This window comes from Oncorhynchus keta, chromosome 4 (assembly GCF_023373465.1).
Source record: "Oncorhynchus keta strain PuntledgeMale-10-30-2019 chromosome 4, Oket_V2, whole genome shotgun sequence".
Lineage (NCBI taxonomy): Eukaryota > Metazoa > Chordata > Actinopteri > Salmoniformes > Salmonidae > Oncorhynchus > Oncorhynchus keta.
Window position 1 is genome coordinate 43,842,193 of NC_068424.1, and position 72,089 is coordinate 43,914,281.

The following is a 72,089-nucleotide window of genomic DNA, read 5'->3' on the forward strand; positions in this document are numbered from 1 at the left end:
CCCACCAGACAGACAGCCTGCAAATTACATTGGTACTACTTGTCCCCCCCATCTTCCTCTGAGTCCATCATCCCTCCCAGTCATGGAGGTGCTGTGGTGCGATTCGGTGTGGTAAGGGTCAGGTCATCTCCTCCAAAAAAAAAGGCAGGGCTGCAGAATGTGGGTTAGTGGGGCAGGGGGAGCGGAATAGCGTATCTATCCTTCTAACCGTGACCTACATTCACAGTGTTATGTAAACTCAATGCACCACTTCATAAGATATTTGTTATGTCCAAGCTTTCTAGACATTTCTAAAGAGCTACATTGATACTTCTTTCAACGGACAAGCACGTAACCAAAGTAGAGAAATATAGAACACAGGATTAGGGATGCTTCAGATTAAAGACCATCGGTTTAGCCCTTATTCCACAAATTAAGAGCATAACCTTTTTTATTCAGAATTGTGTTTTTTGTACATTGTATAACATTGCAATGACTACATTTCTATAAAAACAAAAAAATATAACATTGGATAAGATGCCAACATACATTCATTTTTGTAAACACATACAGTTAGAGGCCATTATACAAGTGTTACACAACCACCAAAGTAAGACTCCATGGTCATGTCATCTCCATAGAAACAAATTACATGTCAATATGAATCAATAAGCATGTTCTGTGGTGAAAGAGCTACAGGAGTGTCAGAGGTAGATTGACTTAGATCACTAGTGCAACGTTCAATGTGGAATTCAAAAAGGTCAGAAAGGTACTACCTTTGAATTTCTATTGTTTTGGCATTTTCTGATGTAAATGGGTAAAATACATAGATGAATGACAATTTGGCTAACATGCAACGGCCAGATCAAATTAATATACATGTAAAAGTATGAGATTTTGGTGAGGAAATATAAGCTACTTGAATTGACATGCCAATCAATCAACTTTTATTCAAAAAACATTTATTCAACCTTAACCAAGTCTCAATGTTGTTGTTTTATACAAAAGTCAATAGAAAATATTCACATTGTGTCCTTGCATTGAGAAGACTTTCATTTAGTTGTGATAAGATATAAGAACTATGGTACCAATATTTGTAACCACAATTGCAGGACTCGTCATACAATGAACCAGGATTTGAGTTGTACCAATATTTGTAACCACAATTGCAGGACTCGTCATACAATGAACCAGGATTTGAGTTTTACCAATATTTGTAACCACAACCTTAAGACTCGTCACACAATGAACCAAGACTGGATTTTTTAAATTTACTGTTTGTGTCCTCGAAAGAGAAGACCACATATTCAGCTCAATAGTTTGGACTTTTCAGCCAAGTCTTCCTCACTGGAATGCTATCTTTGTCTAAATTATTCTTCTTGGTACTGGCATCATGGAAGAAATACAACTTAAGGCACTAAATGTTGAAAAAGATTAGAAATCACAGTGTTTGATGCTACAGTTTATGGTTCCACCGGACGATAGCTTGAAAGACAAGACGATGAGGTTCAAATGACAGGAAGCAGTCTTCCAACTCCTTCGTGAGTTTTTCGAATGGTTAGGAAAATCATTTCAGAGTGTCTTCGGCTTGGGACATGACAACCAAACGTAAAACTTATCAAATCAAACTTTAGAATTTTGGAAAGTGGTAAAAACAGCAGGGCTGATAAATCCGGCACTCTCTACACTCTAAAAGTTTATATTTCCCTTGTCTACAATTATTTGCATTTTCACATTCACGTCGTTGTCTTTTTTTTGTATAATCACGCAGCACAAGTGGTGACCGTTATTGCAGTCACTTTGTTTGTCTGTCACTTGTGTCACCCCTAACTTTATGAGCATAGCTGGTGCAAATAATAGCCGAGCCAAGAAAGCCCTATATAAATGCAATAACTTAAAATTGCCCCTTACAATAAAAAAACATGTTTGTTAATTAACACATTTCCCCAAGATTTCACAGCATAACCATCCTGGTTCAATATCGTCTGTATAAAAAGTTTATCAGCGTTAACATAAAAAGAACTGTAGAAAACTCTGAAAAAAGTCTGGCGGACAAAGAAATATGTAACATCCAACAAAACTAAAAATGTCTTCCTTTGTTGAAGGCAAAGCTCACAACCCCTCTTTGCTCACCATGCATGGAAAACAGGGACTATCAGTTACGCTGTTGCTGCAACTACAGTGCTAAGTAGATCCTATAAATACCAAGAAACATTCCATCGTAAGTAGGAGATGGCTCATTTTAACTGCAGGTGTATTGCACTCATCTACACCGAAACAGGAAGAGAATTTCACTATCCTCTGAATGATACAGTTAAAAGCGTCATCAGAACAAGGTACTGTGCTGTATTGCAATTTTCCCCTCTAATTTTCTACACATTCTAAGGGGTTTTGGGTTTTATAATATGTCATTTGTGGTTAATAAACCCTTTGGAAATAATAAGTCATCATTGTAATAGTAATTTTCTCCCAGTGGTGTAAACATGTTCCATGTTCATAAATAATAACACAAACAAAGTCAAAACACTATCGCCTTTGCAGCACACTTTAAAATATTCAGTCCATAAGTAGCCTCTTCTAATCCTTGTATCACATTTCGGTAATCTAATTAAAGTCCACTTGCCAATAGTAACCCATTAACACAAAGGCTTTTGTTAAAATGCGGTCTTTCAGATAAAAACAAAAAACAGACAAAACAGACACCCACATGGAGGAGATAGATGGTTGGAGTCATCGAGAGGAGCGGTTGCGGGACATGAATAGGAGTACTCTGCGGATACCACTGAGTCGGTCCTTCAGGGACGTCAGGGCCAGGAAGGGCAGCTGGGCTCGACCCTCCAGGGGAAGGACTGCCAGCAGCCACCAGCACCAGGATGGCCCATTGGCACTGGCCTACAGAGGGAGAGAGCAGGAGAATAACCATAAGAATCCAGCAACAACCTGTTCAACATAAACTGTGTCAAATCAAAATAGATTTAACGTATGTGTGATCTACAGTGCATTCGGGAAGTATTCAGCCCCATCTTCCACATTTTGTTACGTTACAGCCTTATTCTAAAATGGTTTATATTGTTGTTGTTTTCTCATTCATCTGCACTCAATACCCCACAATGACAAAGCAAAAACAGGTTCAGACATTTTTACAAATTCATAGATTTAAAAAAAAATGACATCACATTTACATAAGTATTCATACCCTTTACACAGCACTTTGTTGAAGCACCTTTGGCAGTGATTACAGGCCTAGAGTTTTCTTGGGTATAGAAGCTTGTAATTGGGGATTGTCTCCCATTCAACTCTGCAGATCCTCTCAAGCTCTATCAGGTTGGATGGTGAGTGTCTGTACAGCTATTTTCAGGTCTCTGGTTAAAGTCCGGGTTCTGGCTGGGCCACTCAAGGACATTCAGAGACTTATTTAAGAATGAGGCCACTGTGTTTTTGGGGACCTTCAATGTTGCAGAAATGTGTTGGTACCTTTCCCCAGATCTGTGCATCGACACAATCTTGTCTCTGAGCTCTACGGACAATTCCTTTGACCTCATGGCTTGATTTTTGCTCTGACATGCACTGTCAACTGCAGGACCTTATATAGACAGGTGTGCCTTTCCAAATCATGTCCAATCAATTGAATTTACCACAGGTATACTCCAATCAAGTTGTAGAAACATCTCAAGCATGATCAACTGAACAGGATGCAGCTGAGCTCCATTTCAAATCTCATAGCAGAGGGTCTGAATACTTATTTAAATAAGGTATTTCTGTTTTTATTTTCTATGAATTTGTAAACATTTCTAAAAACCTGTTTTTGTTTTGTCATTATGGGGTATTGTATTGAATTTATTTAATACATATTTGAATAAGGCTGTAAAATGTGGAAAAAGTCAAGGGGTCTGAATACTTCCCGAATACACTGTATGTCCAGGATTCATGTATTTACCTGTGGCTCAGAGTCTTTCTCTGGCATGCGCCCAAAGTGCTCCACGATCCTCTCCTTTTGTTCTTCTTTCAGGGAGTTGACCCAGATTAAGGCCTGGTCGTATACTGCATCATGGAGACTCTGCAGCTCCTTCTCTGCCACAACCTCCACCTTTACAGAACAAGAAATGCATTTATTAGCACAACAAGATACACTAATACAGGTAAAAAATAGTTCAGACAACATTCATGCAAATGCTTTAGTTTATGATAAATAAATACCTTAACGTCTTCCAGGTATTCAATGTCTGCTGTGTTGTATCCATCTCTCTGGTGGTGCTTAATGACCTTGAACCTTCTTATCCCAATGGTGTCCACAACGGAGCGGCCATCTGCAAAGAATTCCACGTTTCGGATCTCCAGGAGGCTACCGTAATCGGCAAATCTATGGGGAAGGCAAATAAGTAGATATGGATCCAAAATGTGTCTTAGGCATTCACAGGTGACACAAACAATAAAAAAGGCTATATAAACTATCTGCTTCAACAACTAGGTCTTGGGGCCCCTCTGGGTGCACGTTTTGTTTTTTGCCCTAGCACAACACAAGTGATTCAAATAATCAACTAATCATCTAGCTTTGATTATTTGTATCAGCTGTGTAGTGCTGGGGCAAAAACCACAATGAGCATCCGTTTGGTAGATGTCTTCACAGGTCCACCAGGACATTACCCGGGAATGACCCGAGACCGGTCCAAAATTCTGTAGTTGACCCTCTCGGATCCGGGTCAGATTTGATTGTCACGGTTCTCTGATATATTAGTACTAGATTTGCTGTTAAGGACCCGTAAATACCAGAACGCGACTGCTGCAGTAGAGATTGAAAATTGTCTTATTTATTCTGCTGCGGATTTTCACGAGAGCGGCACATGTAGCTTGTTGTTTTTGGCAGTCAATCACAAGTCATCAAAGCGGGCATTGGCCTCTGGCTCTGTGTGTATCGTGGTAAGCAAGTTGGCACATCAATGGAAGATGGAATTAAAATGACGGAATTAAAGGTTAAATGAGAAGAATATGTTTCAACGACCAAGAGCCAACAGGGATGCTGCTACTTAATACTTTGAATGGAGTTGTTGTTATTATCGTTTACGACGGGGGAAAGCGCAGTCTATGAAGCTATGATTAGGCAACCCTGCTAGCTAGATAGCTAGCTTAACTAGCTTCTCTTCTCGGTTTGACGCAGTCAAAACAGGTACTATGTAATCAGATTGGATGATAAATAACCTAGCTTTGGCAGCTTGATGTTAGTAACTAGTGCGAGTTGGCATTGGTTGCCGCTGTCTCCCTCTTCCTCCTCCTCGCACCACTCAGCCGGACACAGCATGGCCCTGCCCCCCGCCTGATACTAGCTCCGTTCTTCTATTCCTTGGTATGTGAATTAACAGCTTCAGTTCATAACTTAGCTAAAAATATACATTTTCTGCTGCTTCCCTGACTCGGATCGGGACTGGCTCTGGACCTGACTGGGTCTATACGGGGCCGGGTCTGGTTGTCCTCGGATCCATTCGGACCGGGTATCTATATTTAAAACATAAATGTATTTGGGTAGGGTCCTGGGAAGAAAGCCCTGGGTCAATTTCAGAACAGGCCCAACTTTTTGGACACGAGGAGACCTCTCCCCAGGACCGAGTTTGGGATACGCTGCAATACAACATGCAATACCTGCTCAGCTCTGATTATAGCCTAAGGCCCTCCTCAATGGCGCCAAACAAGAGTTGACACAACAGCTATTCAAATTTACTGCCAGATGGCACCGATATCCCCTGCCTGACTAAGGAACACTAAACACAATGTTTCTCTGCTTTGTCCAGGCTTTACTCACCCTTTGAGGTTATCGCTGAGGCACATTCCAAACTGCTTGGTACCCATCTCCATACACCTGCGGATCATCAGCCGGTAGCAGGGCTCAAAGATGTGAAGAGGACATGGAACGGTGGGGAAGGCCATGGTGCAAACAAATATAGGCACGTTCTTGTTTAGGCTGCAAAAGAAAGGTTTGAGGATATAATATATCTAAAGTTATAGATGAAGTAACATTTTATAAAGTGTCTGATGTCATTGTTACACAGTTCAGAAGCAATCGGATAATGTCTGTATGCTGCTTTTAATCGTACTTGGATAAATCTGCAATCTCCTCTGCGTTGACTTTCTGTCTGTCCATGAGCTCATTTGGCAGATACTTGCAGATGAGGTTCTCCATCAAGACAGTCTTGTTGTATTTACTTTCTGCCAGATACTCTTCCAGCTCCATCTTGCAGAGGGGACACTTGGGGTTGTGGTCCAGGCATCGCTCGAGGCATTTCAGACAAAAGGTGTGGCCGCAAGGAGTGGTGACTGGTTCATAAAAGAGCCTAGGGTTTACCATGGAGATAAAGAACACAATATTGTGCAATAGAGTGGTACAATGTCTCTCGCTACTCTATTATTGTTTACTTTCAGGTTTTCTTGTTTACATTGTTTGATCATTTAAATGTAGGCTATAACTGTAAAAAGAAGACTAAATGTTTACCTATTAATCTTTATTGCGTCATACCGAATCTTTATTGTTTCATACTATCAGAAAGGAAGATGAATATCTTCGGCTGTGAGTTTCACTAATCATAGATAATCTGATTCAAAAGCAGAACACTATATTACTATCATTGGCAAAGTGGCAAATGCTTACAATTCAGATACAAGTTTTGTCACGGATGGACGGCTACACGGAGATGTTCTCACCTCATACAAAGAGAACACTCCAGGTCAGCCGGGTCTATGAGGTCAGAAAGCACTGCACTCCAGGAAGTCACCTCTTCATTCTGGGTCACTTCTGTAAAGGAGGAGAAACATTTGAGTTAGACAGTGAATCTCAACAACTGCTTCACTAATAGTAAATCTCATGCCAATATAGCTCCAATGATTTTAGAGGCGAGGCAAAAAGTCTTAAAACGTACCAGATTTGGAGCGCTTGCAGGTGTCGCTACTGTCCACTTGGCTATCCTCGGATGAGCTACGTTTGCGTTTGAGGAAGACGCTCCTGTCAATGACGGTGGGATGGCAGACATTCAGGTCCACCTGATCTTCTCCTTTCTTTTCGCCGCATGCCATCATCTCAAATAAGCCGCCTGTCTTAGGTTCACTCAGCGAAGGTGATGATGTCAACTTCTCATGAGAGGCAATATTCTTGTACTCCTGTGAGAAAGGGTGATGATAGAACATTTGAATAAGTTCATGGGCTCAACTCAATGCACTAGAATCTAGTGACTAGATGATGATACTTTATTGTAATTTAAAATCCTCAAAGATGGACGATTTATCTTACATTGTAAGACTTGGAGGAAGTGGTGGTGTTGCAGCTTGAGGTTGAGGTGTTCAGGATGCCACCTTTGATTTTATTTCTGGAAGACAGTAGACTTGTGCAATCCAGGATTCTGTTGTGTACTTTATCAGTGACAGGGGCCAGAAGATCACTCAGAATCTTTTGCGCCTTTCTTTTTGCCAGTTTACTTTCAGGATCTAATGTAATGACGACCAGGTACTCTCTTAACGCTTCTTCACATTTCCCAAGACAGACTAAAGCGTGTGCTTTTCTAATATGTCCCTGGAAGAAAAATAAACAAATGTTTATTCATCAGTAGAACAATATCATTATGTTGCATTGTGAAGCTCTGATGGTAGATCTAAATTAAACATGGGGAAAAAAATCCAACTCTCACCTTTGACCAAAGAGGCATGAGTTTGCATGCCATCTCTGCATCATGAAGTGCATCCTCGTAATTCCTCAGACTGGAATTGATCTGTGATCGGTTGCTGTACAGCACATGGTCCCTTGGAGCTGGAAAATACAAAAAAACATATATTTACTTGGATAGACAGAGATTTACTTTGTTCCAAAAGTATAAATGTACATGACATCTTGATACAAAATCATTTTGAATTATACATCGAAAACATCAAGGTCAAATTCAATAGAAATTGAAATAAGAGGCTGAAACTGATCATCTATTCATTAAACCACCATTCTGTCACACAATACCAGTTTTCTTTAGTTCATAGTGAAAATGTGCAGATTTTGGATGATTGTTGAAAGTGATTGTTGATAAACATTTACATCTCTCATGATAAGCTGTAGAGCACTGAGCTAAAGGCTAGAGCTGCCGCTTTCAAGGAGCGGGACTCTAACCCAGAAGCTTATAAGAAATCCTGCTATGTCCTCCGACGAACCATCAAACAGGCAATGCGTCAATACAGGACTAAGATCGAATCATACACCACCGGCTCTGGTGCTCGTCGGATGTGGCAGGGCTTGCAAACCATTACAGACTACAAAGGGAAGCACAGCCGAGAGCTGCCCAGTGACACGAGCCTACCAGACGAGCTAAACTACTGCTATGCTCGCTTCGAGGCAAATAACACTGAAACATGCATGAGAGCACCAGCTGTTCTGAAAGACTGTGTGATCACACTCTCCGCAGCCAATGTGAGTAAGATCTATAAACAGGTCAAGGACGTGTACTGATTAACAGGACGTGTACTGCGAGCATGCACTGACCAACTGGCAAGTGTCTTTACTGACATTTTCAACCTCTCCCTGTCTGAGTCTATAATACCAACATGTTTTAAGCAGAGCACCATAGTCCCTGTGCCCAAGAACACTAAGATAACCTGCCTAAATGAATACCGACCCGTAGCACTCACGTCTGCAGCCATGAAGTGCTTTGAAAGGCTGCTCATAGCTCACATCAACACCATTATCCCAGAAACCCTAGACCCACTCCAATTTGCAAACCGCCCTAACAGATCCACAGATGATGCAATCTCTATTGCACTCCACACGGCCCTTTCCCACCTGAGAAAAATGAACACCTATGTGAGAATGCTATTCATTGACTACAGCTCAGCGTTCAACACCATAGTGCCCTCAGAGGAAGGCCCTACAAATTGTCAGACTCCAGCCACCCTAGTCATAGACTGTTCTCTCTGCTACCGCACGGCAAGCGGTACCGGAGCGCCAAGTCTAGGTCCATGACGCTTCATGACCCCCAAGTCATAAGACTCCTGCACACCAAATCAAATGGCTACCCAGACTATTTGCATTGGCCCCCTGCCTCCTTACACTGCTACTACTCTCTGTTGTTATCATCTATGCATAGTCACTTTAATAACTCTACCTACATGTACATATTACCTTAACTAACCGGTGCCCCCGCACATTTACTCTGTACAGGTGTCTTTTTTACCCTGTGTATAGTCTCGCTATTGTTATTTTACTGCTGCCCTTTAATTACTTTTTACTTTTATTTCTTATTCTTACTCATATTTTTTTTTTTAACTGCATTGTTGGTTAAGGGCTCGATAGTAAGAATTTTACTGTAAGGTCTACCTGTTGTATTCGGCGCATGTGACAAATAACATTTTGATTTGATAATCAATAATAATATCAATGCGGCACACAAGAGTGGAACCAATACTACTGTGTCTGCTGTCAAACTTTTAGTACTCTTGACCTACATTTGTTTTATTGTTTTTTTAACTTAAGCAATGTTTGGTCCCCTAGCCTACATAACATATTATTCAACCTTCACACGCCCATCTGTGTGTAGGGTGGTCAGTGCCAGTTATTCAACAAAGTTATTCAACACTGTGCAAAGTTACTCATCACATGTGCGTGGTCACCGAACCAGTATTTTCCTAGTTATTCGCATGATGAGTAACCTTACCTGAAACCTTAAGAGTTAGCTATAATCGTTGGTTTAGCGTACTAATGTGCTCTTCTGATGTGCAGAAGACACTTGTTCAAACCCTGTTTATCATATATGTGCTGTGGCTCAGATGGGTCTCTGTGAGGAGGAGGAGGAGGAGGAGGAGGAGGTCAAAGAAATGGTGATCGGTAACTGAGTTGGTTCAGTTACCACACATGCATGATGAGTAGGCCTAACCTTACCTGAGACATGAAGAGTTGCATCCAGTATCAATGCCTAGGCTTCAGCTTAGTGGGCCTATGCTTTTTTGGTGCGCAGAAGACCTGGGTTCGCACCCTGTTAGTTGGTTCCACTAGTCTCAAATTAATGTACAGCATGGCATGGCTCGGGTGAACTACTACATGGGGGTGTGGTGTTGCTCTCCTGGTGCATGCCTCCAAGAAGTAATTTGCATACACATTGACATTGTTAATTGAAAATAGAATTCTTAATTGGGTAGTTGACAAATGAAAATATCTATTTCAATTTCACTATGAAGATTGCATTTACGAATTTCTGTTTACCATTTGGCTTTTTCCATTTACCATGTTTATTTAGAATCTGTTTACCATTTACAATTCTCCTTTAACCATTTTCTATTTTCATTTAAAACTGCAATTTAATTGTGGCATGAATCTTGCGCACTGATGAAAAATGAAAATGGATGTATCATTTCACATTCCTATTTAGCAATTTCGAACTGGCCCTAATCACCCTCCATACATCTGCCCATGTATGTCATATGCATGAATCTCTCTGAATTAAGGGGATAATTATAGCCTAGTAATAAACATGATACACTGTTATAATAATTTCCCCACTGAATTGTTACAATGTAGAGCAGCTTACGCCACGCGGAAGTTACATCACACACCTGCTGATTCAGCTGTCAATTAGGCCAGCTCATGTACGCACTGGAAACAGTAGCCTAAATGCTGTTGCAACATTGCATAAGATATAGGCCATCCATTTCAAGTGTTAAATTGCATTTCGAATTATTTTAAATGAAAAGTTAAAATACCATACCTATTTGTATTGCTTCGTTGTATTTTTCCAAAGCAGCATCCATTATTTTATCTGAATATAGTCCATTCCCCTCACGTCTCAGATTAACAGCAAGTAATTGACTTGGAAACCACTTTAACAACAAGTTACTAAGAACAACATTAACTCTATAATTGTCCACATCATTGAGTTTGGTGTGCCGACTGTCATTACATTCTTTGCAGCAGACAGGCATTTTTTCTCTGTCCAGGCACTTTTTGCAAAAGCAGTGTCCACAAGGCAAGGTAACAGGCTCGTATAGAAATCCATAACATATTTTGCAGGTAAATGCATCATATCCAACGCAATCAGAGTGTGTCTCCTGTCTGTTGTTTTGACTGTCTGTCCCATCTTGTATTTTAATACTGTTAGAGAGATATTCAATAAGATTATCCAGATGGACTGGTCGTAGTCTGTCGATTTCTGCCGCTTTTCGATAGATCTCGAAAGCATCGGTCAATTTACCAGCGAATGCCAGGGCATCGGCCCGTTTCACCAAGAGATGTTGCTGTGTACTAGGGTCGCAGAGGTGCAGCAGTTGGCATTCGTATATGTCCGCCGCGAGCCCGAAGTTTTTAGATTGAAACGCTTCTGCCGCAAGAAGCAGCATACAATCGGTACTATTCGTTCCCATAATGATTGCGGTTGTGTAGTATAGTTGCTAAATTAATCTTCCCTTTTAGTAGGTCTATTTCTATTTATCTTATTTTCTGAGGTCTTCTCCCCCTGTTCAACTCACTATTCTGAGACGATATCTTAGAACACCATTAGTGATACTATCGTCGTAAAAAAAAAAAAAAAAACTCTTACGTAAACTGTGTCATGTGACCACGGTCAGATGTTCCAATTGGACACTGTTACCTAATAATTCAGTTGTAAAACAGAAAGCGTCTCGTCTGTGGATAGAAATTGGTAAATGTCCTGAAATGGGAATAATGCTTAATATATTTCTTTCGGCTGAAGGCATTCCATGACGGGACGCTCGGGTAACAGAGAATAACTGTATTATAGTCCAGCGTTTTCCAGACTCGGTCCTCAGGAACTCAAGGGGTGCACGTTTTGGTTTTTGCCCTAACGCTACACAGTTGATTCAAATTATCAAAGTTTGATGATTAGTTGAATATTTGAATCCGCTGTGTAGTGCTATGGCAAAAAAATCTAAACCTACACTGTCCCGAGGACCGAGTTTGGGAAACCCTACATTAGTTCTTGATTGATTGAAAACAAATGTCTTATTCTTCTGCTTCTTATTCACTGCCTCTAGCTAGCACATTGCTTAATTATGTGTCACAATTGGTTAAAAAAAAATCAATAATATGTAATTATGGCTACTGTAGCCTATATGTCACTTTACATCCTACTGAGACATAGAATGTAAGTGTCCATTGAATGCATACATCTAGGGGGTTACACAAATTGCTCCACAAATAGGTCTTCTAAACTTGCATATGAACTCAATCCCACGTTCAGACAGCTAGGTTTCTATATCAGGGCCAAGGCAACTTTCTTACAGTGGCCCTGAAAGTGGGCCATGGGTCTGTTACACCCTGACCTTAGAGATCCTTTTTATGTCTCTATTTGCTTTGGTCAGGGTGTGATTTGGGGTGGGTATTCTATATTCTATTATTTGTATTTCTATGTTTTGGGCGGGTAGGGTTCTCAATCAGGGACAGCTTTATATCGTTGTCTCTGATTGAGAACCATACTTAGGTAGCCCTTCTCCCACCTGTCTTTGTGGGAAGTTGACTTTGTTTAGGGCACATAGCGGTTAGCGTCACGGTTTGTCTGTGTAGTGTTTATTGTTTTGTTTGTGTAGTGTTGATTGTTTTGTTTGGCTTCATTTTCCAAATAAAGAGAGAATGTATGCTCACAACGCTGCACCTTGGTCCTCTTCTTCCAACGACACCCGTGACAGTGACCCAGTCAGCTCGTCTAGACCTGGATGAGGCGGTTTTGCCCAAATCCTGTGGCTGAACCATAACTTTTTCCAATGTCATTTGCAATTCTTGGGCAACTTTATGTTATGGTCCTATAGGTAATCACATGGTTATAAGGACCATAATGAAACAAACACTACATTTACTGTAAACAAAACATTAAATACTGTATTTTAGTCAAGTGCTAATAAAACTCCCATTTTAATACAATTGATCATATTTCTTATCTACAGTATGAAGAATTGTATCAGTTCTTCAATAGCCTTACTGACATGTGCAGTTAATCTTTAATCTTCAAAACGCTTCTCTTCTCCAGATCATTAATCTCTTTAAAAATAAGTGCAACGTTGTACCAGAGTTTTTTAAAAATTTGGGAACAGGCACCTAGAGATTAAAATAAACATATGCAATGTCTGATCATTTAGTGTAGTATTGAGGCTAACTTTCCTGTGATCTGATTGTGCAACTGGAGATTGACCTGAGAGAGCCCCGATGATGACAAAATATTAGCATGTCCAAATCTGCATTGAAATGTGGCATGTGAACACAGTAAACTATTTTTGTTTGAGGAAAGTGTTGGGTATACCAGACTGTGTTATCTCACAATCCTTCACCATAAAATGTAACCCAAATGCTCTAGTCTAAACCATATTGTAGCTACATATACATAAGCAGGGACAGTGTAGGTACACGCTGCTGCAAACAAATCATCTATTTAGAACTCCGATACATAATTGCAGGCTGTGTAATTACACATATCAATCTTAATATGCATTAGACAAACTTAAATGAACCCTCCCCTCCCTCACCCTACTCTATACACATTTAGAAAATTGAGTTCATCAAGGGTTATTGGTAAGGGTGATGGTTCTATGTGGAAGGTTAATGACTCTAAGAACCCTATGAGCACTTTAAGTGTTTAATTAAAATGTAGGGGTGGCGGCATATTCTAATATTTTGGAGTGTGGTTTCCTCCCAGCTCTTTTTGAGTGTCATTCCAGTTTATCTCATTTGTGGTGTGATGCCATTACATGTTAAATAAATATGACTATGGTCAGTGTCTTGTGAAATAATGATATATAGCCGTGTGTCAATGGAGAACTGTTGTCTGAATCGGTTGTTCTCAATTCTCTCCGCAGGGACCCACAGACATTCCAGAACAAGTACACCTGATTCAACTTGTGAATTGACACAATAATAACAGCTATGGAATTTTAAGAATATAATATGGCTAACCAGAATTTTAAAAACTGTATGGTTCATCAGGGGTAGCCTAGTGGTTAGAGTGGTTAGAGCGTTGGACTAGTAACCGGAAGGTTGCAAGTTCAAACCCCCGAGCTGACTAGGTACACTTCTGTCTTTCTGCCCCTGAACAGGCAGTTAACCCACTGTTCCTAGGCCGTCATTGAAAATAAGAATTTGTTCTTAACTGACTTGCCTAGTTAAAAACGGATAAAATAAAAAAGGTTCTTTGTAGAATGTTTGAGATTAAGAAACCAATTCAAAAGAGTTCATTATAGCACCAAGATGGGTTGTCAACAGCACCAAAAAGGCTTCTAACAAAAGCAGAACCCTTTTTGGTGCTATATAAAACCTTTTATAATGGTTCTTTATAGAACCTGGGGAAAGGGTTCTTTATAGCAACATAAATGTTCCATGTAGAACCTTTTGAACATGGTTCTTTATAGAACCTTCAAAAAAAGGTTCTACAGTGCATTTGGAAAGTATTCAGACCCCTTCCCTTTTTCCAAATTCTGTTACGTTACAGCCTTATTCTAAAATAGAGTTAATACATTTTTTCCCCTCATCAATCGACACACAATACCCCATAATGACAAAGTGAAAACAGGTTTTTAGAAATGTTAAAGAACAGAAATACCTTATTTACATAAAGTATTCAGACCCTTTGCTATGAGACTCGAAATTGATCTCAGGTGCAGAATGTTTCCATTGATCATCCTTGAGATGTTTCTATAACTTGATTGAAGTCCATCCAAATTCTATTGATTGGACATGATTTGTAAAGGCTGTCTATATAAGGTCCCACAGATGACAGTGCATGTCAGAGCAAAAAACAAGCCATGAGGTTGAAGGAATTGTCCGTAGAGCTCCAAGACAGGGTTGTGTCGATGCACAGATCTGGGGAAGGGTACCAACAAATTTATGCAGCATTGAAGTTCCCCATGAACACAGTGGCCTCCATCATTCTAATATAAAATACGTTTGGAACCACCAAGACTCTTCCTAGACCTGGCCATCCAACCAAACTGAGCAATTGGGGGAGAAGGGCCTTGGTCAGGGAGGTGACCAAGAACCCGATGGTCACTCTGGTAGAGCTCCAGAGTTCCTCTGTGGAGATGGGAGAACCTTCCAGAAGGACAACCATCTCTGCAGCACTCTACCAATCAGGACTTTATGGTAGTGGCCAGACGGAAGCCACTCCTCAGTAGAAGGCACATGACAGCCCGCTTGGAGTTTTCCAAAATGCATCTAAAGGACTCTCAGACGATGGGAAACAAGATTCTCTGGTCTGATGAAACCAAGATTGAACTCTTTGGCCTGAATGCCAAGCGTCACATCTTGAGGAAACCTGGCACCATTCCTACGGTGAAACATGGTGGTTGCAGCTTCATTGCTGTGGGGCTGTTTTTCAGTGGCAGGGACTGGGAGACTATTCAGGATCGAGGGAAAGATGAACGAAGCAAAGTACAGAGAGATCCTTGATGCAAACCTGCTCCAGTGCCCTCAGGACCTCAGGACTTGGGCAAAGGTTCACCTTCCAAAAGGACAACAACCCTAAGCACACAGCCAAGACAATGCAGGAGTGGCTTTGGGACTAGTCTCTGAATGTTCTTGAGTGGCCCAGCCAGGGTCCGTACTTGAACCTGATTGAGCATCTCTGGAAATAGCTGTGCAGCAAGAGAAATTCACCAAATACAGGTGTTCTAAGCTTGTAGCATCATACCCACGAAAACTCTAGGCTGTAATCGCTGCCAAAGGTGCTTCAACTAAGTACTGAGTAAAGGGTCTGAATACTTATGTTAATGTGCTATTTCATTTATTTATTTTAAAATGCATTTTCTACTTTGTCATTATGGGGAATTGGGTGTAGATTGCTGAGGGGGAAAAAACTATTTTATCAATTTTAGAAAAAGGCTGTAACGTAACAAAATGTGGAAAAAGTCAAGAGGTGTCACGTTCTGACCTTTATTTCCTTTGTTTTGTCGTTATTTAGTATGGTCGGGGCGTGAGTTGGGGTGGGCAGTCTATGTTTGTTTTTCTATGATTTGGGGATTTCTATGTTTCGGCCTAGTATGGTTCTCAATCAGAGGCAGGTGTCATTAGTTGTCTCTGATTGAGAATCATAATTAGGTAGCCTGGATTTTCACTGTTTGTTTTGTGGGTGATTGTCTATGTTGGTTGCTTGTGTCAGCACAGTTCTTATGATAGCTTCACGGTCGTTATTTGTTTATTGTTTTTGTACAGTTTACTTCATGTTTTTTTGTCATCTATTAAATGATGCATTCCCACCACGCTGCGCCTTGGTCCGCTTCTTACGACGATCGTGACAAGCGGTCTAAATACTTTTCGAATGCACTGTACCTCTATTCATGAAGCTGTCTGCAGCCTGAGGAAATGTTGTGATTAGACAGAGCATCGGAAGAGAACGCTCCGTTTTCTGCCTAAGCGTGATGCTGTTTACCGGAAATTATCTTGTGACCAGAACAAAACAACTTATTTTACTCGACTAGAGATTAAAATAAATTGTGTTTCTGTGAAAAGATGGGCCTGGCAGACATGAAAAAGACATCAAAGGAAAAGGATCCACAGACACAGAGGCTGATTGTCTTTATTTTCAATGCCGTCTGCCATGGATAACACAAACACAGAACATTAAACACTACCTGAATTGACTCAGAAAGGTAATGTAAGTAGGCCTACAGTATCACAGTGAGATCAATGAGCTGACATATGGAATTGTTTTAAGATGGTCATCTTGTGGACCAGGTGATGAAGCTGGCTGTGAAGCTGGCTGTGAGAATGTCAAGAGTGTGCAAAGCTGTCATCAAGGCAAAGGGTGGCTAAAATGTATTTTGATTTGTTTAACACTTTTTGGGTTACTGCATGATTCCATATGTGTTATTTCATAGTTTTGATATGTTCACTATTATTCTACAATGTAGAACCCTTGAATGAGTAGGCGTCCAAACTTTTGACTGGTACTGTATATATATATATTTTTTACACATATTTAAACTCTTTTTTTGGGTAGGCACAAAACTTTCACACTTCCATTTTATTTTATTTTTACCGGTACAGGTTATCTTCAGAAGAACGTTTGAGGGTGATAGAGCAAACCTGAGAACACCAACCATTTACATTAACATTTAAGTCATTTAGCAGACGCTCTTATCCAGAGCGACTTACAAATTGGTGCATTCACCTTATGACATCCAGTGGAACAGCCACTTTACAATAGTGCATCTAAATCTTTTAAGGGGGGTGAGAAGGATTACTTTATCCTATCCTAGGTATTCCTTAAAGAGGTGGGGTTTCAGGTGTCTCCGGAAGGTGGTGATTGACTCCGCTGTCCTGGCGTCGTGAGGGAGTTTGTTCCACCATTGGGGAGCCAGAGCAGCGAACAGTTTTGACTGGGCTGAGCGGGAACTGTACTTCCTCAGTGGTAGGGAGGCGAGCAGGCCAGAGGTGGATGAACGCAGTGCCCTTGTTTGGGTGTAGGGCCTGATCAGAGCCTGGAGGTACTGAGGTGCCGTTCCCCTCACAGCTCCGTAGGCAAGCACCATGGTCTTGTAGCGGATTCGAGCTTCAACTGGAAGCCAGTGGAGAGAGCGGAGGAGCGGGGTGACGTGAGAGAACTTGGGAAGGTTGAACACCAGACGGGCTGCGGCGTTCTGGATGAGTTGTAGGGGTTTAATGGCACAGGCAGGGAGCCCAGCCAACAGCGAGTTGCAGTAATCCAGACGGGAGATGACAAGTGCCTGGATTAGGACCTGCGCCGCTTCCTGTGTGAGGCAGGGTCGTACTCTGCGGATGTTGTAGAGCATGAACCTACAGGAACAGGCCACCACCTTGATGTTAGACCAACCAACCGTTTGTAACCCAAGCAGTTCGGACGCTACCAAACATAAGTTGGCACATCGACACCGGTGCGTCAATCGAAACTTGAGGTTAACGGGATTGGTCAAAATTTGCACACTAGACACAGTATAGGGATAGGGTGCCATTTGGGACACACTCCATCTGTTGATGAAGCCACCTGAAACCAAAGGCTGCATAGCAATTGTCCATTCCTCTCCTCATGGATATCCAAGCATTGGATCGTGTAAACATTGGCTTGAGCTACTTCACACCATTGTTAAATTCCTGAGATGAAAATAAATGTGCAAGTCCAAACTTTGGGAGACAGTGGATATGCAGCCAATGTTAATGGTCACACACCTTTAAGTCATTTGTAAAAGGGGGGTATTCTATAAAAGCTCAAATCATTGACAAGTTGTTGCAGTGTAAGGTGGGACAATGGATTAAGAGCTGTATAGGTCAATTAAAGACTTTTCCAGAAAATTGTGGTAAACAGCGCCACACTTAGGCAGACAACTGGAATGTTCTATTCTCAGCCAGGCCCATCTCTTCAAAGGAAACACCATTCAATTATATTTCTAATGTATTCCAAACAATGGTGGTAACCAGATTATCTAAATAATTTAGGTAGTAAACAATGCCCCACTGGTATGTTCTATTGCGAACTGTCTGGGACTTGTCGTTGTTTCCCTGTTTAGGCCTACTACTGTAAAATTAGAGGCTTTTCTCCATATTCAAACGTGTTCAAATCAAATCAAATCAACTTTTATTTGTCACATACACATGGTTAGCAGATGTTAATGCGAGTGTAGCGAAATGCTTGTGCTTCTAGTTCCGACAATGCAGTAAGTGCAACATGCCAGGCTCTCTGCCCACTGGAGGCGTGGTTTACTACACGTTCTTTGAAATAAGCGCTGGCTGGTATCGTCGTATTCCAACGCCTCGAGTTATACTACACCGGCTATAAACTGGGTATAGCCTAGCTATAAATATATCTAACACTCAATTCCGTTCTCTTATATCGAGCCCGAGTTGAGTTTTGATGACTGGTAGCGGGATTTACTAGCAACAAATTGAGTCACAATCAGTTGTCTTGTAAAAATGTCAATTCTGAAAACGCTTACATGTACCCCGTTTGTCCTATTAAATTGCGGTCCTTCCTCTGGGTGCTGAAATTCATACTTTTAATAAAATATTAATATTAAGCGAATACAATCACTGACTTTTCCCTTCTTGTTCGTAGGGTAAAACGCGGATGGTCGTAATACCTTTCACCTTTTCGTCAGTTTTCAGAAATTGTTTACGGTAGTGTATTCAAAACTTGATTACAAACAACCTACATCTGTCCTTTACAAATTGGTGTGGATATTATATACATACTTATTGACTTTTTCTACATTTGGTTATGTTACCCGATTTTGTTTAATTGATACCCGATTAAATGAATAATGTAACAATTAACTCATTAGGAATTTGGGGCACCACAAGCGGGGTTGTTTAAGGAGTTACCATCTCCCAAATTACACTCTAAAGGTCATTACCTATCACATCCATAAAACAATCAACGTATTAATCATAACCTTGTATCATATCATCATTCTCATAACCCCCTGCATCTGCAAAAACCCCAGCCTTACTTATGATTCAGTACTAGACAAATTGGTTTAATTATTTATTTACTAGCTAACTAAATAATAACACAGGATAAACATACAGACTTAGTTCATGAGAAAAGGTCCCTAGCGGACTGACACAACCTATGGTGGCTTTTTACAAAGGAGATGGACAGAGAGGAAGAGAGAGAGAAAGAGACACTTATCGTTGATACATTTTAGAAACTATTCTCACAGTAATCATATACTTTCACACGAACCGCCACATGTTTGGAGTAAGAAAGCATGAATGTATTTACGTTTAAATGCCTTTGTTCGCCGTGGATCTCTGTTAGAACCAGACCTCCGTAGGAAGGGTGTTGGGCCTTTCAACGGCATGCTTGTAAGGCTCTGGTTGTCCAAAAGGGTTTCCCCCCCGTCTTCTACTGTTGTTCACTCTGGAAGATGCTCCTTGTAAGATAGGCTGGCCAGCCGTGTCGACGGTACCCATTGGTGATGAGAGTAGAAGAATATGGGGCAGCAGGGTAGCTTAGTGGTTATAGCGTTGGACTAGTAACTGAAAGGTTGCAAGTTCATATCCCCAAGCTGACAAGGTACAAATCTGTCGTTCTGCCCCTGAACAGGCAGTTAACCCACTGTTCCTAGGCCGTCATTGGAAATAAGAATTTGTTCTTAACTGACTTGCCTAGTTAAATAAAGGTAACAAAAAGTGATTTTATAAGAGTAGTAGAAAGGATGGTTTGAAGAGTTTTTACTTAGGACAGCTAATCAGCCATACCAGTATGGCCGGGAGGTGAGTTTATGGTCTCAACCTCATGTTGAGATACAGAGTTCAAACTAGAGGTTGACCGATTATGATTTTTGAAAGCCAATACCGATTATTGGAGGACCAAAAAAAAGCCGATACCGATTAATCGGACGATTTTTTTTATATATATATATTTGTAATAATGACAATTACAATACTGAATGAACAATGAACACTTTTATTTTATCTTATTAATATAATACATAAATAAAATCAATTTAGTCTCAAATAAATAATGAAACATGTTCAATTTGGTTTAAATAATGCAATAACACAGTGATGGATAAGAAAGTAAAAGTGCAATATGTGCCATGTAAGAAAGCTCAAATTTAAGTTCCTTGCTCTGAACATGAAAACATATGAAAGCTGGTGGTTCCTTTTAACATGAGTCTTCAATATTCCCAGTTAAGAAGTTTTAGGTTATAGTTATTATAGGAATTATAGGACAATTTCTCTCTATACCATTTGTATTTCATATACTTTTGACTATTGGATGTTCTTATAGGCACTATAGTATTGCCAGACTAATCTCGGGAGTTGATAGGCTTGAAGTCATTAACAGCGCTGTGCTTCATGCATTGCTAAGAGCTGCTGGCAAATGCAGGAAAGTGCTGTTTGAATGAATGCTTACCAGCCTGCTGCTGCCTATCACTGCTCAGTCAGACTGCACTATAAAATATCAAATCATAGACTTAATTATAATATAATAAAAATCATTTCGAAAACAAAATGTTTATTATTTCAGTGAAATACGGAACGGTTCCAGATTTTATCGAACGGGTGGCAACCCTAAGTCTAAATATTGCTGTTACATTGCACAACCTTCAATGTTCTGTCATAATATGTAAAATTCTGTTAAATTAATTACGGTCTTTGTTAGGAAGAAATGGTCTTCACACAGTTCGCAACGAGCCAGGCGGCCCAAACTGCTGCATATACCCTGACTCTGCTTGCACTGAACGCAAGAGAAGTGACACAATTTCCCTAGTTAATAAATCCTGCTGACATGAATTTTTTAAAACTCGATATGCATGTTTAAAAAATATACTTGTATATTGATTTTAAGAAAGGCATTGATGTTTATGATTAGGTACATTTCTGCAACGATTGTGCTTTTATCGCTAATGCACTTTTGTTAAATCATCACCCGCTTGGCAAAGTTGAAGTAGGCTATGATTCGATGATAAATTAACTGGCACCGCATAGATTATATGCAACACAGGACAAGCTAGTTAAACTAGTAATATCATCAACCATGTGTAGTTAACTAGTGATTATGTTAAGACTGATTGTTTTAAAAAATAGTTTAATGCTAGCTAGCAACTGACCTTGGCTCCTTGCAGCCACAAGGTCCTTTTGATGTTGGTGGTGGTCAGCCTGCCACACAGTCTCCTCGTGTATTGCAATGTAATCGGCCATAATTGGCGTCCAAAAATGACGATTACCGATTGCTATGAAAACTTGAAATCGGCCTTAATTAATCGGCCATGCCGATTAATCGGCCGACCTCTAATGTCAACTAGATTGAAGCATTCAATATATTACATTATTCTGTTGAACAAGGTTTTATTTAATCTTCTAGGCCTAGGGCAACATATAATGACAAAAGAGAATCTGCATGTATCTGATTATAGACAAGTTGACCAACAAATAGCCTACCAAAATGTAAACAAATTGTTCTGAAGACTTTGACTGTAGCCTAGAGTATTTTCTATGTGTGTGGGTTAGGGTTGAGTGCGGGCCTCAGATTTTCACTTTATTACATATAGTCACGGGTTGCAAATGCGTTATTAGCAATTGAGGGCGGGTATGGGTGAACAAATAGCCGAGTCCCAATTGAATCTCATCTTACGTAGTATGAGCAACGAGGTAAAAGTCGGTGGTTGTATTCGCAAAAAGTTTTTATTGAAAGTATGAATTTCAGCACAGCTCGGAAGGACCCACTGTTTTAGAGGACAAAGGGTTTACAGAATTTACAAGAATTGACTTATGGTGCCTCAATGTTTTTAGAAAACCCTGCGATGTTATCAAAACACAAATCTGCCTCAATATAAGACAACTTGGGTTTTCAGAGAGCTAGTGTGTGGCTAGAGACAAAGAGAGACATTAGAGAGAAATTATTGGTCTACAACCTTCAGCTGTTTAGCCATGATTTTGATTTCTGATGGAATCCTTCCTCCCAAACAACTTGAGTCTGTGGATGCACCAACCGCGACTGGCATGGCTTGACGACATGTTACTTCATATATATCTACACTTCTTGAACAAACCTATATTTGTGTAAATTATTTTCTAATTATGTATTTTAGCTGACTAGATTGTTAGTTTAGTTCAGACCATTTCCGGATTGGTAGATGAGATCAAATGACATGACATGCCATCATCATCATCTTCCTCTTCTTCTATGATATCATTGCGGTCCGCAAACAAACATTTTAGTACAGAACATTAACAATCTTTGATTTAAGTCCATGGCCGCCACCTACTTTGCAGGAACGTACGATAAATCATGATCTGCCCAATTATGTACCACCATGAAATTAAAATAACAACCAAATAAATCCCTACTAACTTCTACCACACACTCCCCGAAAACACCTTCCCCAACCCCATTAAAATTGATCTATATCATGCTGAAACTCTCCACCCTTAGGATTGTTCAGCATGTCAACAAACCAATTCAACAGTAACATCTGTTACCCCCAATATCTCTTTTGCCATCTCCACAATAACCTTCAACCTGGCATTTCTGCTTTCCACAACCCAGGTCGTATTGATAAACATACCAATAAAAGCTATGAAGTCAAAATTATTCATTATTCATTATTCAGTGCTTTGACACTGTATCGAAACCATGCCAAGACCAGCAGAAACACCACCCTTGACATTCGGTCCACTTAATACAGGAGCAGCCATGGAAGCTCCATCATTCCACACTGTACCTCCACCAATCTGTCTTACAGCCTCTGCATATAATACATCATGGCTAATGCTGTATCTCTGAGACTCTCTAGCCTCTCTCTGAACCTAGCATCCACCAAATGCTGCACTATGTTCCACCCCACAATTACAACACTTAAGCTTCACATTGCTCCCACATTCACTGTAATCCTGTTCCCTTCCACACTTGGCACATTTCCTTAGTTTACATTGTAAATGGGGTGGCAGGTAGCCTAGTGGTTAGAGTGTTGGACTAGTAACTGAAAGGTTGCTAGATTGAATCCCCAAGGTAAAAATCAGTCGTTATGCCCCTGAACAAGGCAGTTAACAAGGCAGGTTCCTAGGCCGTCATTGTAAATACAAATTTGTTCTTAACTGACTTGCCTAGTTAAATAAAGGTAAAATACATTTTCAAGAACAGCTACATGTCCCATTCTTTTGCATTTAAAACATTGCAATGGGGATGGGACAAATTCTCTGACATTGCTCCAATCTATACTTTTCCAAACTTTTCCTTATCAATCAGCATTGATAAGCTTTCACTACTTTGACCCTATTTCCTACTGATCCACCTTTTACCCTCAATCACTCTGCCTCCTTTCACATGTTCTTTAAAATCATCTATGGACATATATATTGGGACTCCCTTCAATCTAGCATAAGCATCAGGGACATGGCTTTTAATCTTCCCATTAAGCTTTTCCATTTTCAAAATATTCTCTTTACTGAGCCTGGCTACCACAAAATATTAACAGTCTACCATTTCCAATGAACCGAGCTAATTTGACTTAACTTACCTCTTTCTGTACGGCATTAGTTAGTTGGATAGGGTGTAACACCATCCACTCCAAAATATTATTATTCTTGCTTCCTACCTTTGGCGCTCTTTATGCTTTCTTTACTCCACTGTTTTCTGTATCATGATCTCTCGTCTTTCCACTACCAACCATTCTGGTCCTTGACCCGCAATCTCCCGTTCCATACCACCAGAACTGACACCCATATTGTTCGCATTCCTGCACAGCTACTGCTTCTCCAACCCTCTCGTCAATTTCGTCCCCACTACTATGCGATGCTATTGGGTAATGTGAAGACTGTGAGGATCATGTTAGGAGGTCTTTGTTTGGATTTGTTTGTGTTTCTGCGGATCAGAAGGAACGTTTGTTTAGTCTCACCCGATTTGATAAGCTTGATGTGTCATGTTTGTCTCTTCAGAACAGGGCACCTCTCAAGGGGGTTATATCTGGCATCTCGTGGGAAGTCGATGTTGAAGAGATAAAAAATATTCCTGGAGTGAGTGATGCACGTCAGATGAATTGTGTGGTGAATGAAGAAAAAGTGAAACCGCCTATCTGTTCTTTTGTTTTTTTTTATATGGACTCTCTCCCTACTCAAGTGGTGTTGGGGTATATAAACTACAGAGCACGTATCCCAAGACCAATGGAGTTAGATCATTGTAAAGCTTTTGGTCATGTTTCAAGTGTTTGCAGAAGAGAGAAACCGAGATGTCCAAGTTGTGGAAAAGATAATGTCATGTGTTTTAAAAGTGATGAAAATGTGACATGTTGCAATTGTGGTGGCAACCATGAAGCCACGTCTTTCGAATGCCCTACAAGGGTGAAAGAAAATGAGGTGGCCAAAGTCAGGGCTGTCCAGAGCATTTCATATGCAGCAGCTGTTAAAAGGGTTGAGGTTTTGAATGGTGCACCCGAAGAATCCATGGTGGTGGATAGGCCTTCACTTTTGACAAGCAGGATCCTGACATTTTAACAGTTAAGAAGGTGGACTTTGTGGCCTTTATAGCTATGGTGATTAATGGCACTGCCAAGGTGGAGAGAAGTTCCAGGATGAGGATATCATTGTTGATACGGCAGATTTCTAGAAACATTTCTAGGCGGAGGAGTTACATGGGATATTGTCACAAGCATCCTCTCAGGCCCTTAGAGCTTGAGAAGGGAGATATTGAGATTCGAAAGAAGGAAGAAATTTGAGTTTTGTTTTGGTAAATGTACTATTTTATTTGGGTGGATTAAGTTAATTTCCCTATTACGCATGGATTTTCTTTTGGCCATGTTTTGGTTTTTCAACCCACCCAGTTGGTGGCGGCAATATACATTTTAGGGTTGTTGTCCGCCATTAAACCAACAGAAGAAGAAGCTACTCAATCTACGTCATCTTTTTATTATTCTCTCGCAAGAGGGCGCTGTAGTTTTTAGAGCGTGGCATTGACGTGTGTGGTTCTGGAGTTGCGTCGTTTTGTCGAAATAATTTGCTCGGCGAGGCGAATTTGCAAATGGAGGAGGTTTTTCTCTGAACAACGGCAGGTTTGTTGCTTGATCAACTTATTCTTCTGTAAATCAGGCAATATGTTATGCGAACAATAATGTCGTTGTATAATGGATTATCTCGAACAAGCCCGCTGGCTTGCTGTCTTTACGACTAATTTTCGCGACGAGATTTAGCTAAATTACCTAACGAGGCCTCGTTGTTTGCCTTCAAGATTATTCCGTGTTTTCTGTCCCAAATAACTTATTAGGGTCAACCATTTCGTTAACACTTGAAATTGACAAGGTAACCAGCCAGCTCGGACGATTGCTGGAGAAGTTAACGTAGCTTGGTAGCATTAGCAATATTTTGTTAGTGTAACAGACCGCTAGTCGTTACGCTAGCTTTCTTACCTTGCCAACCAAGCTCAAGTAACTAACACGCTAGTGGTAATCTGTTTATGTAAGTGAAAAGAGCCTTGTTTAACATTTGGCCTTATTAACAATTTCCTCAGGGGGAGAAATCGTTATGTCTGAGGCTCTTTATGGAAAGTTCCTAGCCCCCGAGGAGCCCTTTCCACTGCTGTCGCAGCGAGGGAACTTCAGTGAGGCAGGCACTTTGGATGTCAGTGACTTTGGCTTTCAGTTGTCCTCTTGTCACCGGACAGACCCACTGCGCCGCTTCCATAGTAACAGGTAGGACCTGATACCTGTTTGTGGCACGCCTAACAGCTTTCAAAACCAAACGGTAGTGTAACTTAGTTGTTCATATAGGCTAAACTAACCACTGTTTTCAGATGGAACCTGACTTCCTGTGGAACGAGTGTGGCCAGCTCAGAATGCAGCGAGGAGCTGTTCTCCTCCGTCTCCGTGGGAGACCAGGAGGACTGCTACTCCCTCCTGGATGACCAGGAGTTCACCTCCTTCGATCTGTTCCCAGAGGGCAGCGTCTGCAGCGACGTGTCCTCCTCTATCAGCACTTACTGGGACTGGTCAGACAGTGAATTTGAGTGGCAGGTAGGCTGCACTTAATGTGATGACAGAAATATTATTGTTTACGTATGTTGGTAGTTGTTACATTTGGAGTAAAAGTTTTTTGCTTATCCACAGCTGCCTGGAAGCGACATAGCCAGTGGAAGTGATGTGCTCTCTGACATCATACCCAGTGTTCCCAGCTCCCCATGCCTTTCCTCCAAGAGAAAGACCAAACCACATAGAAATATGGATGAGCTCCCCTGGAGTGCTATGACCAATGATGAACAGGTATGGAGACCTGCTCTCAATTTCACAATGCCAGGAATTGTACAGCAGCAGATGTGTTTCATGCTTTGTCTGCCTCTCAGGTGGAATATATTGAATATTTGAGCAGAAAGGTCAGCACGGAGATGGGGCTACGAGAGCAGTTGGATATCATCAAGATCATTGACCCGTGTGCACAGATATCCCCCACAGACAGCGAGTTTATCATCGAGCTCAACTGTCTGACTGATGAGAAACTGAAACAGGTGAGTGAATGGCACAATTAGAGATGAAATGGTATGAACATTTCATATCACGATTATAGTGACCAAAATTGTCACGTTTATCAGTCTTATCGCAGTATGGTTAAAATGTGCTGGACATGTTCCAGAAGTACTCATACACGTCAGTTTTATTCTGAAAATTAACACACAAAAAACAAGTAAAATTAGCACCACCATGCACTTTTTGTGTGCATAAACATTAAAATAATAACATTTAAAGATGGCACCATATGACCATGAGAGGTGAAAGTTTCCTTAGTTCAGCTTTAAATGAACACAACCTTAAGTAAGCAAATAAACAACAAATAAAATTAGCAGCACTCTCTTTGTAGTGAGGCATGGCAACCTTCATCGGCCTCAGAAAGCCAGGCCTCTCAACAATTTGAAATGGCATCGTGTCCTTTGCAATGCAATATGAAAGGGCTGCTATGAGGTCTCAAGCATTTTTTTTGATGTGGGTGCATAACCAGCCTGCCTTTTAAATGCTTGCTTGAGTGTCTGTCACAACTGTTGGGTGAGGTACCAGTAGTATCACCAGGTTTGCCTTCTGCGCGCCCATTCTGTAAACAAGGGAATAGCAAATGTATTAATATTGGTGTTACATTATAAGTATTATTCACTTATGCACACTGTCTTCTGTGTTGCATTTGAGGCTATGCAATGATCCCATGCACAATTTACACAACTACAAATGAGTCTTAAGAATGTGATAGTAATTGCAATGAACACAACAATTGACATAAATACAGTCTTGTATAGGAGTCTATAAGTGTTTCTCCTGTTGGAACACTTTTACAACCAAGTCGGCTTCTGCCGGATTTTAAATTAACAAAATATGTTGTTTGGGTGACTAAACCACATAACGTGGTATCGTATGCAATGGGCAAATAGTCTGCAGGTTCATGAGTATGTAACACTGAAAGCTTCAGTTCACATTATTGACCAGCTATTAGCAAGTTACACATACCATGACATTTTCCCCCGTTCCGAAGTCCCACATCATGAATTGAACTAGAAGTTAACTGACCTTGCATTTGCTATAAAGTAGTGGGTGGTGGTCATGAAGATGACTCAAGATTTGAAGTGATGCCCCCTTTCGCAGCAAATTTTTCATTTTTTCCCCTCTCCATGTGCTGCAGACAGGGTGACCATCTGCGATTTTTAAGTTTCTCGGCACTCTTGTAATACCTAAAATACTACACTTCAGATTTGGTCCCCTTAGAAGGCTGAAATATCTCCCGAGCGTTGTCACTGCTTTCCGCCATGTTTTCACACCAAAACAAAACCTACGTTGCATGCTGCGCTTGTGTCAGACTTGATGCTGGACAGTATTTACTGTGTGTTTTTGAAACCGTGTTTTAATGATAATTCAAATTGGAAACGAACATACTAACTCGTGGTTTATCGTGAAACCGATAACCGTTTCATCCCTAGGTGCAAAATGACAACATTCTTGTACTTGGATTGTGGCCCTGTATGATGGGCAGTATACTCTAATCTAAATGTTGTTGGAAGTGTGTTGAACCTGAGGCCTAAACGTTTCTATCGAACAGGTGAGAAACTACATCCGGGAGCACAGTCCACGACTGCGCCCCTGCAGCACCCGGGACAGCTGGAAGAGGAGTGGCCATAGCAGTGCTAGCAACAGCGGGGTGAGTGGGGCCAGCAGCAGCAACGCTAGCATGGTCAGCAGTGCCAGCAGCTCCACCGGATCCACAGGCTCCACAGGCAACTCTGCCTCCAACTGCAGTGCGGCTAACATCAGCCGCGCCCACAGTGACGGGAACCTGTCCAGTGCTGCTGAGCGGATCCGGGACTCCAAGGTAAGGAAGGGGCTTCACTTTGCCTGTTAAGAGTACACTATGGCTGGTATTGTGGTCCTCCTCATCAAATACTTTGGACTGTACCAGTTTCTTCATTTGCCAGTAATTGCTGGCTTTTGGCAGATAAAAATTACATAAAAGAACAACAAACAAAAACATTGCTGGACACATTGCCCAGCAGAAAATATCCTGATAGAATTGAATCTCCTCTATAAACACATTGACTATGCATGGAGGTTAGTTTCTTTTTACTCTTCCTGTCTACTCTGCCTGTCTGTCTTGAGCTTGCACTCTCGCTAGTGAACTTGCAAATTTGTATCAACTTGTACTGGCTGCAAAGTTTCCTGCACCATTGTGTCGGTAACCGACACAGCTGTATGTGCAGTACCAGTCAAAAGTTTGGACACCTACTCATTCAATGGTTTTTATTTGTACTATTTTCTACATTGTAGGATAATAGTGAAGACATCAAAACTATGAAATAACACATATGGAATAATTTTGTAACCAAAAGTGTTAGACAAATCAAAATATATTTTAGATTCTTCAAAGTAGTCAACCTTTTTCCTTGATGACAGCTTTGCACACTTGGCATTTTCTCAACTAGCTTCATGAGGTAGTCACCTGGAATGCATTTAAATTAACAGGTGTGCTATGTTAAAGGTTAATTTGTGGAATTTCTTTCCTCAATGCTTTTTGAGCCAATCAGTTGTGATAAGGCAGGGGTGGTATACAGACAATCCATCATTATTTTTAAGACCAGTGCAGTCAATGTGCAAAATTTCAAGAACTTTGAAAGTTTCCTCAAGTGTAGTCACAAAAACCATCAAGCACTATAATGAAACTGGCTCTCATGAAGACCACTACAGGAAAGGGATAGCCAGAGTTACCTCTGCTGCAGAGGACAATACTTTCTTTAGTTACCAGCCTCTGAAATTGCTTGAGTTCAAGTAAGAGACGTATCTCAACATCAACTGTTCAGAGGAGAATGTGAATCAGGCCTTCATGGTCGAATTGCTGCAAAGAAACCACTGCTAAAGGACACCAATAAGAAGAGACTTGCCTGGGCCATGGTCCATTGCTTGTAAACACGAGCAATGGACATTAGACCGGTGGAACACTTAGATGCATAGTAGGTGAATGGATGATCTCCATGTGTGGTTCCCACCGTGAAGCATGGAGGTGGTGTGTTGCGGTGCTTTGCTAGTGACACTGTCAGTGATTTTATTTAGAATTCAAGACACTTAGCCATGCTGGTTATCACAGCATTCTGCAGCGATACGCCATCCCTTCTGGTTTGCGCTTAGTGGGAGTACCATTTGTTTTTCAACAGCACAATGACCCAACACCCTTCCAGGCTGTGTAAGGGCTATTTGACCAAGGAGAGTGATGGAGTGGTGCATCAGATGACCTGGCTCCCACAATCACCTGACCTCAACCCAATTGAGATGGTTTGGGATGAGTTGGACCAAAGCGTCAAGGAAAAGCGGCCAACAAGTGCTCCGCATATGTGGGAACTCCTTCAAGACTGTTGGAAAGCATTCCAGGTGATGTTGGTTAAGAGAATGCTAAGAGTGCAAAGTTGTGAAGGTAAAGAGTGGCCACTTTGACAAATCAAATGTTTTTAATGCTTTTTTTTTTGCTTACTACGATTCCATGTGTGTTATTTCATAGTTTTGATGTCTTCACTTATGTTAGAATGTACAATGTAAAAACCCTTGAATTAGTAGGTGTCCAAACTTTTGACTGGTACTGTATGTGTGTGTACAATGCATTTGGAAAGTACTTTTTTTGTATCTTTTTACGTTACCCCCCTTTTCCTTCCCAATTTGCAATCCAATTACGATCTTGTCTCATCGCTGCAACTCCCCACCATGCTCTTGAGAGGTGAAGGTCGAGTCATGCGTCCTCCGAAACATGACCCGTCAAACCACACTCCTTCACACCTGCCTGCTTAACCTGGAAGCCAGCCACACCAATGTGTCGGAGGAAACACTATTGAACTGATGACTGATGTCAGCCTGCAGGCGCCCGGCCCGCCACGCCACAAGGAGTCACTATTGCGCGATGAGCAAAGTAAAAAGCTGTATCCTGTTTTCATTGATCATCCTTGAGATGTTCCAATCAAGTTGTGTAAACATCTATCTGTGGTAAATTCAATTGATTGGACATTATTTTGAAAGAGCCACACCTGTCTAAGTTTGACAGTACATGTCAGAGCAAAAACCAAGCCATGATATGTCTAAGGAGTTGTCCGTATAGCTCTGAGACAGGATTGTGTCGAGGCACAGATCTGGGGAAGGGTACAAAAAAAATTCTGCATTATTGAAGATCCCCAAGAACACAGTGGCCTCCATCATTCTTAAATGGAAGATGTTTGGGACTACCAAGACTATTTTTCTAGAGCTGGCAGCCTGGCCAAACTGAGCAATTGGGGGAGAAGGGCCTTGGTCAAGGAGGTGACCAAGAACCCTATGGTCACTCTGACCGAACTACATCGTTCCTCTGTGGAGATGGTTGTTCTTCTGGAAGGTTCTCCCATCTCTGCAGCAATCTACCAATCAGGCCCTTATGATAGAGTGGCCAGATGGAAGCCACTCCTCAGTAAAAGGGACATGACAGCCTGAGATTCTCTGGTCTGATGAAACTAAGATTGAACTCTTTGGCCTGAATGCCAAGCGTTACATCTGGAGGAAACCTGGCTCCACCCCTAAGGCATGGTGGTGGCAGCATCATGCTGTGGGGATGTTTTTAAGAGGCAGGGACTGGGAGACCATTCGGGATGGATGGATGGATGAACGGAACAAAGTACTGAGAGATCCAAGATGATAACCTCCTCCAAAGCGCTCAGGACCTCCGACTGGGGCGATGGTTTGCCTTCCAACAGGATAACGTCCTTAAGCACGTAGCCAAGACAACGCCGGAGTGGCATCGGGACAAGTCTCTGAATGTTCTTGTGTCCCAGCCAGACCCTGGACTTGAACCTGATTGAACATCTCTGGAGAGACCTGGAAAAGCTGTGCAGCGCCGCTTCCCATCCAACCTGACAGAGCTTGACAGGATCTGCAGAGAATGGGAGAAACTCCCCAAATACCGCTTGTAGCGTCATACCCAAGAAGACTCAAGGCTGTAATCGCTGTCAAAGGTTCTTCAACAAAGTACTTATTAAAGGGTCTGAATACTTAGGTAAATGTTACATTTCAGATGTCTAAAACTCATTTTTGCCGTTGTCATTATGGGGTGTTGTGTATTGAAAAAAATTAATTTTAGAATAAAGCTGTAACGTAACAATGTGGAAAAAGTCAATGGGTCTGAATACTTCCCGAATCCTCTGTGCATGCATGCATACCTTCATACCGAGTATACAAAACATCAAGAACACCTGTTCTTTCCATGATACAGACTGACCATGTCAATCCAGGTGAAAGCTATTATCCCTTTTTGATCCTTCACTTGTTAAATCCACTTCAGTCCAGAAAGTGATGCAGTGCCCCTTACATTCTTTGGGGAGAACCCTGCATCTTGTGTGCTTGGTGTGTCACTGCCACACATTTATTTATTTTCCTATTTTTATTGTAGAAACGTTCTAAGCAGAGAAAGCTGCAGCAAAAAGCCCTGCGTAAGAGACAGCTGAAGGAGCAGAGACAGGCCCGCAAGGAGAGGCTGAGTGGCCTCTTCCTCAACGAAGAGGTGCTGTCACTCAAAGTCACAGAGGAGGAGGACCGTGGAGAAGATGTGGTCGACGTCTTGATGTGACAAGAGTGAATGAGTCAGTGTTCCTTCTTAATCTTAAGCCTCACAATAACATCTTCCACAAACGTCGCAGGTGGTCCCACATCCTAGAGCCTAGTTTACGTCGAAGCGAAGCTGCACTATTGGAATCAGTCTGGAGTTATTTTATGTCCTTAGAACTGCACAGAATTCTAATAACTGAAGATGTATAAACATTGGAGTATTTTTCTGAAAATGAGTTCAAGTAAAAACTACCAAGACTAACTTCATTCTGGTGATTAACTTAATCTTGAAGGCATAGAGGGAACACTGAATCAATGCATGGGAAGTCATCACCGTTGGCATTGTGGTGAATTAACAGTTCGCATTATGAGTTGTAAATGCTTAACATTATTTTCAATGGCTTATTGTGGTTTTTGTATAGAAATGCAGTTAAATCATAAAGAACTGTTTTTACATTGTTTCCCCTTAAGTTAAGGCCTACATGTTCATAAACACAACGGGGTTAAGTGGTGATACAGACTTGGGCTCTAACAAATACATAGAAATGAAGCATTTAATCCTACATTGTCAAAGGTGATTTAATAAGTCACATGAATCTGTTTTGTTTTCCTTGTGTATTTTGTGCATGGGGGGTAGACTTAAATTAAATGTAAAATAATGCAGCTATCCAGTGCAAATTAGAGATTCCCATTTTGAATGCTATTGAACTGTAGTATGACTGCATGTTCTTTAGATGGGAAGGTATTTCTTGACATCTTTGCTTACTCTCTTTGGATATTGTGGTGGACCCCACCCTGTGGAGCGACAGCATTTACTCTTTCAACATGAACACAACACTAACTACTGTACATTAGAAAATGTATTTACCTAAAGAAGCTTTATCACCTGTATATGTCGCTTTGACTTTTTCCTGTATAAAGTTACCCCTTTTGAGTAATTATAAAAACAATATATTAGATCAACTAGATGTTGTGAGTAGATCTTTATTTTGAATAAATAAATGAATAGCCATGAAATACCATTCATTCGGTGGGAGAAAAATGTTGCTGCACCAAGTTAGGGAGTAGTCATTGCTTGCTTTCTTGGGTGTCCAATTTCAAGTTGCTGTATATGCCGCTGCAATGTATTTTTGACGTGAGCGAGATATTGGGAAATGTAGTTGCAGAACAGAAGCATACCAGAATGCAGTTGTTTCTGTGTGATCTACTCAATAATGTAATGCAAAATGAGAAATAAATTGTCATCGCATCAAATTTTCCTTCAGATTTGTGTCTTGATTTTCACGAGAGAGCGATATTACCTTGATTGACTATATACGTTGATAAACCATACTTCTTGATTGGCTATTGCAACACAAAATGGCCGCAATGGAGCAATGTCCTCCAATATTTGTTCACTCAAAAGCCACTTACAAGGGCAAAATACAAAATCTCTGACAGAAATTACAATTACACATTGTAAAGATATTAATTCACAAAATGCATGCTAAATATGTCTATTACGTTACAATCAAACTAATCCTAAAATGTAGTCATTTTATCTTGTCAATAGTACATTTTACAAGCCTATTAGAAGTAGTACTTAATGTGGTGGTAACATGTCTGGGACTAACATTTGTTAAGACTAATGTATTTTATTGTTGTGTTTACACATCAGTTCAGTATGTGGAACAGCATGCAGTGGCATAGGAGTTCATCATTTGAGCTTCATTGCAAATCAATTTCATCTATCGGAGACTGAAGGTCAATAGGTAGTGCATTAGCTAGAACAAATACATTATAGGTATAAACCAAGAGAACAGTTGTGCAAGGGAAAGATAGCGTGTAAATGAAGGCAGTGAAATAGATCTGTGATTAATCATAGTGTCTTAGGGACTCCACAGTCCAGGGTACATTAGAAATGTGTTTGCTTAGCTACATTAGTGTTATCTGGAATAGATACAAGCACATCCTCAGCTGGACAGTAATGGTGATAGATGCTTCATATCATTTTGATTGGATCCTATGTAGTAGCTATTACAACCACTAAATTAAACTGGATGCAAAATGATCTGAATAAACTTGGCCCTTGTAATTTTATATTTGATTAAGATGTATGTTAATCAAAAAAAGTTATAGTTAATGTAGCCTATCAATGTTTCTGACACCTACTCAATTAGAGGTCCATTTCCCTCAAATACAATGATGCCTGAAACTCAGTCCAGCTCTTGGACCAAATCTGGTTCTTTTGTCTGGACTGGGAATACATTCTGGCAAGTATTTTCCACTATCCCACTGCCATAGTTTTTGAATGGAAGGTTTTAAGTAAACCTTGAAGGTAATTGGCAGCAGGTGCAAATTTCAGTAGAGGGGCTTTTTACAGTAATTAACTTCCAGGCATACTGGTGATTAGCCAATAAACAAGAACAAGGTGACCATTCTGCCATCATATGAGGCAGGCTGGGCTGAGAATTGCTGCCAGGGAATGGGACTGTTACACAGTTAAGCCATCGACACTGCTACACCAATGCCTTCAGCCTTATTTAATGCACAAGGTAATGTATGGGGCCCAAGCAAATGAATAGTATACAATTTAAGGAGCATCCAACAACAAGTTGGCAGGGTAGCCTAGGGGTTAGAGAGTTGGACTAGTAACCGGAAGGTTGCAAGTTCAAACCCCCGAGCTGACAAGGTACAAATCTGTCGTTCTGCCCCTGAACAGGCAGTTAACCCACTAGGGATTAGGCTGTAATTGAAAATAAGAATTTGTTCTTAACTGACTTAGCTAGTTAAATAAAGGTATATAAAAAAAATAATAATTAAGTGCTTGATGAACTAATGTAATAGGTTAACTCAAGTGTTACAGAACAGATTATGCCAGTTAATTAATTTATTGTGATTATTGCTTACTAAGAAACCTTAAAAATCTTACTGAGAAGGGATGGTCCACTTTCAAATGAGCACATCCCTTTTTCCACGAAGTCATCAGATACAGTACTGCTGCACCCACAATTTCTCTGAATTGAACTAAATGGGTCTATGATTGAGCCCTATGTCGCCAAATCAGCATAATCTGAGAAAACAATCTGCATGAAAATAACCTATTGTCAATGTAGCAGCTATCTTTGTTTTCTGTGGTGTACACAGACTGTACAGCAGAAATAAGTATTTCATCATGCACCATTGCCTTTCTGATGGTTCTATTTGTCCCCATCCAAGAGAATAGGTGAGACAGAGCCACACATTGCTTCCTGTGCTTCTTACTGAATATTAAGCGCACAACCTATATCAGAGGCAATACACTTTTTAGGAGAACGTAATCAAACTTGCACATGTGTAGGAACTGTAGTGCTGATTGTATCAGTTAGAACTGATAAGGTGAACCGGCAGAGAAGCGGATGAGTCAAGTTAATTTTGATAATGCTCTGAGTCCAGTTGTGGTGGTGAGTGTGGGTCTCTTCACCCATGAAACAATTTAATGGCCCCTGTCTTCTTGGCTAGTTGAGCAGTAATCGTCACAATAGGTGTGTTATTTGTCTGGTAAGTGGCTCTGGGCAACAGATAAGGTAGGACCAAAGTCATTCCCATCTGATTTCATCAGGCATCTAAAGCTTTGCTCAATCAGTTATTGCCTTACATGGTTTCCGTTGACAGGCAGGCTGCTCCTGAAATCCAACCTAACTATTGTTTAGATAGAGGACCTTAATGGACTCATCTGGAGAAAGTGTTTGTCTAGTTATATCTTTGTTGTATCATGGTGTCCTGTCCCCTTGTTAGCTGGTCTATTGCTTTTCAGATGTGTGTTTGTGTAAGGCATTTTAAGGAGGTTTTGATGGACCAATTACAGAGTGATAGGTTAATGCCTCTTTCCCTTTTAACAAAGTCATACACACTTTATGTGAGAGCTTGGTCACTATCATTTACAACTGAACATAACCTGTGTTAGCTGTGTGAATAAAGGAATATTTAACCCTCTGACACGATGCCATTGGAAATGTCAGGTGCACATTGAAAAGATAATGTTCAAGTGGTACACACATTTTTTTTTTTTATTGTTTATATAGTCACATCGTTTATCGAAAATATTCAGGAAAGACGTTTTGCTGTCCAGTAAATTATACAACACAAACATTGAAACATAATCTTATTACGCTAGCATACGTGAACAAAACATTGCACAAATTGTAACCAGGCATGGACAAGGTGGACAGGACAATGTCCCGCAATGTGTTGGACTACTGCATGTGGACAGAGTGCTCCTTGTTGTGGCCAGTGCGAAGTAGCCTCCTGTCATTGTCCAGCATGGCACCTGGGCTGGCCTGGGATATTCTGGTAGGTTTGGTCATCAAGGTTGGAGTGTTACCCAATGGATTTAACAGGGTTAAAAACCTAAGGAGAGAAAAACAACTAAGTGGTTTTTAAATCCGTTGCTGAGTTAACCCAAGTCTTGTAACCTAGTCGGTATACAGTATAACATATGAACCAGAAGTCTGATATACCTGCTGAAGTTAGGATGGATAAAAGGATGTCCACACAGTGAGGCCCAGGCCAGAGTGTTAATACCCAGGTTTCCAACAGAGTGAGGCGCATACACTGAGGCTGTGTATCGGGCTCCCCCCCAGGATGGCTCCACCAAAGAGGCCTGGTGCAAGGGGACGTCCAGGTAAACGCCCAGGGAGTTGGTTAAAGGTAGCCCAGGGAGGGAGCTCAACACTCCAGCCTTCTCCTTCTTGCGCCACTTGGCTCTGCGGTTCTGAAACCAAACCTAGACACAAGAGTGGAGAAAAGCCAACAGTCTATAATGGTCTCGTGACAACAAAAACATTAGCTGGCCGGAAGCAAGCGTGCATTTAGAGATTTGGTTCTGGGTTGCCGAGATTAAGAGTGTATTGATGGATCCACGACTGAATAATATCTGTTGCAGCATCATATTAACTCAGTACTAAATAAGAACCAGCTCCAAGGCCAAGCAACATATATTTGTGAAGTGTATGAATGGCAAAAACAAATGATTGAGCAAGTAGCTGTACCTGAACTCTTGCCTCTGTTAAAGTTAGATGCGTTGCCAGTTCTTCTCTAGGGTAATAAAGAGACATTGATCTATGAACATTTTAAACAGTCCTTTATAGTTGACATGATTGAACAGTAAATATATGTTGTAGTATAAAACTAAGAGTAACAAAGCCTCTCACTACTAATGTCAATAACTCGTAGTAATGATAGAATATAATGTGTTTACCTGGCAAAAATGTCTGGATAATGGGATTTGCAGAAAGCCCTCTCCAGTTGTTCCAGCTGGAAGTTAGTAAAAGTGGTGCGATAACGTCGTTGCTTCCTTGAGTGTCCACCCGAACTTGGTGTTTTCAGCTGCTCTGTTTGGTTTCTGTTGGAGCCAAGCTCTGTCCCTCTGTTAGTATTTACTGTCATCTCTTTCCTGGTATCTTGTGGCTGTAAAGTGCGTTTGTTCGCCTCAGGAGCAGTATGATCTGCTATTGATATCTGCTCGGACTTGTTGGATTGATTCTCAGTCTTTTTGAGAGATGTTGGACCCATGGAATCCACTGTTTAAAATATGTACACAGTTATCTATCATGTGAACAGAATTCTCTTCACCTATATGGAAATCTCACCAACACAATTTCCCCTGCGCCACTTACAAAAGGGAATTGACAATCTTCCAAATTTTAGTTTTGAAACAAATGGCACGTACCTTCTCTGCTGATCCCAGTGTCTTTCCTTACACCTTTGCTCAGAATGGAATCAATCAAATAAGATGATGCAAATGGACATTTCTCTAGCCCATGTGATGACTGGGGTTTAGAAGACCCCCTCATAGTTGTCTCAATCATGTGTCCTTTACAGATCTCACAGTTACTCTGACAGAGTCAGCTGTCTACAAAGCATTGACTCTCAAATAGTGGAAACTGTGCTGCTCTTTATTGGCCCATCACTGTAGTGTTATCAATGTCATTAGCATTTTAACTTTTCCATTTGGCAGGAAAGGGAACAGTAGAGGTAAGAGGAAGTTGTTTGTGTCCACTTGTTTGTGAATGTCTATTGATACCCCTACTTTATCTTTATTGTGCAAAACTAAGTAATACTACTATCAATACTAAAATAAATTTTAGTAGCAGCTCTTGTAAAAGTGGAAGCAGCAAACAGTAGAAATAAAGCTTTCTCTTTGAGATAAAGTTGTAATAGGTTATTTAATCATAGATAATAAATATATTATTATTATTATTCCTTTACTTGCAATATGATTTCACCCCATTAGTAATTTTATAACACTAAATAAGAACGTTTATTGATGATGGGAGATGGATGCTGCCTAGTGGCCACCCGTGGAACTGAGTGTGGAACGAAAAAGGATGAGATCATTTTTAGCAGTGACATATATGTCCAAATTAAGCATATCTTTGTTGAAATCTGTCACATATTTGTCTTGTATACATTCAACACCAGATCTAATGAGACAAATAGTCCTATAAAGTCTGAAGTGACTCTTGCCTGCATTTCTACATGCTCCGTTTGTCAATAAATCAGACCATTGGCTACAGATGGAACTATTTCCTCTTGTACATTTTTTACAAGTGAGACTGTATGGATTCTATCTATAAAGATGTTTTATTACCTTGAGCATGGTATGTCATGCTGGCAGTGGCAAGACAGAGGTTTCCATCATTGCAGCATTCTCCATCGACAGGTACAGTACTGCTGTGCTGCAGAGAGCTTTTGGTGAGTCAAGGATCTCACATAGGCTCTTCAAGTAAGCTCAGTCTTAAAGCTTGCTCATTGGTGCAGAATTCAGAATGTTTTGACTGGTTGTTGTCCATACAGCACAAATCAGTCCAAGCATAGGAGGGCTTTCCCAGAATAATGTCATTAATTATTCAAACATACATTGGACACCCACATTAATAGATACATCCCAAACAGTCCTGGGGCTATTTGAAAAAAGGAATATGAAAATCAGCTTATTTAATTTGATCAGTGAGGAGGCAGACATATGGAGGCCAGCCTAAAATGAGGTGTTAATGCTGTTTAATGGAAGCATGGAGGGGGCTCTGATGAATGTACAGGAGAACTCTGCCTCTTCATGATTTATGACAAGGACTATTTGTAGAGAAGCAGCAGGAAGGGCTCCAATTTGAAATCCCCGACCTCAATTTGTCTTGCAGACACAGGGTGTCAATATTGCCATTCACATCCATTTGGAATCCCAGCCAGCCTGTCCTTCAATTAGCCAGCTATAGCCTGCTCCATGCTGCACAGCTTTTTTTGCTGCCACTTTGAAAATACCAGCATACCGACTGACTAATTGACCAAGCACTCTTTTTTTTGATGTTCGAAGGATGCTGTTCATTTGGCCAATGTGTGAATGCTTGAAATGTGAAAAGTGGTAATGTGCACCAGCATGGCTTCACTTATGCAAATCATATTTTTGAATTAACATGCCACTGGAATGGATATTTTACATAAATTGATTTGAATCATTGAGGATAATGTGAAATCGGTGAGTTTTGTGCGGTGTGTGTGTGCACTCGGGCAGGGGTGCGAGCGTGGCGTTTGTGGGCGTGTGTAGTGCATCACCGTGTTTGATTTTCAAGTCAACAAATTCAAAAACAACCAATCTGAACCATTTTCTACCAGACTATGTCACATTATTATAATGTGTCCTATGACGTTGCTGTTAGGGTAAAATAATAATGTCCCAACAGTTACTGTGGTTCATTGCCACTGGATGGCAGTAGTATACCATGTGGAATAATGTCATAGTTAAAATCATTCAAATATACATTTAGAATTTACATTTAATCCACAGGAATGACCCTTGTGTTTAAAATGCAACTTGAGCACACAGTGAATAGATAAATATTCACAAAATGGTTTACCTTAGATTTCTCTTCTCTTGTGAGATAGGAAACCTCTTTGCTTCACATTGACACGTACTACTTTTGTCACCAAGCCAAAATATGAATGCTTCAAAGTGAAGTTGGATCATTGCTCAGAACCATATCCGTGCTCTGCCCAAGTGGCAGTCAGTCAAACACCTCTGGGATCTGGCTTTTTGAAGACAGCAATGTGCTGAGCCCTTACGAAGACGTTAAGCGGGAAAATGTAAAATGTTAAACGGGAAGAGAAGGGGTGACTCCTTGGGTTCTTGGTAGGAAAAAACAAGTGTTGAAAGTCAGATTTATAGACTCTGACAGAAAGGATTCTTACACCTTGCTCCAAGTGGAAAAACAAGTTATTTTCTGTTGAGGTTTCAACTGCAGTCCCATTCAATCTACTGACCCCCAATCCACCACTGTGCACTCTTCTCTTCCCTGTAATGTCTGACGTCTTTAAAAAATTTTTAACCCCCTTTTTCTCCCCAATTCTGTGATATCCAATTGTTAGTAGCTACTATCTTGTCTCATCGCTAAAACTCCCGTCCGGGCTCGGGGAGAGACGAAGGTTGAAAGTCATGCGTCCTCCGATACACAACCCAACCAAGCCGCACTGCTTCTTAACACAGCGCACATCCAACCCGGAAGCCAGCTGCACCAATGTGTCGGAGGAAACACCGTGCACCTGGCAACCTTGGTTAGTGTGCACTGCGCCCGGCCCGCCACAGGAGTCGCTGGTGCGTGATGAGACAAGGATTTCCCTTACCGGCCAAACCCTCCCTAACCCGGACGACGCTATGCCAATTGTGCATCGCCCCACGGACCTCCCGGTCGCGGCCGGTTACGACAGAGCCTGGGCGCAAACCCAGAGTCTCTGGTGGCACAGCTGGCGCTGCAGTTTCCTTTTGCTTCAGCTACTTTTCTACTTTCACAGCTTATGTTTCTGTGTGTTCAGATCAGCATATTGTCCCATGGCAGCATTCACGATTCCCCCATTAGAGTCCTGTGAGGACTGACCTGCAGAGTGTGTCCTCGTCCTTTCCTGTCATCCTGCGCTACACTAGGTGTCCTCCCCCTCCATCCCTCTATCTCTCCAGCCCAGGTGGTCTGGTTGATGAGAGACAGAGAGAGGGACATAGGAGACTTCCTCATCAAAATACTGCTGGGTCATCTTGATCACTCGCCAATTTGCTGTCGGAATTCAAATTAAAAACTTGGTGTGAATTAGGTAGTTTTATGTCTCTGCATGACAGCTTTTTATATTAAATGGTTTACAAGAATCACATTGTTTATCATGGGAGCAGGTTGTCATGCATATGAATGAGGCCCAGGTGTTAATCCCACGCTGGTTCCTTTTCCAGGCACATCTCCTTATTACAACCCACTCTCTCATATTTCACTACAAGTGTTTGCTTTAATAATTACCTCAAAACACCACTGTCAATTGGCCTTCCGTACAATTAGCCCCAAGGCAATGTTGGTTCAATTACATCCTACATTTAGCTATATATACATTGGTTTTCATTAGTCTGAACTCTTTTGAAAGGTTTAAATATCGTGTAATTTTGCAGCTCTCTGATGGTTAATACTGAATGAGATACAGAACAAAGTCATTGGAAATTCTGTCTCTCTCCATTGAAAGTCTGATAGAAGAAGGCAGCCATGTGTTTTGACACAGTTTTTCTAACACTCATTTAGGGCCGATTATTGGCCCTTTATGGGCTGTAAAATGCTGATTTGCTAGTCAGCAGGGAGTCACACTTAGTGTGCCATAAACCTGATGGTGCATTACAACATCTTTAATATGCAATAACGGTTGAGTGAGGACAAAGATACTCTCAGTGTAAGAGCAATAACTCATTGAGAGTCTTGTTAACTGTACTTTATCTATCTACTCTGTGGGTTGTTTTCCGTGTGTTTGCTTTAAAACTCCTCAAAAAGAACAACATCGCACATGTTGTGTAATGATTGTAGCTACAGTAACGAGCATCAAGTGTGTTTTATATATATTTTCACACTGAGTTCGTATTATTACTGTGAAATTGTATGACTGAGATTCAATTTTTTTCCAATACTCTAAAACTATTTGGTGGAATGTCTTGAATTTTGTCTTGAAGACAACGTTAATTTGCTCTGACTCAAGTGTTCCATTTATACATGTACATTTGTGGGGCACAACTAAAAAGAAACCAAGCCAAGCGTCACACAGTTCCCGCTAAATTCACGTTCCCCTCTGTGTCTCATTCAATTGAGTTCTGACCACTACCTCCACACAGGCACGCTGAGTGCGCAGTCGCGCACACAAGCTCCCGTTAGGCCTACACAATGAAATGCCTATAAAAGCGTATCTAACTGATGGGATACACAAGCTGCATTCCTTGCCAAATTATTATTTTAACACAAATTTTAAAAGAACTGGTTGATTGAAGTAGGAAAATATGTGCTCCAATATGTTTTGTGTTTTTTTTTTGTGCACCCCAGCAAGAATAGCTGCTGCTTCTGCAAATGCTAATGGAGATCCGAATATACCAAAAAACAACAAGCTGCAGTTTGTAATAATTTTGTAATAATTGCATCCAGTCTATTTTCCGCTTAGGCTACTTTGCGAACTGCAAGTGCCATTTAGAACTGGTTAGCCTAAGCTAGACAGGTTGCACACTGAAAATATGTTAGAATATTAGCTTGATAAAGACAAAGAGCATATTTGAATCAGAATTATTAAGCATAGGCCTACTCACCAAACAGTTGGTGTGGCCATAATTCACCGCCTTGCAGTGTTCAATGTGGAATTGTTCATCCATTTAGAAAATTCCAATGTACAGGCAGAATAAACTAAATTGAACGTCTGTATATCGAAAAGAAGACAGATCATGGTTGGTAAAACCCTGAAAAACTTGTCTTTCAACTCATCAAATTGAGATCCCCTTCAAATGATCCCTCTTTGAGAATGACTGTTCCAGATGTGAGAGACCCATCACTTCACACTGGCAACTTTTTTCATTTGGAAAATGATTCTGTTCTATTTCATTCGGTTATGTTACATCCTGCTTTACTATAAAATTGTTGCGTCTTGACAGTGATAAGGGCTCGTAAAATAAGATGGTTTGTCTGCTAAAGTAACAAAACAAGGCTATGCCATTGCACAGCCATAGGCTTCTACAAGCAAGTGCCACTGCTGAGGTTACTGGCTTTTTGAAGATTGTGTTCCACGATATAATAGAACCAGTTGATATTACGGTTCCATTAAATGAATCTTAAATGGCACTTGCTTATTTATTGACTGAATATGTATGGGGCAATTTAGCAATTAGGATTTGTTATCTGTAATGGTTTTGATAAATTATTGTTGCGCACTGTTAGTATATAGATAAATGTGCGCACATTTGTTTTCTAGTGCAGGCCTTGTGTTCTAAAGATGTATATACTTTTTTAGTTCAAAAGAATGTAAGTACCCGAACAGACAAAAAATGTCAAATGCCCATCCCACCCCCTCCCCATTCAGACCACTCCCAGCCAGCTAAATTCTTGCTTAAGAAATTGCTCTTTGCTAAGAAGCTATTTTTGTTTATTTTTTAACCATTTTAATTGAAAACAATTACAGTAAGGTACTTAACCCAGAAATGATTTGATGTTGAGATAAAAGATGGTTACATTGGATCTTTAAGTCAGGGTTCTATTGGTCATAGTTTACACAATTACAATCTGCATTTTCATGTGAATGACACTCTCTGTAGCATCTATACATGTTTAAGTATCATGAGACGTATTGACTCATAAACCCTAACTACTCCTTGTGTAGTTCTATCCATGAAGGTTGTATAACTCTTCTTTCCCACTATACTCTCAAGGTACAGTATATTTATTGGATTGTGAATTATGGAATGGAGAAATTAGGCTACATTATCAATCTACATCACATATCAGAATCGGTCTATCATCGATATCTAAACAGAAAGTTCCCTTTTCCTCTTGCTTTCTCTGGGAAAACAAGAGTTTTTCCTCTTCAGGCAAACCCCACATTTTGCTGTAGCTTACGTAATTGAAAAGTAATTAACACAAGCAATAGTCATATTTCCAGCTGTGAAAATGAATTCAGAAGCAGGATTCAGCCTCAGTGCAGATACGAAGAACTACACATTCAATTTCATTTTCTGCATATATTTCTTAATCTTGACAGTAATCTGTGGTCTCTGAAGCCAGCCATAGCGAGGCAGCAGTTTAAACAACTGTATTTCTGCAGTCTTTGTTTATCTAAGAGAAATGCAATTTAGGCTAGAGACACATACTGTAGTCTGGGCTTTTTTCCCACTCTTTGGACTTAATACATTTCATGACAAGCTGGGCTACGTTTTGATTAGAGCGATGTTCCTAGCTTTAGCAATAAGGTGGGTATAATACACTGTCTGCTGAGGGAAAATACAATTGTTTCTTTTAATAAATGTGTTGCACTGGCTGTACATCTAGCTAAATATGATTTAGGGACCAGTGTTTTAGAAGAGTCTCAGACCTTATGAGCCACCTTTGTTCTCAGGTTCTGTCTGTGTTTCAAATAATTGAACACTAATTACAACCATCAAACACCTTTTGCTCTCGCTGCAACAGATCTGTGCCCCTTCAGGTCTCACAGTGTACAACATAACTAGGCTGTTTACTTCTGTTATTGCAGCTGGTATTAGTTTCCTGTTGTTGTCTGTGTCATTGGAGAGTGGTAGTAGTAGTTTATTTATTTTATGGTGCTAATAAAAACATGCATTTCATACATTTAGCTAAACACAGCAAATGTTCATCCGCAGTCCCTAACTAAACATACAGTGACTAAATACATAAACATAGCTAAGTACACATCACTCATACAGTATTTTGTAGGATATAACAGATTAAAACAAATACAGGAAACATAAAATACAACAAATGATTCAATAAGTATAGGACACATCATAAAACACATTGAGACTTGAGTGCATTAAGAATAGGTCATTGTGTGCAGGGTTGATGCACCTTGATCTATGTTTTGACCTCAATGGAGAAGGATTTAAAGTCGCCCGTGCTTCTTAAGGTATAAGGCAGAGAATTCTATTTCCTGATTTCCTGAAGGTGCTTTCCCTTTTAGGAATGACGTTCTCTTGTGGAGGTCAGGGTAACTGCTGTTTTTTTAAGAGCTTATTATGACAAAATCTTTCAACGGTAGGATGCAACATTGTTGATAACCTTATATCCTAGACATACATCTGAGAAAAACATAGTCCAAATGTAACACATTTTTACTTGGGAGAACATTACAGTGGTGGTAGTTTGTCAGTGCCATTTCAATCATTTGTGTGGTATTAAAAAAGATTCTGCCAAAGTCTCCAGTCAGAATTGCATGAGATGTGTTTAGAAAAGTCTTCATTTTTCCAGGACCCTATTCTACTAAAGAAATTCTGACAACGAACTCAATTGCATTTTATTGATGGCAATTTGAATGCACAAAAATACAGTGATGAGATCGTGAGGCCCATTGTGAGGCCCTTTTTTTTAAGGTAACAGATGCATATCTGTATTCCCAGTCATGTAAAATACATAGATTAGGGGCCAAATCATTTATTTCAATTGACTGATTTCCTCATATAGGATCACAGAGTTTAAATATCTGGGCATTAAGGATAATAATTAAGGATAGACCCTTCTTTGAAATTTAAAAAACACAAACAAAATTGTCCAGCAAATTTAGATATAGTCTTTCAAATATTCGATACATCAGGAATATATGCAATGATTTTTTTCACACGTGTCCTATTGTATCAACAGCTAGTCTCAAGCCAATGAAACAAACCTTTAACCCTTTCTATCTCTATACAACCAAGCACTGAATATCCTGGAAAGGAAATCACAACAAACTGAGAATCTGAGATCAATTGAAACAACCTAGTCTTGGCTGTGTGCTTAGGGTCGTTGTTCTGTTGGAACGTGAATCTTCACCCCAGTATGAGGTCCTGAGCGCTCTGGAACAGGTTTTCATCAAGGATCTCTTTGTACTTTGCTCCGTTCATCTTTCCCTCGATCCTGAGTAGTCTCCCAGTCCCTGCCGCTGAAAAACATTCCCACGGCGTGATGCTGCAAACACCATTTAAAAAAAATGTATGACCTTTTTTTAAACTAGGCAAGTCAGTTAAGAACAAATTCTTATTTTCAATGACGGCCTAGGAACAGTGAACAACTGCCTTGTTCAGGGGCAGATTTTCACCTTGTCAACTAAGTGATTCAATCTTGCAACCTTTCGGGTGCCAGTCCAATGCTCTAACCACTAGGCTACCTGCCGCACCATGCTTCACCGTAGGGATGGTGCCAAGTTTCCTCCAGATGTGATGCATGGCATTCAGGCCAAAGTTCAATCTTGGTTTCATCAGACCAGAGAATCTTGTTTCTCATGGTTTGAGAGTCTTTATGTGTCTTTTGACAAACTCCAAGCGGGATGTCATGTGATTTTTGCTGAGTGGCTTCCGTCTGGCCACTCTACCATAAAGGCTTGATTGGGGGAGTGCTGCAGAGATGGTTGTCATCTGCAGAGTTCACAGAGGAAGACATTGAAGACTGACGGTGGCCACTGTGTTCTTGGGGACCTTCAATGCTGCAGAAATGTTTTTGTGTCCTTCCCCAGATCTGTGCCTGGACACAATCCTGTCTTGGAACGGCCAGATGTTAGAGTGGCCAGACGGAAGCCAAAAGGCACCTAAAGGAGTCTCAGACCATGAGAAACAAGATTCCCTACAGTGAAGCATGGCAGTGGCAGTATCATGCCGTGGGAATGTTTTTCAGTGGCAGGGACTGGGAGACTAGTCAGGATTGAGGTAAAGATGAATGGAGCACAGAGAGATCCTTAATGAAAATCTGCTCCAGAGTGCTCAGGACCTCAGACTGGGATGAAGGTTCACCTTCCAACAGGACAATGCCCCTAAGCACACAGCGAAGACAACGCATGAGTGGTTTTGAGACAGGTCTCTGAATGTCCTTGAGTAGACCAGCCAGAGCCCGGACTTGAACCCAGCGACGCTTCCCATCCAACTTGAATGAGCTTGACATGATATGCAGAGAAGAATGGGAGAAACTCCCACAAATATAGGTGTGCAATGTGTAGCATCATACCCAAGAACACTCAAGGCTGTAATTACTGCCAAAGGTGCTTCAACAAAGTATTGAGTAAAGGGTCTAAATACTTATGTAAATGTGAAAATTTCTGCAAACCTGTTTTTGCTTTGTTCTTATGGGGTAATCTGTGTAGATTGATGAGCTTTAAAAAATATATATTTTAGAATAAGGCTGTAACAACAAAATTAGGAAAAAGTCAAGGGGTTTGAATACTTTCCAAATGTGCTGTGAATTCTAATGACTATATGTATAATGTTCAAGTCACCTACATTTTCTATCTAGTAGCAGACTTCTCTCTCTCTTCTCTTATTTCAGTAGTCTGTTGCAGAGGATCCCCAGAAGATTCTTTCTCTCCTCTAGTTCAGAGTTAGCAGGTAATGCAGGTGAAGTGTTAGATTTCACCTTTGCATAACTCTTCTGTATGGGATGGTATTGCATATTCTGTCGATGAGTAGGAAAGAGTCGAGGTGGCTCCTTTGGATGAAGGGGGAAGGGTCGAAGTGGTTTCTCTGGATGAGGGGGAAGGATCGACGCTGCTTCTCTGGATGAGGGGGAAGGGTCGAGGTGGCTCCTTTGGATGAAGGGGGAAGGGTCGACGTTGCTTCTCTGGATGAGGGGGAAGGGTCGAAGTGGTTTCTCTGGATGAGGGGGAAGGATCGAAGTGGTTTCTCTGGATGAGGGGGAAGGGTCGACGTGGTTCCTCTGGAATAAAGGTGGAAGGGTTGACGTGGCTCTTCTGGATGAGGGGGGAAGGGTCGAAGGGGTTTCTCTGGATGAGGGGGAAGGGTCGACGTGGTTTCTCTGGATGAGGTGGAAGGGTCGACCTGGTTTCTCTGGATGAGGTGGAAGGGTCGACCTGGTTTCTCTGGATGAGGTGGAAGGATCGAAGTGGTTTCTCTGGATGAGGGGGAAGGATCGAAGTGGTTTCTCTGGATGAGGGGGAAGGATCGAAGTGGTTTCTCTGGATGAGGGGGAAGGATCGAAGTGGTTTCTCTGGATGAGGGGGAAGGATCGAAGTGGTTTCTCTGGATGAGGGGGAAGGGTCGAAGTGGTTTCTCTGGATGAGGGGGAAGGATCGAAGTGGTTTCTCTGGATGAGGGGGAAGGATCGACGTGGTTCCTCTGGAATAAAGGTGGAAGGGTTGACGTGGCTCTTCTGGATGAGGGGGGGAAGGGTCAAAGGGGTTTCTCTGGATGAGGGGGAAGGGTCGACGTGGTTTCTCTGGATGAGGGGTAAGGGTCGACCTGGTTTCTCTGGATGAGGTGGAAGGGTCGACCTGGTTTCTCTGGATGAGGTGGAAGGGTCGACCTGGTTTCTCTGGATGAGGTGGAAGGGTCGACCTGGTTTCTCTGGATGAGGGGGGAAGGGTCGATGTGGCTTCTCTGGACGAGGGGGGGTCGACGTGGTTCCTCTGGAATGATGGCGGAAGGGTCGACGTGGCTCTTCTGCATGAGGGCGGAAGGGTCGATGTGGCCCGTCTGGATGAGGTGGAAGGTTGGACGTGGCTCCTCATGAACTACCGTAGTTCCTGGTTAATTTGGGTGTTCATGGTTAATTTGGGAATATCAAGTTCTGTGTCCTTATTTATAATAATTTGAGATCCATTATTGATATCCTTTTCTCACACATTAGGATAGGATCTCCACTGCACTGTCATCTCCACTGCACTGATCTAGCAGTGTGGAATTTCATATTTGTGTTAGTCCTTTTGTTCTTTGTCTTGGTAAAATCAGCATAAAGGGACTCAAAGTTGTTTGTAATTCTTGGCATCTGTACTTTGTAAGTCTTCAGGGTAAACAATCTCCATGGCAACTCATTGGACAATATATATGCCATTTAGCAGACGCTTTTATCCAAAGCGACTTACAGTCATGTGTGCATACATTCTACGTATGGGTGGTCCCGGGAATCGAACCCACTACCCTGGCATTACAAGCGCCATGCTCTACCAACTGTGCTACAGAAGGACCACCAGGACAATGCTTCTCTTGAACAGTGCTGGGATGATGTTTTTTTTAAATAAGGCCTTTTGTTTGTTTTTGAAATATTTCAAATGTAGCTTATACAATTATTGAAATAATAAAATATTATGAAATATAATAATAATACTGACTTATAGTAAGACACAATTATGCTCGGTTAAGTATCATTATAGGAGTAGGTCTACCTCCCCTTCAAGTGTCTCAAGTTTCCTCACAAGTTTTCCTTACACATATGGTTACTGATTGTAATTATATTATCCTCCAGAGATTAATTACTCTTGTAAATTCTTTGAGCACTTGATTGTCAATACTTTAGTCCTTTCCTATAGTCCTTCAGTTATATAGTTGTTCTCAGAAGATTTCAGTGATTCGCTAGCTTTTCCTGAAGTTGATAAATCCTGTAATTTTTCCTGTTGTTCGAAAAAGGTATCTTCCTTTTACAAAAAATACATACATTTGTAGTTTATGATAAGTAGATAAAAACAATAGTACATTTAGGGTGGGTCGCACCAATGTGGATTAACTCTTAACCTGGGTTAAATCAAGGTTTATCTGTTAATCTTGTTGTACCAAACTTTAAACCTAGTTTTAAATAAATCCTAGTTAATTCTAATCCTTCTTCTAAACTAAGTTTAATTTTGACTTTTGACCAAGATCGAATGTAATGTTGTTGCTCCATTGTTTGAAAAACAAATTTAAATGTAGTTTTGGGATTAAATCTAAACTGCTGCTGGAGGAGGATTAAGTTAATTAAATATCAGTGTATGCACTTTATTTTAGATGGTGATCAAACAGTTTAGCTCCTGTGGCTTATCATGTTTGTTAAACTCAACTAGCTAGCTAACTCATTTGGCAAAAAAGTGCAATTAATTTCACCCAGGGGTGATTTTAGGATTTGAAGACATTAGGGGTTTAGCCCAAAGGCAGGGGCATCCTCCCCCATCCAAAGAATGAAGTAATTTCAACAGCTAAATGCATGAATTTGGTATACTTTGAGATGAACAATGACAGATTAGATACTTTTCAGGTAACTTGTACCTTCCCACCTGCCACAGCAGAAACTGCCAGTACTAAGTTAAGTAGCTACTGTGGGTCTCTCTACTCTGGAACACATACATCTACGGTGTATTGCCAAAAACCTCCATACCACTCAACAACTTCAAACATAAACTCTGACCTGTCCAATGAGCCAAACTGATTAAAGAATCCCACAGTACCCAAAACACCCTCTCTCTCGCACATGCACACACACACACTCTGTGTTGTCCGTTGCTGTCTCTTAGTCTTCTATGTTACTGTCTCTTTTGTTTTACCATCCTCTCTCATCCTGTCCTGGTTGTGTATATAGTGTAAAAGTAAACAATTGTTTTATTAGAAATGTCACATGATTTTTCACATCATCTGCAAGTTCTTTGTAAACCATGTTTGACTTTTTCACTGTCTGTATTTCGCTTGTTATAATTTGTGCAAATAAGTCAAACAAATTAGAATCTATAGAGCAGCTTGAAATGATACAGTCTACCGTGTGCTCAACCCACCACCTCTGTTCTCTCTCCCTCCCTTCTGTCACTTTCTATGCGTCTTGCCTGTTACTGTCTGTCTTGTCTGTTGCTGTCTTATGTTCTTGTTTGTTACGGTCTCCTTTGTTTATAATCTTCTGTTATAGAATGTTCAGTTTTTCTTGTGTCTCTCTTCATCATATCCTATTCCTCTGTTGCGGTCTCCGTTTCTTGTCTGGTGTGTCTCTCTCCATCATATCCTACTCTTCTGTTGCTGTCTCTGTGTCTTGTCTAGTGTGTCTTTAGTTTTGCAATCCAAAACAGTCAATGGGATACTGGGGTAGGTTAACTTGTTTTGGGCCAGTGTCTGGGTCACCGAAATCATCCTCTTGCCTACCAGTTGCCCCTGGCTGCTGCTGTTCTAAGTGCTCCACTGGCTGTTCTCATCTATCCCTGTCCTTGGCTCATCTGCAAGGTAGCAAGGTAGAAGGACACCATGTCATTTGTTAGTTTTAAAGGGCAACTGCACTTCCTGTTTTGTCTTTGTTTTAGATTTAGTACATTAAGAGACGCTAGCTGCCATGACTGAATTCAAACGTGATTTGGTTTCGGGGTGTGGTTTGATGGGAGTGTCTTGTGTGTTTGCAGGTGGGAAGAGTTAGCCAAATGATTTCGCCAATTATTTTCGGCTGGTGTGCGACCTGACTCTGATAGCCTATCTTCTGGGCTAGTTAGGGACTCAATAAATTACATGGGACAATATTTTTGTGTTGCACATCTTTTAGTTGTCTTATTAAATGCTTTCAATATTTGAATACATTGTGTAATTTACCGATGGTGCCGAACTAGCTCCATAGGGATATCCCAAGTCAACCCAAATTTACCACATGCATTGCGGTCGGGGCGGCAGGGTAGCCTAGTGGTTAGAAAGGTTGCAAGTTCAAATCCCCAAGCTGACAAGGTACAAAATCTGTCGTTCTGCCCCTGAACAGGCAGTTAACCCACTGTTCCTAGACCGTCATTGAAAATAAGAATTTGTTCTTAACTTGCCTAGTAAAATAAAAAAATTAAAACGGTCGTTTCACATTCTGCTGCACTCCGAAGTGATATTTACTTGTATGCTGCCAGTTGTGTTTATGTCGGCAGAATAAAAAATTAATTAATTTACGTTGTCATGCAGTCACTTGCACAAGTCTAGCAGAACTCAGTTTTGGACGAGATGACTTTATGACCAAAAGTATCCTATTTACACTTTGTAGTTTTGTATAAATGTTTCTAACTCCATTCTGCTGTTTTCTAAATGAGAAAAAGTTTTTTAGAGGCAGTTTCTCATCAAATTAAATTAAATTGTATTGATCACATGCAGATGTTATTGCAGGTATAGCGAAATGCTTGTGTTCATAGCTCCAACAGTACAGTACTTTCTAACAATACACACAAATCTAAAAGTACTCATTCAAGTGTTTGTCTTAATTTATACGATTTTCTACATTGAAATAACACATATGGAATCATGTAGTAACCAAAAACTGTTACATTTAAAAATATATATTTTAGATTTGAGATTCTTCAAAGTAGCCACCCTTTGCCTTGATGACAGCTTTGCACACTATTAGCATTCTCTCAACCAGCTTCACTTTTACAACAGTCTTGAAGGTGTCCCACATATGGTTGGCTGCTTTTCATTCACTCTGCGGTCCTACTCATCCCAAATCATCTAAATTGGGTTGAGTTCGGGTAATTGTGGAAACCAGGTCATCTGATGCAGCAATCCATCACTCTCCTCTTGGTCAAATTGCCCTTCATAGCCTGGAGGTGTGTTGGGTCAAATGATAGACTAACTATTTTTAAATGTTTACAGTCTTGTCTCATCGCTGCAACTCCGGTACGGACTCGGGAGAGGCGAAGGTCGAGAGCCATGCATCCTCCGAAACACAACCCAACCAAGCCGCACTGCATCTTGACACAATGCACGTCCAACCCAGAAGCCAGCCGCACCAATGTGTCGGAGGAAACACCATACACTTGGCAACCTGGTCAGCGTGCACTGCGCCCGGTCTGCCACAGGAGTCGCTAGTGTGCGATGAGACAAGGATATCCCTGCCGGTCAAACCTTCCCGAACCCGGACGACGCTGGGCCAATTGTGCGTCGCTCCATGGGCCTCCCGGTCGCGGCCGGCTGCGACAGAGCCTGGGCTCGAACCCAGAATCTCTGGCGGCACAGGCCTTAGACCACTGCGCCACCCGGGAGGCTCATGATGATAGACCAACTAAGCGCAAACCAGACGGGATGGCGTATCGCTGCAGAATGCTGTGGTAGCCATGCTGGTGAAGTGTGCCTTGAATTCTAAATAAATCACTGACAGTGTCACCAGCAAAGCACCCACACACCATCACACCTCCTCCTCCATCCTTCATTCCATATGTGTTATTTCATAGTTTTGATGTCTTCACTATTATTCTACAATGTAGAAAAGAGTAAAGATAAAGCAAACCCGTAGACTGAGTAGGTGTGTCCAAACTTATGATTGGTATTGTATGTGATGTATAGACATTATGGACTGTATATGGATAGAATATATAGTATGTCTGAAGAATACGTGGATAGAATCGTATATCTCAGCAATAATTGAATAGGATGGACTTGACTAGAATACAGTATATACAGTGGGGCAAAAAAGTATTTAGTCAGCCACCAATTGTGCAAGTTCTCCAACTTAAAAAGATGAGAGAGGCCTGTAATTTTCATCATAGGTACACTTCAACTATGACAGACAAAATGAGGGAAAAAAATCACATTGTAGGATTTTTAATACATTTATTTGCAAATTATGGTGGAAAATAAGTATTTGGTCACCTGCAAACAAGCAAGATTTCTGGCTCTCACAGACCTGTAACTTCTTCTTTAAGAGGCTCCTCTGTCCTCCACATGGAGAACGAGAGCTCACAGTATGTTAGGAAACTTTGCAGTATTTCGTTTTTTTAATGTATTGTCTCTTACATTGTTACCCCAAATCTTTATTGTTCTTGCATACAGTCCCGAAGAACTATTGGATATCAGAGCGACGTCAACTTACCAGCACTACGACCAGGAAAACTACTTTCCCAAAGCGGATCCTTCATCCTCACCACCCAGGGCATTTGAACTGATCCCAGAGGCCGACCCAAAACAACGACGCCAGAGAAGAGGAAGACGCAGTGGTCTTCTGGTCAGACTTCAGAGGTGTGCACACCACCCATCGCTTCCAAGTGTATTACTCGCTAATGTCCAGTTCCTAGATAATAAGGTTGATGAAATGTGAAGAAAAACGTAAGGGTTCGCATAATAGAGCAACACAGATGACAACCTTTGAGGACACATCATTTAAGGGCCTGTCGGTTTTCAACAAAGCTGGCCATCTTTTCCCCACTCTTTCTGGCTGCCCTCCCCCTTCATGTTTGTTTATTTGTCATATATACTTGGAGTACAGAGTGAAATAAAATGACTACTTGCTGGTTAACCATTTGACAATGCAACAACAACAGAAAAAGTAAATAGCTAAGTGAATAAAAAGAGTAATACAAATAAAAGCTCAATTAAATAATTTCAGAAATGTATACAATGGACATATTTGTACAAATAGTTACATGGACTATATGGAAATAACAGACATGGTATCAAGCATGCTTACCTGTAGAATAGGACATAAGACCTCTATGATTCATTTCATTTTGTCAGTTGTACCACCTCAACATTACCCATTTTAATCAGGGTTAATATCATGTTGTAGTAAAGTTCAGCTTCAGTCCACAGGGGGCAATGTGTCACTGTCAGAAGAAACAGTATGCACTTCAGTTAGAAAACTTTTTCTCTACTATTCAGTCTCAGCTAGCTAGCAAGCCAGTAGCTACCGAAGTGCATTGTACAGACAAGCTAGGTATAGAAACGAAACCTGTAAATAAAAACTTTTCCTAATATCGCGACTTATATCAACACTCTTAGCTTGCCCATTCACAAAATATATATACTGTTAAATAACTCTGACTGACACCCAATATTTGCTCTTTGCTATACTTCAGACTCTGACAGAGTGACTGGCATTTTGCTGAATGATGACATTGACATCTAACCCGTGCAGTAGGGGCGGGGGAGGGGTCATTGGATGTGATTGGTCCACTGTGTTGTGAAATCTTGACCAATCACAGCAGCTACCATGTCACACCAGGGGCGTTTGCAGGGCCAAATACTGGGCTTCCACTAGATAACACAGCCACAAAGTTGGATTCCACTGCCACAGTCAAAATTTAGATCTGGTCTAATCCAAGACTTATTTAAACCATGTTTGTGCAACACACCATGAGAGTGTATTTAGAAATTCTTCATTTGAACACAAATCCGGTTTCTATCAGGAGCTCTGCTGCTGTTTGTTTGTTTCCTGGGTTAGGCTACCTCCCAGGCAACCCACACAAACATTCTCACATTATTATTAATAGATATATAAAACATCATAAAACTGTTTTAGCTTTATGCTGTTGCAGAGCCTATACATACAGTATAATTACACTTGATGCCATTACAGAACATAAATGCCAAGCTCAGGGAACATAAAGCCATATGAAAGGTGAGAATGACTATCAACCAGCCTCTTGAGCTCCATGCCTGAGTGAAGTAGGTTCAATGATATAAAGAGCCAGTGGTTCAAAGCTGTCGTGCCTGTGGTGGTCGATGTGGTGTCATGTCACCACCATCAGTACCTCAACTGACACATTAGAGACAACTTAATGACAGCCTTCTCTCTCTCTCTCTCTCTCTCTCTCTCTCTCTCTCTCTCTCTCTCTCTCTCTCTCTCTCTCTCTCTCTCTCTCTCTCTCTCTCTCTCTCTCTCTCTCTCTCATGTACACCCACGCCCACACTTATTGTGGAGAGAGGGCCTCACCATCTCGGCTCCTTGCTCAGGAGGGTGTCACCAGATGAGGGGACACTTCGGATGGGTCTAATGTCACTTAATGTTGTGGTATGAAGGCTTCTCTTAATTAGCTAGTGAGTCTGATTACTTTGACGGCAACAGAGAGGGCAATAAAGGAGGGCTCCTTCAAATACGTGTCACAGTGGTCTCCCGACCCCACCTGTCTCAGCCTCCAGGATTTAAGCTGCAATAGTTTATGTGTCGGTGGGCTAGGGTCAATCTGTTATATCTGGATTATTTCACCTGTGTTATCCGGTGTCCTGTGGGAATTTAAGTATGCTTCCTCTAATTCTCTCTCATTCCCTCCCCTCCCGGGAAGACCTGAGCCCTGGGACCATGCCTCAGGACTACCTGGCCTGATGACTCCTTGCTGTCCCCAATCCAGCTGGTTGTGCGGCTGCTCCAGTTTCAACTGTTCTGCCTGCGGCTATGGAACCCTGACCTCTTCACCGGACGTGCTACTCTCTATCGCACCTGCTGTCTCTAATTCTGAATGCTCAGCTATGAAAACCCAACTGACATTTCCTCATGAATTGCTGACCTGTTGCACCCTCTACAACCACGGTGCTTATTATTATTATTACTATTTGACCCTGCTGGTCATCTATGAACGTTTGAGCATCTTGGCCATGTACTGTTATAATCTCAACCCGGCACAGCCAGAAGAGGATTGACCACCCCTCAGAGCCGTTCCTCTCTGTTTCTTCCTAGGTTCCTGCCTTTCTAGGGAGTGTATCCAAGCCACCGTGCTTCTACACCTGCATTGCTTGGTGTTTGGGGTTTTAGGCTGGTTTTCTGCATAGCACTTTGTGCCATCTGCTGATGTAAAAAGGGCTTTATGAATACATTTGATTGATTTGCTTTTCTCCTTTATTATAGGAGTTGGAGTGTGATGCAGGCGATCTAATGACCTCTCTGTGATCCCCAACACTGGCTGATGTATGGCGTCACACATCACTGGATTGGTTCCTCTGTTACAGTTACAGGTTCACAAAAAAAACAGGTATCGGGTATTCTTAGGCTAGAGTTTTGCAGGAGCTAGACTGGGGAGGAGTACTATCAAATCTAAATAAATTATTGTTTGCTTGTGTCTAGTATTCTCCCGCTCTTCCACATTACTTTTCTAAACAAAGCAATTTCAAATGTTGTCCTCTGATATTGACTGAACCTTTAGGACAGTGAGAGATTAGACTTATTAGTGGAATTAATCAATATTCCCCCAGTGATTATAATTGCAGGGGGAGGGAATTACGGCTTTGATTGAGTGTGATTATTTTCCAGACTCTAACTGCCAATGGCTGGTTTAAGCACCTTTACTCAGGGATGATCAAAGCCAGCCGCTGTGATAGTAGGCCATGCCAGTCAACACCAGTCAACACAAATCTCATCAGGCAAAAGTAATCGTGACAGAAGCGATGAGACAGTGGATGCATACTAAGAACATTCTGGTTGATTGACACATGGCAGAGCAGAAAGGCTTCTCCGATAAGCATAACATATATTATAGTGTTGTAATTCATTTGACATTGGTATCACTTTGTTGTTTTATGTATCCATCCACTATACTTTATATTTTTGGGGGAAGTTTTTTTGTGTGACACAGGAAGCTGTAGAGGCTATGCACCTCAGAATGTGAATCAAAGCAGCTCACTGACTTGCATAGCATTACCCTTGCTTAAGTGTTATCCAGGATCTACAGTTCGTTCCAGCTTCAGATGTTATCAGTAGTCATAACGGCCTACAGAGAAGTCGTGACAATCCCAGAAATGTTTTTTTCTTTATTTTCAGACCAGGCTGAAATGTAATTCTGGTCTTTGCAGTTAAAGTACACCATGTAAAACCAACAAATATTTTTTCACACACACTATGATTTCTTCAGCATTAAAAGGCAATATAACTATTTGGCCTTTTCATTATTTACACTAGTTAATTATGAAACATTCATGTATCTTTATTCTCCAAAGCCCAACAGATGGGCTGGTTGATCCGAATTTAATACATCAGGCACAGTTCCTCTGTGTTATCCTGGCTGAAGCCCACCTTAATATTTAATCAATGAGAGTTGCAAGAAGATCATTGGTCATGAGTTACTATTTAACAAAAATCACCTTTGCATGGCTCACAATAAAGCATGTATCTAGGTAAAGACAACAATATTAAGATTAAAGGCTATTTTCTAAGCAGATTGTTTTTGAAGACAGAAAATAACCACCACAGATTAATGATTAAACCTTATTCCTTCAGTAATCCATATGTAGTTCGCAAAAGATTGTCTGTATACAATCCATACAATTATTCAAGCTATTTTGGATGGGGACAGGCTGCTTGGGGGATACAACTCAAGGGATCTACAGGAACAAATTGACATCAACTTACATTTCAGGTTTGGGTGTGCATTTAGTAATTAAAACATACAGGGCAATCATTTAGATTATCAGAACAATGGTTCAAAAGCTGCCTGCCACCTATGAACATAAGATATGTTTTTGCCTCTTGTTGTCATAGGGTTCTCAGTTATGGTTCCGAATTCACATGCAGTGAAGCATGAAGCTAGATTTTTTTAAACATTATTATTTCACTTGCTCTGGACAAGGAATTCCGAAAGTGAATCTCTCCCAAAGTGAAATCATTCCGGAGACATGACAGTAAGCTTGTTCCTTTAGATCATGTCTAGTTCAGGTTGAGAAACAATCGGGTCAGTCTATCTCTGTCTTTCTCTCTCTCTCCCGCTCTCTATTGTTGTGGCTCATGTGTGAGAGGAAGGAGCGAGGCTCTGATGAGAGTTGTTGGTTTTACCCACCATTGGCTTTGTTAATGAAAAATGCTCCATGCCAGGGAAATGATAAAATATGTAATCTAATTAATGGGAAGGTCTGCTGTAGGTCCACTGTACTGTAGTTCTTTTCTTCATTCTGTCCATATGGCAATTTTTTTCCAAATCAACAGTTGAGAGATAGAGAGTGTGGGGTGACTCTCTCAGTAGTCTCTACAAACACCCTCCCTCTAGCACGTTAATTAGCTTGTCCCTCTTCTTCTAGAACAAAGAGAGAAGATGCTCCCCTGCTGGGAATGGGAATAGGGGACACATCTTTGTTTGTGTAGGATTAAGCATCAGAATTACAATTAAATTCCAACATGTTTTTATAACACTGAATAAGGTGAAAAGTGATTTCCATAAAATGCAAATTTCATTCCTTCTCTTTGTCCCAAATCCTAAAATGTGAATGTACCAGTGTTTTACTACACAGTGGTACAGGGAGCCGTTAGTCATGCTCCACAAATTGGGAATGATACACCGTGGTGAGCAAGGGCACTGATTGAAGGATAAGGACAGCCCGACGTGTGAATAAGCCCTCTATGTCACTTCTGCTAAAAAGTAAAACAAGTCCAACAAAGTCAACTAAAGAAGAGTCAGAACTTGTCACCCTTAACTTTTTGTTTGTGCCAGTGTTTTTTCCTGTGCAGGCTAAAGGTTGTCTTGACTTGATGTGATGTCCGTGTAAAAGTGTGACATTGTGGACAGGGTCTATGCAACAGATGGAGGGAGGAGGGTAGTTGGACCTTTCTCTTCACAACTAGAACAGGGATGATCAACTACAGTGCCTTCAGAAAGTATTCATACCCCTTGAATTATTCCACATTTTGTTGTGTTACAGCCTGAATTCAAAACGGATTTTTACTATTTTCTACATTCTAGAATAATCAGTGAAGACATCAAAACTATGAAACAACACATATGGAATCATGAAGTAACCAAAAAAGTATTAAACAAATCAAAATATATTTTATATAGGAGATTCTTCAAAGTAGCCACCCTTTGCCTTGATGACAGCTTTGCACACTCTTGGCATTCTCTCAACCAGCTTCACCCGGAATGCTTTTCCAACAGTCTTGAAGGAGTTCCCACATATGCTGAGCACTTGTTGGCTGCTTTTCATTCACTCTGCTGTCCAACTCATCCCAAACCATCTATATTGGGTTGAGGTCGGGTGACTGTGGTGGCCAGGTCATCTGATACAGTACTCCATCACTCTCCTTCTTGGTCAAATGTCCCTTACACAGCCTGGAGGTGTGTTGGGTCATTGTCCTGTTGAAAAACAAACAATAGACCCACTATGCGCAAACCAGATGTGATGGTGTATCGCTGCAGAATGCTGTGGTAGCCATGCTGGTTGATTGTGCCTTAAGTTCTAAGTAAATCACTGACAGTGTCACCAGCAAAGCACCCCAAACCATCACATCTCCTCCATGCTTCACGATGGGAACTGCACATGCGGAGATCATCCGTTCACCTACTCTGTGTCTCAAATTTGGACTCATCAGACCAAAGGACAGATTTCCATCGGTCTAATATCCATTGCTTGAAGAAACTTTTATAGTTCTCGAAATCTTAGGGATTGACTGACCTTCATGTCTTAAAGTAATGAAGTCTTAAAGTCTTTGCTTATGTGAGCTGTTTGTACCATAATATGGACTTTATGGTGTTTTAACAGATAGGGCTATCTTCTGTGTACCACCCCTACCTTGTCACAACACAACTGATTGGCTCAAATGCATTAAGAAGGAAATAAATTCCACAAATTAACTTTTAACAAGGCACACTTGTTAATTGAAATGCATTCCAGGTGACTACCTCATGAAGCTGGTTGAGAGAATGCCAAAAGATGTCATCAAGGCAAAGGGTGGCTACTTTGAAGATTATCAAGTCTAAAATATACTGTATTTTGATTTGTTTAACACTTTTTTGGTTCTGACATGATTCCCTATGTGTTCTTTCATATTTTTGATGTATTCACTATTATTCTTCAATGTGGAAAATAGTAAAATAAAGAAAAACCTGAGTAGGTCTGTCCAAACTTTTGACTGGTACTGTGCACACAATACCCCATAATGACAAAGTGAAAACATGTTTTCAAATGTTTGCACACCCCTGAGTCAATACTTTGTAGAAGCACATTGGGCAGGGATTACAGTCTTTTTGAGTACATTTCTAAGAGCTTTCCACACCTGGATTGTGCAACATATGCCCATTATTCTTTTCAAAATTATTCAAGCTGTGTCAAATTGGTTGTAGCTCATTGCTAGACAACCAATTTAAGGTTTTGCCATAGATTTTCCAGTAGATTTCAATTAAATATATAACTCTGGCACTGAGGAAAATTCACTGTCTTCTTGGTAAGCAACTCCAGTGTATATTTGGCCTTTTGTGTTGGGTTATCTCCCAGTTTCTGATAGAAAGCTGAACCAGGTTTTCCTCCTGGATTTTGCCTGTGTTTAGCCTCATTCCATTTATTTTTTATCCTGAAATACTCCCCAATCGTTAACGATTATAAGCACAACATAATATGATGCAGCCACCACTATGCTTCAGAATATGGAGAATGGTACTCAGTAATGTGTTGTATTGGACTTGCCCCAAACATAACACTTTGTATTCTGGATAAAAAGACGAGAAAGTACAGGGAGTGAATATTTAATAAATAACAGACATGAAACAGAACACGGACATCATCTGGACAAGGTCCTTCTGTAGCTCAGTTGGTAGAGCATGGCGCTTGTAACGCCAGGGTAGTAGGTTCGATTCCCGGGACCACCCATACGTAGAATGTATGCACACATGACTGTAAGTCGCTTTGGATAAAAGCGTCTGCTAAATGGCATATATATATTTTTTTTTTTTTACAAGGGAAACACATAATAACAAATTTGACTAAAACATGATCATGTATACGATCAGATGTGTCACTCTATTATGAGTGGGAATAAGAATCACTTGGAGATGAAGTATTATTTTAATTCCAGACGTCAAATACTGTATAATCCCCTCTAATTATCTATCCAGTGTTTTTTAAATTTTTTATTGTTTCACAATTGGAGTTTGTCTAATGTCTGACGTAATCTTCAGAAGAACGTACTTCTAAAGTTACAGTAGCCTAAATGTGGGGTGTGTGACTGTGCCACCATTAAAGATGCATGGCTGATGCTGCAGTGTTGGTGGGGAACAGGTGGTGGCAGACCCTCTGGTCTATGTATGGATGGGAGAGGGGAATGTAAGAACAGTAGAACAAATGAGCTGCTTACCTCATCGCCCTCAGTGGAGCTGTCCTCTCCTCTACCGCAAAGCCCAAGTTGTTTCAAAGTTCAAATGAAACCATAAAGCACATTTTCCTTTTTAGTTTCCGCTACTTTGTATGGTGCATTATAGGCTAAGATTTTCCCCCAAATTTGTTGCTCGAGGGTAACAGCTCCATCTCCAATAGATTTATGAGCAACTCCTGTCATGTCTATGGATATGATGCCAATCATTTAAAAAAAAGAATGCTTCTCTGTAAATTATCAGAGGATCTCTGCTAACATATTTCCTTCCAGTTGAATAACGAGCAAATTTGTAATCATATGTTGGCAATCTTATCCAAAAGGTGAAGCTGTGAAATTGGGGAAATTAGTTTGAGCATCACTCTCAGTTATTCCTAATGATGAGTTTGAACTGTTCTTTGCCTCTAACTGTGCTGTGAATAAAATATCCAAGTCCCTATGAATGTACTCATAGTGTTATACAACACATACTAACTAGTCCTAACACTGAAACTGAGTTAATCATTGGGAAAAGGAGAACCAGCTTCTTCAACAGGGCAGGAATGGCAGAACACAATTATATACCCAATGCTCTACCAATGATACAAATATTAGGTTACTTATGCCTGGGGGGGGCATTCTTCGAGGGAACGTTTTTTTCACTGTCTTGCTAGCTTTCTGGAAGCTGCTACAAAGAAAACCTCAAACTTATATAAACATGATTTGGAATAAGATAATTGTTAACTTGGTGTTCAGCTAAAAGATCCAGACTCCAACGAAATAAAATGTGGTCTCATGACAACATTGTTGTCTCTTTGCTTGTCAGTTCACCGTGGCTTGTCAAAGTGAGGTGATGGGACATGGTCCATTTTCTATGTGGCAACCATACAGCAGAAATCTAGAGAGACAGTGACCCTTGTATCTGGTGTATCCTGTAGACTAGACCACACAGAGGATTGGGGAGGTGTGGAACTGGGGCAGGCAACTGTGACAGCATCACTCTAGAACCGGACCCGAGATCAAGGGGTCTGTCGCAGGTCGACACTGTGGAGAAATCCCTGCCATTGACAGTTGAGTGGAGTGGGATATGTGGTGGCGTGATATGTGCACAGAATCTAGCCGGCGGATCAGTCTTGGATGGCTGGTTGTGGCACCTGTCAGTTCATCCTGCTCTACCTCTCCTTCATTACTTGAAACAGCATGTCTGGACAAGTTAGGACGGCCGTCACTCCAGCATCACAACTCGCTCACAATGAACTCAAACTTTCTTCCTGGAGGACAGACATCCATTGGATGGCCCCATTGTCAGAAATGATCCATTGTTTTTACATATCTCCTCCATAGTAGTAGTGTGTGCAAGGGTGCAAGTGCTTGCATGGGTGCGCGTCTGTGCCTTTGTCTGAGTTGTGTAAGTGAAACAATGTAGCCTAGGTATTTCATATCATTATGCCAAATGTGTTCATCCGTGATTTTACTGTAACTACCAGCACAATGTCATAGGACATGCTTGGCATTAATCATTCCTATTCCAGAGCACCGCCGGCAGCAAATGTACAGGAAGTGAAAAAAATTATAATTACCTGTAAATAACATGAGAGAGCGGTGTTATTTAAATTACAGTACAGTACAGAGGTTTCTACAATTCAACCTGTAGTATAATGGCTGTAAAAGCAGTTAGCACTAGTTCGCTGGGCTGTCAGTGATGGATGCCCTGCAGATGTTCCCAGGTACATCTCATTATACTGTGTACATCGAATAGGTTCACATCTAAAGGTCAGAGAGGACACCACCACCGAAAGAGTTATATTAACATGGGATCCAGTGTTCAGCAGCAAAGCGAGCTCTGGCGGAATTTTAAAAAGGCTCCTTGACTACGTCCCAAATGGCACTCTATTCCTTATTTAGTGCACTACTATTGTCAAAAGTAGTACACTATATAGGGAATAGGGTGCAAGACAGGTCTATGATTGCACATTAAAGACTTTTGGAACCCGTAGCTGTGCATCGGTAAATTCTCTTGGGAAGCCAGAAAAAAAGCCATTTTACAACCTACGTGTTGTGATAATTGCATTGTTTGCTCTATAACCTGTTAGTTCATATGCCTTGTGACCGTGATATATAAGCCTAAAGGCTGAGACAATAAGAAGACAAAGTGGCAGAATAATTTCAACCAGACATTTGTTTGATCACAAAAGTGCAACCTCTGTCCATTGAAGTCCATGAAGCATATTGCATGTAAAAAAACAGTTACATGACCTTCAGCATGGTGAAGCAAGTTAATGTTTACAACATTTTCGGCCCTCTAAACAAATATTGATTTAGAAACATGGAGAGTTACTGCAAGTCGCAAAGAAAACAGGAGCTGCCTCCACTATTCCAGCACCATTTCAACTTCAACTTCAACTGCAACATAATCAAATCACCTATGCTTGGGCCTCCCGGGTGGCGCAGTGGTTAAGGGCGAGCTGTGCCACCAGAGACTCTGGGTTCGCGACTGGGAGGTCCGTGGGGCGACGCACAATTGAGTAGTCTTATTTTGTGTAGTCTTAGCCTGTCTAGCTGAACCCCTTGTCAACAGCCAGTGATAATGTCCATCATTTATGTCCATTTATGTCCAATAGCTTATTTTGTTAGGGTGTTTGGTAAACAAATCAAAATGCGTGATCTGGTCCATTCAGACAAAAACAATTAAAAGTTATATTACAGGTCGAAGAAACTTGTCAAACTAAGTTTAGAATCAATCTTTAGGATGTTTTTATCACAAAAGTTCAATAATGCTCCAACCGGAGAATTCTTGTCAGTGGCACTGTATTGTCCTCAAAGCGAGCCAAAAATGATTTTGTCTGTCTGGGAGCAAGACATCCTGGTCCGCGACGGGGCTGTTTTCTTTTTGTAATCCGTGATTGACTGTAGACCCTGCCACATACCTCTTGTGTATGAGCCGTTGAATTGCAACTCTACTTTGTCTCTATACTGACGCTTAGCTTGTTTGATTGCCTTTCGGGGGGAATAGCTAGCCTGTTTGTATTCGGTCATGTTTCCGGTCACCATGCCCTGCTTAAAAGCAGTGGTTCGCTTTTAGTTTTGCATGAATGCTCCCATCAATCCACGGTTTCTGGTTCGGGAATGTTTTAATCATTGCTGTGGGTATTACATCAGCGATGCACTTTCTAATGAACTCGCTCACCGAATCAGCGTATTCATCAATGTTGTTGTTGGACGCAATGCGGAACATGTTTCAATCCACGTGATCGAAGCAGTCTTGAAGTGTGGAATCAGATTGGTTGGACCAGCGTTGAACAGCCCTGAGCGCGGGAGCTTCTTGTTTTAGTTTCTGTCTGCAGGCTGGAGTCATGGTCAGCTTTTCCGAAAGGAGGGGGAGGGCCTTATATGCGTCGCGGAAGTTAGAATAACAATGATCCAGGGTTTTACCAGCCCTGGTAGCACAATCGATATGCTGATAGAATTTAGGGAGTCTTTTTTTCAGATTAGCATTGTTAAAATCCCCAGCTACAATGAATGCAGCCTCAGGATATGTGGTTTCCAGTTTACATAGAGTCAAATAAAGTTAGTTCAGGGCCATCGATGTGTCTGCTTGGGGGGGGAATATATACGGCTGTAATCGAAGAGAATTCCCTTGGTAGATAATGCGGTCGACATTTGATTGTGAGGAATTCTAAGTCAGGTGAACAGAAGGACTGTATGTTGTTATGATCACACCACGTCTCGTTAATCATAAGGCATACCCCCCCCGCCCTTCTTCTTACCAGAAAGATGCTTGTTTCTGTCGGCGCGATGCGTGAAGAAACCAGCTGGCTACACCGACTCCGTTAGCGTCTCTTGAGTGAGCCATGTTTCCGTGAAGCAAAGAACATTCTCTGGAATGCTACCCTTGCTCAGATTTCATCAACCATGTTGTCAAGAGACTGGACATTGGCGAGTAGTATGCTAGGGAGTGGTGCTCGATGTGCCCGTCTCCGGAGCCTGACCAGAAGACCACTTTGTTTTCCCCTTTTACGGCGTCGTTGTTTAGGGTCGCCGGCTGGGATCCGATCCATTGTCCTGGGTGGAAGGCAAAACACAGGATCCGCTTCGGGAGAGTCATATTCCTGGTCGTAATGATGGTGAGTTGACGTTGCTCTTATATTCAGTAGTTCCTCCCGACTGTATGTAATGAAACCTAAGATTACCTGGGGTACCAATGTGAGAAATAATCCGTAAAAAAACAAAATACTGCATAGTTTCCTAGGAACGCGAAGCGAGGCGTCCATCTCTGTCAGCGCCGGAAGGCTTCAAAGTACCACTTAAGTAGTTTTTTGGGGTGTCTGTACTTTACTTTAATATTGATATTTTTGACAACTTTTACTTTACTACAAAATAATGTACTTTTTAATCCTTAAATTTTCCCTGACACACAATGCTTAGCAGGACAGGCAAATTGTCTAATTCAAGCACATCCCTGGTGTTACGGATACAAGTATCCCGTGTGTGTGTTTCTTTTCTCTCCTTCTCCCCTCACAGGTGAAAATCATCACTCCCCAATCAGTCACCAATCCAATCATCAATCAGAAGACACACCTCCTCCTGTTTCCTACCCAATCACCGTTCCTTTCCCTTTGTTTAAAAACCCTGTCAGTTGTTTGCTGTGGAGCTCAATCTCTCTGTAAATGCCATGTCTGTAGGTCTTTATGTATTGACCTCTCTTTTGTTTGAGCACCGCCATATCACTTTGTCCTCACCTGTAAATGTTGTTTTTGGTTATGGTGTTTGTTTGCTAGTGGGAAAAGGGGGAACCAAGACAAGTCACCCATGGGCATACACTACCCGTAGGTAAACTGTGTTAAATACACTAGTTAGAACTGTAAGGACCACCCACTGTATTTTTGGTTAGTTAGTTAGCTGTTGTTAAAGTAGGCTAGTCTAGCTTAGGGGTGTTTTTGAATACTTATTGTTTCTTTCCTTGTGTCCAGCTCAGCCCCTTTTCCTGCTCCCCCCATTACCGTGTGTTTTCCAATAACCCTGAGTTTGACGGTAGATTTCAGTTGTCGTGGTTATTTTGTTCACACTTTTACTTTTTCACTATTACAATTTGCATGAGTTATGTTACGGGTCTCGTTACCATCTCCCCTAGACTGTCGGGCCAAAAGGGATTCATAACACCTGGTCATCCTTACTGCCTCTGATCTGGAAGACTCACTAAACACAAATGCTTCGTTTGTAAATTATGTCTGTGTTGAACTGTGCCTCTGGCTATCCGTAAATTAATATATATATATATATATATAAAGAAATGTGTATACTTTTACTTTTGATACTTAAGTACATTTCAAACCAAATACTTATAGACTATCACAGAGAGGAAATATAAATAATTGTATGTGTTTTTTCTTTCAATTTGAGGGAAACCTGGCTTCCCTTGGCATCCATGAATACACGCCACTGTTTGGAACTCAATTATGTTGGAATGTCGATTTACAGGTAGTTCAAGTTATTGTAGTCTTGAGATACAGTATACCTACACACATTACATGAAATAAAATGAAACAAGTTAAAGTTACTGGATCCTCAAGTGTAGTCAGGAGAATATTGGGTATGATCCTAATTGAAGGAGAAATCTATAAATTGTGTAGATTAGATAAAAACTCTTGGACTCTGTCACGTGTGCTCCCTCTCTGACCTCTAGGTCACCAGGCTGCTCGTTATGGTGAACACCTGTCACCATCGTTACGCGCACCTGCACATCATCAGACTCACCTGGACTCCATCAAATCCTTGATGACCTGCCTTATTTATGTCACTCCCTTTGGTTCCTTCCCTAGGCGTTATTATTTCTGTGTCATGTCTGTGCGTTGTTCATGTTTCTTGTTTTGTATTATGTTGTGTTTATTTATTAAAACACTCGCTCCCTGAACTTGCTTCCCGACATTCAGCGCACATCGTTATAGAATAACGCCTCTCCCAAGGGAAGCTTTAGGGAGTGTTTTTAGCTTTTTTCCGTCACTTTGGTTGGTGTCCTGCGGCTGGAGCCGAACGCACCGGGGAGGGGGTATCATCACGTGTGCTCCCTCTCCAGCCTCTAGGTTACCAGGCTGCACGTTATGGTGCACACCTGCCACCATCGTTACGCAAACCTGCACCTCATCAGACTCACCTGCACTAATGAACCTACTTGATGTCACTCCCTTTGGTCCCTTCCCCAGGCGTTATTGTTTCTGTTCCAGTGTCATGTCTGTGCTTTGTTCGTGTTTCTCATTTTGTATTATGTTGCGATTATTTGAGGACACTCACTTCCTGAACTTGCTTCCAACCACTTCCTGATTGGATTTTTCTTAGGCTTTCGCCTGCAATATCAGTTCTGTTATACTTACAATGTTTTGTTTTCTATCCTAAGCTGTCAATTATATGCATATTCTAGGATCTGGTCCTGAGAAATAGGCGGTTTACTTTGTAAACGTTATTTTTCCAAAAGTAATAATAGTGCCCCCTAGTTTCAAGAGGTTAAAGGGGCTACGGACAACTAGGGGGCAGCAATTATTAATCTCTGGAAAAGCTTGTAGCGAAACCACTGAAAACCTGGTTAAAGGTCCAATGCAGACATTTTTTTCTCAATTTTGCTAGGACAGTCTGGGAGTGTAACAAGTGGAGAGGAGGAAACGGAAAACTAGCAATTCTTCACATAGAGGTTTGGAACTCTTTTTCTTATTGGTCTATTAATTAATTTACTGCCTGGTGGTGTCATCAGGCAGGCCAAAACTCCATTCCACCAAAAGTATTTTCAAACAGCTCTACACTAAAATGTCATTATCATAAGTTTCACAATATTGTTCAAACCTCATAGTGTAGAAATATACATGAAACACAGGAAATCAAGTTTGACCACACTGGGCCTTTAATTAAACATCGACTACTAAGAATGTAATGTTTATTTGGTCAAATATTCACATCCTAATAATTTATCATGATTGTTGTTCTGGTCTGTTAAGGTCTCACCTGAGTCAATAGAAACCATGTTTCTTTGTCAGTAGCACATCCATCTACCATTCAGATTTTCACTACAGGATATGACCCAGATGCAGACACAGGAGGCGGATAGTTAGATTCTCAGAATATTTATTATAACAAAGGGGCACACAAAGGGCAGGTCGAGGGCAGGCGGGCTCAGGGTCAGGACAGAAAGGTCAAAACCAGGAAGACTAGAAAACAAAACTTGAAAACAGGAGAAATGGGAAAAACACTGACCGGGGTGTCGGCGGCAGAACTCAACAACAAGGGCTGGGTCCAGGATGTTCCTAATAGGGACCCAGCACTTCTCCTCCGGGCCACAACTCTCCCAATCAACCAGGTACTGGAATCCCCTGCCCCGACATCGAACACTCAGGAGGCGCCTCACTGTGTACACCTGATGGCCGTCGATGAGAAAATAGGAGACAAAGGTTTAATCCTAGACACATGGAAAGTGCAACAGAAGACAAACAGCAGTGGAGCTAAGGACTTTAGAGATGTGGAAAAGGCCTGAAAAAGCCGGGGAAAGCTTACGGGACTCCACTTGGTGGGGCAGATCCCGAGTGGAGAGACATATCCTCTGGCCGAGACAATAGCAGGGAGCGGGTGTCCGGTGGCGGTCCGCCTGTTGCCGATATCTGGAGGTGGTCTTAAGAAGAGCGGACCGGATTCTCTTCAAGGTACGCCAACAGCGGAGGACGAACATCTGGGCCGAGGATATGCTGACTTCTTCCTCCGGGAAGAGCAGAGGCTGGTAACCCAAGGAACACTCGAAGGCTTGGAGACCAGTGGATGAGCAGGGAAGGGTGTTGCGGGTGTACTCCACCCACATGTGTTGCTGGCTCCAGGTGGTGGGGTTGGCAGAGACGACGCAACAAAGTCTTCTCCAGGTCCTGATTGGCTCGTTCCGACTGGCAGTTAGATTGTGGATGAAACCTGGAAGACAGGCTGGCCAATGACCCAATGACAGTGCAGAACGCCTTCCAGAATCGGGATAAGAATTGAGGACCACGATCGGAGGAGACCATGTTGACTGGAAGTCCATGGATCTGGAAGACATGCTGTAACATGAGCTGGGCCCTCTCATTGGCTGAGGGTAACTTGGGAGGGTAATTAAATGGGGGAATTTGGAAAACCTATCCACTACCATAAGGATGGTGGTGTTGCCATCGGATGGAGGGAGACCAGTGAAAAAGTCCAGGGATATATGGGACCAGGGGCGGTAAGGAACTGGCCGTTAGATTTTGTAGGAGGCCAGCTGGAGCTTGCCGCGGAGTCTTATTCTGTGCACACGCAGTGCAGGCGGCGAGGAATGTGCAGGTGACAACAAACGGGCCTTTGGGGTCCGGCTGGGAATGCTGCGCCTTGCGGACCAGGCTCTCGATACCCCAGACAAGTGTAGCTGCTAGACAGGAGGTAGGAAGGATGGTCTCTGGGTCAGACGGTGTAGCTGCGGAGCAATGCTAGAGAGAGAGGTCATTAGGCTTCACATTGTTGGACCCAGGGTGGTAGGGGATTTAAACAAGTGAATAACAGAGCCCAACGAGCCTGCCTTGAGTTGAGGTGCTTGGTGGTACGGAGATATTCCCGATTTTTAGAATCGGTCCACACTAAGAATGGAAGTTCCACCCCAGTGTCTCCACTTCTACAGTGCCATCTTGACCGCAAGAAGTTCCTGATTTCCCACGTCATAGTTCCTCTCAGTGGGATTAAGACGATGGGACAGAAAAGCGCATGGATGCAGCTTTTGGTCCTGGCAGAACGCTGGGACAGAACAGCCCCCATTTCAACACCTGAGGCGTCGATCTCCAAGATGGGGGCTGTGGTGAATCGAAGCTTGAGATCCAAAAACGGTCTGGGACCACGTGAATGTTACCTTGGGTGAGGTGGGTGCAGAGAGGGGTGCTATAGCGCCGGATGAAGCGGCGTTAGAAATGAGCAAAACCCAGGAAATGTTGAACCTGCACTCTGGATGTGGGTTGGGGCTATTCCCCTACCACTCTCACCTTGTTAGGATCCATCTGAATGTTCCCTGCAGTGATGATGTATCCCAGAAAAGAGATTCACATTTCTCAGCTTTAACAAATAACTGGTTCTTCAGGAGGCGCTGGAGGACTTGTCGGACGTGGAGAACATGCTCTTGAGCCGAACGGGAAAAGACAAGGATGTCATCAAGGTAGACAAACACTGTTTCAACATGTCACTGAGCACGAATTGACCAGGGCCTGGAACACTTCGGGAGAGCTGGTCAGTCCGAATGGAATATCCAGGTACTCATTGTGCCCACATGCCATGTTAAAGGCTGTCTTCCATTTGTCTGCTTCCCGTATCTGAACCAGATGTTAGGAGAAACAGAAAAAACGCTGGTAACACCTGACATAACAAGACAAACTGGCAACAGACAAACAGAAAACACAGGTAATAATAAACAGGGGATAATGGCGAAAAATACGAGACACCTGGTGGGACAAACACAAGACTGGTGAAACAGATCAGGGTGTGACACAGATAGCATTTAGCCATCCACTGCTGGGATTATTTTTATCTGGGTGACTTCATACACTCCCATGAATCCCACTGTGAATTCTTCAAATGTGTTACATAATTACGGTTTAAGATGTAGCCTATTTTTCACAGGTTATAACATCACATCAGGCAAATGTGATAATGTGCTGAAAACAGGAGCTCCACCAAGATCATTGTTCTACATAATGAAGAGACATTGGGGAGCTGTGATGTTGGATGTTACAGCTTGTTGTCTCCAGTTAGGATTATGTTGAGAGAATGATCAAAATACCCTGAACGCATCCATCACAAACCCAGCCTAATTAAAATGCTTGGGAAATAGATTATGGCAAAGGGCACGGGTGTAAGAAACAACCATTTATTTACTCGTTTGGGAGCAGCCTATAGCCAAATAAATGTTGATTTTGACATTCAGTTAATTGCACATAGTGTTTGAATAAGGATTACTGTGTGAACACAGCACATTCTCTCGCATAGGTTAATTGATCAGACATGTGGGAGTGAATCATTGCCTCTGTCAGCTAGTCTCTAGTCTTTATACCCCTCCATCCACATTAGGCATTCACACCCTGTTTAACAACATCACAGCCCTCGCCAGCCAGCCAGGCA

General features: G+C 41.4%; 2 protein-coding genes and 1 long non-coding RNA gene across 5 annotated transcripts; 2 read left to right on the plus strand and 1 right to left on the minus strand.

The window, feature by feature from the left end:
- Positions 1-372: 372 nt before the first annotated feature.
- Positions 373-11,498, minus strand: LOC118375140 (LON peptidase N-terminal domain and RING finger protein 3-like). Of its 2 annotated transcripts, none has more exons than XM_035761646.2 (10): positions 10,698-11,498; positions 7,647-7,765; positions 7,253-7,531; positions 6,885-7,122; positions 6,670-6,760; positions 6,066-6,302; positions 5,774-5,932; positions 4,177-4,339; positions 3,917-4,066; positions 373-2,871 (listed from the first exon to the last, which is right to left on the minus strand). In XM_035761646.2, exons 1-10 carry the CDS (start codon positions 11,347-11,349, stop codon positions 2,710-2,712), a joined length of 2,250 nt encoding a protein of 749 aa, XP_035617539.1. In that variant the 5' UTR covers positions 11,350-11,498; the 3' UTR covers positions 373-2,709. The 2 variants fall into 2 exon arrangements, with proteins under 2 accessions (XP_035617539.1, XP_035617542.1); XM_035761649.2 differs by lacking the exon at positions 10,698-11,498 and adding an exon at positions 9,875-10,690.
- Positions 3,988-6,327, plus strand: LOC118375155 (uncharacterized). The gene is made up of 3 exons (XR_004823739.2): positions 3,988-4,118; positions 5,763-5,945; positions 6,185-6,327. It is a non-coding gene; the product is annotated as an uncharacterized LOC118375155 (long non-coding RNA).
- Positions 11,499-25,270: 13,772 nt separating the features above from the next.
- On the plus strand, positions 25,271-33,716 carry LOC118375163 (protein FAM199X). 2 transcript variants are annotated; one of them, XM_035761665.2, is made up of 7 exons: positions 25,271-25,437; positions 25,893-26,073; positions 26,175-26,394; positions 26,470-26,640; positions 26,721-26,882; positions 28,454-28,723; positions 32,303-33,716. In XM_035761665.2, exons 2-7 carry the CDS (start codon positions 25,907-25,909, stop codon positions 32,477-32,479), a joined length of 1,167 nt encoding a protein of 388 aa, XP_035617558.1. In that variant the 5' UTR covers positions 25,271-25,437; positions 25,893-25,906; the 3' UTR covers positions 32,480-33,716. The 2 variants fall into 2 exon arrangements, with proteins under 2 accessions (XP_035617558.1, XP_035617564.1); XM_035761671.2 differs by having other exon boundaries at positions 25,272-25,437; positions 26,488-26,640.
- The last annotated feature ends 38,373 nt before the right edge of the window (positions 33,717-72,089 follow it).

Bases quoted from the DNA above. Each gene is read 5' to 3' on its own strand.
- LOC118375163 (XM_035761665.2), top strand. From the start codon at position 25,907: ATGTCTGAGGCTCTTTATGGAAAGTTCCTAGCCCCCGAGGAGCCCTTT. The intron at 26,074-26,174 runs GTAGGACCTGAT...CACTGTTTTCAG, and splicing joins CGCCGCTTCCATAGTAACAG to ATGGAACCTGACTTCCTGTG. The intron at 26,641-26,720 runs GTATGGAGACCT...TCTGCCTCTCAG, and splicing joins CTATGACCAATGATGAACAG to GTGGAATATATTGAATATTT.
- LOC118375140 (XM_035761646.2), bottom strand. From the start codon at position 11,349: ATGGGAACGAATAGTACCGATTGTATGCTGCTTCTTGCGGCAGAAGCG. The intron at 7,123-7,252 runs GTAAGATAAATC...CCTTTCTCACAG, and splicing joins CTTCCTCCAAGTCTTACAAT to GAGTACAAGAATATTGCCTC. The intron at 2,872-3,916 runs GTAAATACATGA...CTCCCTCTGTAG, and splicing joins AGAAAGACTCTGAGCCACAG to GCCAGTGCCAATGGGCCATC.